The sequence below is a fragment of the Scomber japonicus genome, chromosome 17, assembly GCF_027409825.1.
Source record: "Scomber japonicus isolate fScoJap1 chromosome 17, fScoJap1.pri, whole genome shotgun sequence".
Taxonomy (NCBI): Eukaryota; Metazoa; Chordata; class Actinopteri; order Scombriformes; family Scombridae; genus Scomber; species Scomber japonicus.
The window spans coordinates 26821172-26893260 of NC_070594.1; the positions used below are offsets into that span (position 1 = coordinate 26821172).

Below are 72089 nucleotides of genomic sequence, written 5' to 3' on the forward strand. Positions count from 1 at the left end.
CCATGTTATTTGCCATTCCTCCCCTTGTGTCCTACCATTGTTATGGACCAGATGGCTTCCAACTTCCTACAATTGAATACAGAAAAGACTGAAGTTCTTGTTATTGGTATTGATCATATTTCAAACAATGTCACAACCTACTTTGGACCACTAACAACTAACACTAGAAAATTGGAAGTTGGAACTTGGGAATTGTTTTATATCAATACCTGGACTTTAATCAACACATGAAGAGTCTTGTTCAATCCTGCTAATTACAGATCAGAAATATTGCCAAAATCAAACCGATGCCCCTCAAAAACCCAATTGAAAAAACTTATCCACACCTTTATTTTCACCCACCTAGAGTACTGCCATTTATAATTTACTTGCTAAATGAAACAGCAGTTGCCCATCTACAGTTGGTGCAAAATGCAGCAGTACAGCTTCTCACAAACATTCAATGTAAGGAACAGAACACTCCAGTACTGGCCGAATTACACTGGCTCCTCATTCTGTATAGAATTCAATTGAAGATTCCATTGATTACTTTTAAATCCCTACATGGCCTGGCTCTGCTTTACATTTCAGAAATCTTAACCCCTTATTCTGCACCAAGACCTCTCAGATCAGACAATCAAATGTTTCTAAAGGTTCAGTCCAGGCTTAAAACAAAAGAGGGATCAAGCTTTTACTGTTTTAGTGCCAGCTGAGTCAGTGCTTCAGTTAAAAGCTTTTAAAAACTTACTTGTACAGACATTTTATATATAAAGTAGCATCAGGGGCTTCATCTGGAGCCTATTGGAGCATAAAGGAGAACATTAAAGGTGCCATATGTAAGAATTTGAATCTAAAACTTTCAAAAATTAAAATCATTAGAATGTGACAAACTGATAACAGATTCAACATTCTCTCAAAAATATCTATGTACTGTGTTGCAGATATATCTACTGAAGTTAGCATGCTAACCAGCTAGCATCCAGTTTGCCCTCAGTCTAACACGAGAAGAGTAATGTTGCCCCAAGGGCATATTGGATGCCCGAGGGCATACCTCTCGAAAATCATCACACCAACCAGCAGCAATGAGATTTTCAGCCAGGATAAAAGCTGTTGCAATTTTTGATCTAGAAACATTATGTCACTTCATGAAGTTTTAATATTTTTTCAGGCAAGAAAGTAACCATTTAGATTCCCATTACCTGTATGTGATCAGTTTGTTCAATAAGGGCTGCTGACCAGGTGAGACCGGCATCTTGGCCACTAGCAACCTGACTCCTGAGATGAACAGCCAGCCAGCGTTTGTTGTTATACCTGTCATGGATGCTCTCTCCATGTCAATGCTTCCTAGTGTTTCCTTGTGTTTCCCCTTCCCCAATGTTCCTGTCTCATTCCCTGTCAGTCCCAGTGTTGTCATCTATGTCAGGCTGCTGGCGTGGGCGGGTCCTTCTCCACTCTCTGGTTGCCGGCTCCAGCCTCCATTCACCTGTGTCACTTTCCACTCTACACTTTCTCATACTAACCTGATTTGAACTGATTTGTTCTAGTCTTTGGTAATTTACCACCGTCTCTAATGTCTGTAACATTTTGATATCTTTGCAACACACCATAGCACAGATTCACTGTAAATAGTCAGCTTTATGCTATATTCAATGAGTGATAATTCTATGAGAGTGGTGGTGATAGTGGTGATGGGGTGATGCATTTGAGGGGAAGGAGGCAGGGTAGAGAAGGGTCCAAAGACCTATGGAAGGCACTATGCATTTCCTTGTTTCTTACAATATGAATGGACACCCCAACTTTCTGGTGATCTACTGCCTCCTATTTGTTTGAAATGGGAAGAATGAATTTAGGTGGCCACCTTTTCTTAGAACATGTGCTAATCTAAATTAATCTAAATCAACGCAGAGCAGTCATTCATATGTTGTGGTCCATTACTAGCTGGTATAGACATAAGGGTTAGTGGTAATTAAATCCCCTAGATGGAAGAACAAATCATTATCCAGTAGTGCTACCTGTGACAAGACAAAACAGTAGTAGTTGGTTAGACCTTGCTGTAAACACATAGAGAAACATGTTTTCCCATGCTGACAGCTCAAATGCAACAATAATGTGTTTCCTGTCAATGATTTCCCATGTCCCCTACTAATGACTTCAGCACAAGATGAAGTCAGACCAGTTGTTGTTAGCCCAGTGTGCAATGTTTCAATGGAAAATGCACTTTAAGCTGACCCAATCAATATTTTTACTTTATTTTTATTAGATAGTGATAGTACAAAGGTAACAAGAGATAGAAAGAGAAGGCAGCAAAGACCCCCAACTACATTTGTATTCAGAACACTGTTTATGGTCAGTGTCAGTGTTGATTAATGTATACTGCCCCCATAAATACACAAAATGAATGAAAAAAAAGAGAAAATGGTCAGTGATTTAATCCTTAAGCCATGGGAGCACCCTGGCAAATATCATTATTTTACAAATGAATTCATTGGTGATTTGTAATGTAAAGGCTGCTGCTCATACAAACTTAACAGAGAGCTATGACCAAATGAGAAATGGTCCTTTCCACCAAACAAATGTGAAAAATGGTCTGATAAACCCTTACATACTGTTCAGGGTCAAATTTGACCAATTTTTATATTTGAGAGCCCATAAACACCATAAAAAATTCCTTTTAAGCCACATTTTTCGTAAATGTGACCCATAGTATACCAAAATGGAAATAAAATGCAAAAAAAATATGACCAGTATTTATATTTTTAAAACATGTTGTTGTATTCATCATATTCTTTCTCTTTTTTTCTTTTTTTTGTTACATAAGATTAATCAAACATATATTAGTAACTGATGGGGAAGTTATGAATTTGAGTTGGTATAGAGACTAAGTATGAGTCAGAATATGAACAGTATGTAAGGGTTAAATGGCATTGAGCCATTGTGGTTCTGTGTCATCAAGATGGGTTAAATGTAACAGCAGTCGTTTGGTAACATATTAACCACACAACAAATATTTATACAGATATAACATTTCAAAACTGTGTGTTTCAGCTTTTAGTAGAATTCTGTCCCCAAGTAGCAGGAAAAAGAAAATTAAACTATAAATGTGGATATTAGGTTTATATTACTTTTTCCATCTGCTCCACTGCTTGAGAATGTGTAAATGGGGAACAGTTTGCTAACACATTAACTACCTAACAAGTTGACAAGTCCTATGTTGTGTTGGCTTGCTTTGCTGCCCCCAAGTGGCCATCAAAAAACAAGGAATGCAGCTTTAAACCCCTGTTGTTTATCATTTTTATGTTGTTCTATTACTGTTTGTTGGTAGAAAAATGAGAGAGTCTGATTGAAAATGTTAAAACTCTACACATGGGGGCCTTTAAGAGAAACAACATGACTTTTTTGGAGTGTGTTTTAGCTTCATATGGGATTCATCTGGAGACAGGGAACTACCTGTTTGAAGTTGTAGCTTAATGTTAACTACCATTCACTACTTGTTATAAAAATGCAATATAAAGTTCAACCTCATGTTTGATGTTGTGATAAAATATTGAACAAGGTGAAACAGTTCAGCTTTCTACCCTGCAATGAGTATTTGCAGTGGAAGTCTCCCAGACTGAACAGGCATGGTGCAAGGTAGAGCAATAAGGAGTGACAGCGACAAGGAGAGGAGGTGCTGTCGCCTCATTCTCAATCACTGTGAATTAATTTGGGGAGAGATGGAGGAAGTCTAATCACGCAAAAAGGATGGAAGGAATCTCGCAGGAAGTCTAGTCTCGCAGGATCACCCGTGGATCCTGTTCTATTCACAGCAGCGGCATCTGCTCCAGCTGCACTCGGCGAACGCTATCCATGCACTCTCTTCCTCTTGTTCCTGTAAAAACACTGTGCAATTACGTTGAAAGTTCCAATTGTAGACAAGAGGACCGTGTTTATTTCTGTCTTTCAAGTCCCAGCTGCTCTGATAATGCCTTATAAAACTCCTGAATTACCACCATAAATAATCCTTTAAATGATGCTTGAAAGTACACAAGATTAAACCTTTCAGGAAATGGGTTAAATGTTGCAGGCTCTTTTGCAGGTCTTTGTCTGATATTTAACACAAGGTTCAAAGAAATGATCTATAAGAAAGTCATGTGTGCTTCACTGCACAAGCAGCACAGGAAACAAGTATTGGATCTGTCACTGTCACTGATGTAAATGTAGTCATGCAAAAATAGCACAACAAGCCACACCCATCACATTACACACTATTATTTAATACATTGTTATTATGAAAAATATATAGCTGCTTTAAGCACCGTGATGAGCTGAATGCTAATGTCAGCACGCTCACACTTACAATGTTAACATTCATTCATTTTTCATACTGCTTATCCTCTAGATAAACTCATTTTAGTTAAAGGGTCACATACAAGTGGGCCAGTAAAACCATTGTATAAGTAATATATAACATGTATAATATAACTTTCCTGTAATTAAACCATCTATTTACAAATCAGATGAACAGTCTGAGGCGTCATGTAAAATGAGTGCAGTTTCAACAATATGATGTCTCAGTTTTTTTCAGATCATTTTGCACAGAAGCTGCTGATTGATGTTCAATATATGAACCAAAATATGTATTCATTGTTTTTTCAGAGGATTATATTGTGGTCAGGGTGGGGGGAATAAAAAAACCTACAGTATGAAGTAATGAAGTAAGTTGTAATTACTTTACTGCAATTTTCATACATTGCAAAGTTATCCAGTGGGTCGGAGGATTGGACCCCTTGGCGGGCCGGTTCCGGCTTGTGGGCCTTATGTTCGACACCCCTGTTCTAGAGGGTCTCAGAGGGGCTGGAGAGAACCTGGAGAGATCCCACGCAAGCACAAAAGGGCCCCAGCCAAGTGGGAATCTTAACATCTGCTTATTATAACACAATGTACAGATAAGGCAGATGAGGATATCATTTGTTTCTTATGTATTTGGCTCTAAACCAAGGTATTGGGCAAATCCAAATTTTAAATCATAATGGAAAAGTTCACAAATAACCAAAATCATGATCATTCATCCTTTGGGGACCACAGATGTACAATTTCAAGTCAATCCATCCAACAGGTGCTGCTGATGATTTAGTCTGGACTGTAGTGGTCAACTCATTAACTGACCAACATAGTCATGCTGCACGCTGACTAAATATCATGTTGACTGATGCCCACCAAATACTTCCTGCATCAGCTCAAATAAGCAAATCAGAGTTGAAAATTTGGATTATGTTGATTATAGATTATTAACATTTCTCTGCACACCAACTGGTCATTCTAACTGTCAAATAAATGTAGCGATGATGAAGTGTGAAGTAGATTGTAATTGCAGTAATACAGTACTTGAGTAAATGTGTTTATTTATAGTACTTTACACCACTCCGCATAACATTTTATGTCCTGGATGAAAGCAAACCTTATAAATGACCTGGACATTACCACACGGTCCTGGTCTGTGCACACATGATTTATTAGCAGCGTAAAATAAAAATACATTAGAAAATTGAAGTTCTTTTCAGTTGTTTGTTGGAAAATAGATGGAGGGAGAAACTTTGTCTGCCATTACCACCCGAGTTGGTTGAGTAGATTTCCGCCAGAAGAAAAAAAAAAGTGGGCAATCATCTGGCGTGTGCCCATGTTATTTTTCACAGAGATAGTGTTTTGATTGCCTGGGGGGGGGAGGAAATGGTATTATTTACTCCAAAATTGCCTTGCTTGATCCACATTGGGTGAACTAGCAAGCTGAGACTAAACATTTCTTTCTCTCCTCTCGCCTCCTCATATCCTCCACGCAAGACTCTTGCGGAGTGAGACAGCTGCCTTTTTACAGCTGAAGAAGTGGAAGTCTACCACTTTTCAGCTCGATGGCTGTGTCAAAGGGCTTAGTGGGAATACTTAAACACAGCGGGGACCGAACAACATGCCTCCTCAAATGAGTTCTTCGTATCAGGATGAGCTCCATTTCACTGGGTTTTCGTGGGCATCTCAAGCTGACCACCGACAAGGGGAAGAAAAAAAAAAAAAGAAAAGCTAAATCTGTCAAATCTGAAACTGTAGGCTCTACTTTCAGACCACTCTATCCCTCCATATAGAAACGAGTGAACTTTCTCTTCAAACTTCTGTGGTCATCACTGGCACAAATAAGCGACTGGTGTCTTGGTGTAGGAAAAGTGTGAAAACGAAACAGGTGCGAGATGATTCACGCCGGCTTGTAAAAGGCTAGAAGACGGAAGATAAAATTAACACATCACACATTTCCTGGAATACAAACTTGGGCATACGCAGCAGTTTGGATTCCAAACATGGAAAAGACCTTTTGAGGCAGCTTCTGGTGTGTGTGTATGTGTGTGTGAGTGTGTGTGTGTGTGTGTGTGTGTGTGTGGAAGAGCAAACCACCGTGAATGGATCTGACAAACTGTTTTGTTTTTGGGGTTTCACTTTAACTTCCATAAAACATCACTATAATCAAACTGCACTCTATCAAAGGGTGTGGAGACAGAGGTTGAGCCAGCTCCCATCAATTAAATCGCCATGGTAATCAACGTAGTTCATCACAGGAACATCCCTCCTTCTTAACACTCTACCCTTACATATCAAATGGTAATTAATCCCTAATATGCGTGTTAGAAAACGCCTAATTACCACATATGCCCGCTGCTCCCGTTCACCATTTGGTGGGAGCAGGGGATGAGCGAGCTGTTAATGATGCTCAGTTCATTGCGGTGCTCTGCCACAGTCTGGCTCGACCCAGAAGACGCTGCTCCTTAATTACAAGCCTGCATACTGTATACGACGCCATCATCATCATTACTGCAGGGAGAAGACACGACTCATCTGCTACGACTGAAGCCGCCCGACATCGTCATCGCCATCATCGCTTCTTTCTGTCTTTCTGTCGTTTTCCAACACACCTGAAGCACAGGAGACTTTTTAATGCTGTGTTTTTTTACATTGGATTTTAAACTAAGATGAGCTGCTTAACATGTTATCCTGGGGTTAGGGAAGCAGTCGTGAACATTTTGATCATTTTATAACATTTTGTAGACCAAACATCTACTTTATTAGGGGTTGTAGCGGTCAATAACAATAATAACGACCGATAATGTTATAATTTTGCCTGAATGAGAGAGAGACAGACAGAAAGAGAGAGAGACAGAGTGCCATGGAAGTGTGAAACTTCATATCCAATAAATAAAACGTAAATAAAGTGACATCAGTATATTTTTATGTCGGCTCCAGTCATTATATGTGCAAAGGATTTTTTTTTTTGGCTGATATTGTAATTACCAGCCAATACGCAATACATAATACGTAATAATTATTGGCAAAAAGTTAGTACATCATTGGTTTAGAAATTGTATTACATTATCAGCTAGTTATTACATTATTGGCTTTATTATATTAAAAAATGGGTAAAGTTATTACAGCTGCTACAGGGGTGTCAAACATATGGCCTGTGGGCCTGAACTGGGGTCCAGTTGCAAAGTAATTCTAATTTCTCATTAAGATGCAGCATGTGATAACTGACTTGTAATATGATTCAGATTTGAAAGACAAATTCACTTCGGTGGGCTTGGACACATTTTATCAGTATCTCATACCATGGTAACCACAAATTGACAGACCTGGCTGTAAAATATTTGTGCATGTTTGGAACGACTTATCTTTTGTGAATAAGCTTTTTCTGTGATGAGCATCAATAAAACATGAATGCATTCCAGATACACACACAAGCACCTGAAACTGACAGCTGCTCAGGATTTGACACCTAATATTGATGAACTTGTGAAGGCTGAGATTGTTGAAATTGCACTTTTCTTAAGATATCACAGGCCCAGCATTTCTGGAGCATCAATTAAGAGGTAAGCTGATCACATCTAACCAATAGCACAGTGACACACCTTCATTGTCAGCCTATCATATTGCAACCGTCTCTGTTTTGATAATATATAACAGTTTTTGCTTCATTCTCTGATCTCTCCTGATTGCAATATTATCATAAGTTATTATGCAATGGTTTTAATGGTTCAGCCCACTTGAGTTCAAATTGTATGTGGCCCTTAAACAGCCCTGTACTAGATTAATCAAGGCAGATTCATTGATAATGAGAATAATGGTTAGTTGCAGCTTTAAAGCTCACCATCCAAATAAAGTGTGAACAATTAGCTTAACTGGATTCAGTATCAGGATTCAAAAATCTGCTGAGCCGCCTTCATAAAACATCATCTATCTTTTTAAAGAATTCAATATCAGTGGAATCAGGGACTGATAAGAACTAAATATGATATTATTCATGAGGATTTCCTGTGATATCATTTTCACTCATCATTTATGAGTAGAAACACACGCTGGCTCTTGATTGCCCTCTACAAAAACAGCTAAAAGATTATCAGTCAACTCTGAGCTACAGCAGGATTTTCCTCTGGTCTGTCACTCACTGATGCTGTAATTGAAATGAAAATAGATTTCTTTTTTTTTTTTTGGAGCGTGACATTGTACTCAGGTCACATCTTAAGACCTTTTCTAAGTGAGTCTGAGGTCATGTTTGTGTTCCTTTCATGTTCCTGATGCAACAGGAGTGGATAGGATACACTCTGCCTCCATCTCTGCTGCTCTCCTTTCAGCTCCCTTTATAGCTGCATAATGAGAAGGCTCTTCACACTATGACATCTGAAATAGTTACAAACAAAGTCGCCTCCATCTTCTTTTCCTTGCTACCGTTTCTACCGGCTGAAAGGCAAAAACAAAGCGTGGATTACCTTTTCTTTTTTTACAATTTAAACAGCGATGCTCAGTTATTTTATCTAATCCGGTGTTTGAGTTTCCATCTCGGGGGCCAGAAGAAAGCAATTCTTTTCACACCAACGAGAAAATGTTCAGATTTGTATCTCTCCTCCTGGCTCATCCTGCTTCCTGCTAATGCATTCTTTCCTGTTCTAAAGCAGGCCTCGCTTGTTAGCTTTTTTGATAGAATGTCAGAAATGGTTGAAATCCTACTAAGAGCACACGTCATTTGGCAGGGCGCAGAGAAATGCTAACATATTTAGCACGGGTGTCTTCAATGGTGATCGCTTCCCGTACAAACCAGTCGGTGTTTGTTACACGCTTAAACACAATCTGAAGACGTGGGAAATCACGAGGAGAGCTTGATTTAGTTTAACCTGCGAGTAATACATTCTCAGTGTGAAGCCACCAGATAAATGAAGTGAATCGGAGGTTCAAAGGCTTCGCTCAGGTTTGCGAGCATGCAAAAGCACCAGTGGGAGATCTCTGCTACTGCTTATCAATGGAAGGAATCACAATTCTTTTTCCAGCAATGTGGTATTCATTATAGTCATACACAGCAGAGATATGACTGGCTGTGAGTATGGGCATGTCTCGCATAGAGATAAGCACTTGTTGGTCATACCTGCCTGCACTCATGATCATGTTATCAAGTCAATGCACACGCCAGAGCGATATGCTAACTTCCATTCTCGGCCCCGGCGACGGAACGCCCGTCGAGACCCGTCGTTTAAATAGACAAATGGAAACCTCTCCATGAGCTCCATGAAAAACACAGACAGAGAGGCAACTGCATGTCAGCTTACACATATGTGGCATTCAGGAAATTGCCAACACTGATTTATGTACTCCCCCCTCCCCAAACCCTTTCCCCTTGTTCCTCAACACAAGCCCAGGAATAATTAGAGGAAATATTTCCTGTGCACGCCCACGCTCTCAGCTCTGTTGTGCGTCTCCAGCCCCAGTGACAGTGCAGGAGTCTATAAAAACACAAGCGGCCTGAGAGAGCTATCCTCTTGCTGCACCCCTGCAAATGCACCCGCGGGAGGGAATAATTGGAAGCGGCTAGCTGTGAATTGGGCCCTGGCAAACTATGTGCAAATGTGTTGAATTTTGAGTGACTGGCGATAGATATAGTGGGTGCCTTGGGGGGCGTTGAATACATTCTATATAGCATGTCAGGCTCCAGTAGATATGGTTCACGACAATATAGTGAGATGCCACAGAGGAGTTTTTAGGGTGCTGGTATGCAGGTCCAGTCTCTGTCATCTTCTAGATAAAGAGAATTCCTGCTGTGTCAGCAAGAAATTACCAAATGCGGTTTGTCCTGCTTGACCAGTGCCTTTCTTTCTCCAGTGGTGGAAGAAGTAGTCAGATATTAAGTAAAAGTAGCAATTTAAACAATAATAAAACAAACATAAAAATAGTAGCATCAAAATATATAGTAGGACCACCCAACAAGCCCTTATGGGTGTTATCGGCTCCTTCTGCACATTTCTATTTTGAATCTGGATGTGTTACTTTTTTGTATTATGTATTTTTTTCTATGTGCAATAAATACATATGCTTATGCCAAAAGTAAAAATACTCATTATGCAAAATGTCCCATTCCAGAATAATGAATTATTTAATTGGATGATAACCATTGATGCATTATTATTTAGTCTGTACATGTTGTGTTGTGGTTGGAAAAGGTGGGCCTAAGTTGTATTACTGTTAGGTAATAAAACAGGGCTCAATAAACTTTTATCTTATCTTAACTTATAATAATAGCCATTTATATTTTGATCATATTATGTATTATTAAACTTAATCTGACAAGTAACTACTAATTTAAGTTATCAAATAGGTGTAATGGAGTAAAAAAATACACAGTTTATCCGGCATTAAAGTATCTCAAATTGAACTTAAGTACAGTACTTGAGTTACATGTATGAACAGAATAGACCTCATACTTCCTGAGTTTAGCTCAAGATATGCTGGAAAACACTGATGTATGAACATTCTGTTAGCACACATAGCACAAGAGTTAGAATGCTTACATTATGCTTACATTAATCCTGCCAGTGCTCAGTTTGTGTGTCTAAGCTGGAGACATTTGGGCACAGTTTAAGTGTAGGTTATCCATGTTTCGTAAACATTTAGAGCTCTATAGAAAGCCAAAGAATCCAGAAAATTTGAAGTGTAAACAATGTGCAAATGACACACTGAGAACACACAAACAGCAAGTTCATGCGCAAACAATGTTTGGCTTCAGATGGCAGTTTTGTGCATTTTTGGCCTCTTTGGCTTCCCATAAGCCCAACACACAATCACTGTAGGCATGTCTAAAATGAGGTAATATAGAATAATACTTTTGGGACATGTTTACTTTTATACAGCATGAGAGAAGCATGAGACTGTAAGCAGTGTTCTTTGGGATACGCATGATAAGAAAACGACTGAAAAATGCTACTGAATCACTTTCTGTGAAACAATGTAAAAGTTTAACATAATTCAGCTGCCGTCATGATAGTTTAGCTCTTTATAAACTTCGGGCTGCTGGAGAGTTTTAATGGTTTGTCTCGGTTCTTGTGGCAACTTCTTGTCCCATTTTCCATTTGTAGATGAAGTCAGTCCTTAAAACTGTTTTTTCTAGTGAAGACCTGATAATGTTGGCCAGAAAGCTGATTATCACTGCGACAGTTTAGATAAGCAACCGATTTCTGATTTTAACAGTTAATTGATTCTGCACATGCAGGTCAAGGGCACGGTTATTACTGTATTTGTCCATTTGTACTTCTTGCATATCATTGAGTTGTCATTCACTTCTCCTCTCATTCAAAAGAACACCATCAACAAATTATTTTTTGTAACTTTTTTAATTGACAAAATTAAAAGAGACTGACTTTCATCCCATGATCAAAATACTCCAGAGATTAGAGTGTTGCTCTGAAGTGAAATGTCCCTTTGAAGAAGAAAAAAGACCTCACTGACATTTATCATTCAAAGCTGTGATACCATCAGCTCAGGTGACATGTGGAGCAGTTTCAACAGGAAGATAAACTGAGTGAGGAAGAGCAGGCTACAAATCTCTGTGAGCCATGTTACTCCACTTCACTTCACATAGCGATGATTCCCTCTCAGTGGTGAAGTAAAGATGAGTGTGACGGAGAGGTTAAAGTCAGACCTTACATGTGAGGAGCAACGTTGCAGAATGCACAGTCAGCACCATAATGTTCTCAGTGCACATCAGGCTGTTTTGGGTTTTTTTGCACAGAGCTCTGCAACTGCTGCTGCTGCAGAGTAGAGTAATACTTTTAAAAATACAGTAAAACAGCAACATATTCAACTTATGAAAACAAGTTTTATATATATATATATATTTCTTTGATATATGCGGTGGACCACGTTCTCCAAATCAATTCGAAGTTACTCACCAGCTTTAGTTACGTGATCGAATCTGATGAAATGAAAAATTCAATTAAAGCCGTGCTGAATTCAGGAAAAGTAAGGCTAAAGTTTTCATTTCATTTTTCATACTGCAGCGAGACATGCAGGAAATGAAAAAGGGAGAATGGAAAAACGCTGACTCCAACATCGGAGGGCGAATACAAAGGAAAACTGTAACTCAGTTATGTTCTGCCCACGGAGTATAAAATATACATTGACTCAGACTGAAGGAGTCCCATGTTTAATCCATGCAATCATATGAGGCCGGCTGTGGCCCCAAACTGAGATGTGGATAAGAAACAATGATTGTGTCCAACGACCCATGAGGGAGCCACTCTGAAGAGGAAATTAAGCCTCTTTCAGCTCATCAGGGGGACAAGGATGGATTGTTGGTGTTGGGGGGATTCTGTAATTTTGGAAATGACAAACAGGTTTAACCAACAAAGAAATCAAACCATATTTGCCATGGAAGCTGGTTTGCATCTGTCTCATACTTGGTAACAACTCAGTCATTTTATAACTGGATGTAGTATAGACTCTGACACTGGCTGTATGATGGTGCAGGGGACTTCTGAATGTGGAATGTGTGTAAACAACCCAGAGGTCATATGAGTATGTTCTGTTGTTGTGTCAGTGTGTGTTAATGTGTGATGTGTATATCTTTCCTTTCTGCCTATAGGATGATCCTGTTGTGGAGTCTCTGTGGAGGGATGGTGAGTGAGCTGGGTAATTGCTAATGGTACTTGGGAGCTGGGAAGAGGGGAATCACTTTTTCATATTGGACCAGGGTTTCCCCTAGACTGGGGTGTAACATGAGTTGGGTATTAAACTAAAAGTATTTTGACTTCAGGGTGGGAGTACAGCGAAATAACAAACAAAAGGAACTAAAACTAAACCCTCCTGCACTGTTTTTTTTTAACTAAGCTTGATGACAAAAACGTTGCTAACCACAATAAATTTGAGAATAAAAGTTTATTTTCGACTCACCACAAGGTCCATTAGTAGCTGTTTTGGAGCTCTCAATCATGGCACACAATCCTTTTTAAGCAGATGGAGTTTGCCCAAATGTCATGAAATTGTAAATGTTAAAATAATCTATATCAAATTATGTATTTTTGAGCACTTTAAATTTGCAGTGTTTGGGATTTAGTGATATCTAGTGGTGAGGTTGCAGATTGCAACCAAGTGAATACTCCCCCTTCCTGTCCAAGCATGTAGGAGATGCTACGATGGCTGCAAAACTCGTGAAAAATGCAAAAGGTGCTCTCTAGAGCCGTGTTTGGTTTGTCCATTCTGGACTACAGTAGAAACATGGTAGTCTCTGTGGAAGAGGACCCACTCCCTAAGTAGGTATAAAATGCTCATTCTAAGTTAACAAAAACACAATTATTCTTATTTTCATGGGACTATACACTAATTAAAACATTTATGATATATTACAGTACATTCCATTTCAGCCAAGTCTGCTCTGCAAGATGCCACTAAATTATACACACTGCACCTTTAAAGACTGTATGAACTATGTTGTGATATAATTAGTGCAATTACACTTAGGTCTGTACTTTTTGAGTATCGGCTGCTGTGTATCTTTCAGGCCACAACAGTGAACAACACACTGACAAAGATATGTAGGAATCAAGAAGAATTTCATCATTATCCTCCCATAAAGTTAGGCTATAGACTACATAAAGCAGAATCAAACTATGCAAAGAATCAATACCAATACAATCATTTTTTAAAAGCATGAGATACAATGAAATGATCCAGAGCAGCTCATGGATCTTAATGGTTAGATTGTTTTGCTTAACCATACTTTAACTGCTGTTTATTTGATATTACATACATTCATACAATGCTCAGTTTTGTTGCTGATACAAAGTACTGTGTATGATGACAGTGGATGGGCAGTGTGTCCAAAGCTGGTGCTAATGAAACTAAGAAAAAAGTGGAGTAGCGTAAAGATAATGAGCTGTGTGTTTATCTGTAAGATTTCAGTCCACCACTGAATTCCGCCAGCCACCAGCCTCCAGGCTCTATACATATAAAACAACAACGCTTAACATTTTATAGTTATTGATCATGACATACTTCATGAAAGCAGCAGAAGATGTGATTTAATTTTTAGCAGAACTGAATAAAAAATCAAAAAACTATCAATAGGTAACAACAAAACACTACTTATGTTACCATCTCAGGCTCTGTGTAATATTCCTTTAATGTCCTTCTAACCACTTAGATCATATCTGGTATGTTTACTCACTTTGCAGTGAGCTTGGAGTCATGTGTGTAATATCTAATAAGTGGCATCAGTAGCATTCAAATATTGATATGATATTTCTCATCAGTACCCAGATAGCACACATAAGTTGGCTACTTCAGGCACTGCTGGCAATCTTCTGGGCAAGATAAGATGGCTCTGAGACTGAAATGACTCACATGTAAAATAGCAAATATGGCCCAAATTTCCCAAATCAAATGTGGGCTTTTTTTGGTAAAGATGCATGGCTGTTGGATATGTGTATTCTGGATGTGGTTCAGTTCTGGTTTATCTGTTTTTTCTTGGGTTGACATACGGCACTGCTATGGCTTGCTTGTGGTCCAGATCTAGGAAACAGGAGCGGACCGCCAAAGTGCCATCATTCCATGCGGTATGTGGGCTGGATGAAGGTGCCAAAAGTGTCGAGTGTGGGCCGGATCTGGACCACAGACATTTTGCTATCTGGGATATTATTGTGACTAACTAAACCATATTATTTGCCATAGTAACCATAGTAACAAATGTGGCAATTAAGTGTGTTATATTCTGGCCAAGGCGTGAATTAACAGTGATAAAGAACAAGGCGCAAAGCTACAGTGCATTATATAAACAAAAAATGACATACAGGGATAGTAAACTAGTAAAGTAGTGGCATTTGTAAAATAATAATGTCAGTAAAACAAACACTTACTAATACTCTTCTATAACACAAGCTATCAGAGAGTGGAACATTGTGTATTTTTAAAGTGTAAATTCATCTGATCAGTTGAATTAAATGTAATTAATTAAACCCCAACAGTAGATTTGAGTAAATAAACAACTTGTTCCACTTGCATAGCAAAGCAGTGTTTGATTGATGTCTTGTGCACTATCACAGTGATGTTTCCATGTTTGGCTGTTGCCGATCAGCTCTTTCACTAAACTCCACAAAAGCTCCTGACAAGCTCTGTTAAAAGCGCTGATCTATTGCTTTTACATGGGAATAGATGTCTGCTGCTGGCTGCAGAGAATACTATATCCTGTTGGAGCGGGAAAATAAGCAATTTTCTACTTGGCTTAGGGCCTCATCCATAGGAAGCATGAATATATGTGACCTCTGCTTGACAGTTTTGCTGATGTGCATGCTGAGGGCGGCATGTGTAAATGAATCTCAATTTCCTTTATTAATTTCAAACGTCACTATAAATTTGCCTCTAAGTGGACCTGACCCAACGTTTCAGCTCACTACCACACAGGAGGAGGTGACTCTTATCACATTCACATACACACAAGACTTGACACATGACATGGGATGTATGGACAGTACCTTTGACAGCAAGAAGACCACTGCTACAGTACATGACCTGAGAGTTCTGGGTAGCTTCCAGGTAGGTTCTATGATGAAGTAATAGGGCCAAAAGTCATGATATTATAATAATAAAGGGATGGCATTGGGGGGAGAAGATATTTCCCTCCATATGATTAAAGTGGGTTGATTAGATAACATTTAAATGTCCATATGTAATCCTTTTCTTCGCAAAACTGTAACTCCAAAGTCTTATGAATGGTGTTTTGTAGTAGTAGCTAACTAGTAAGTAACATAGTTAGAGTTGCATAGCTGGGAGATGGGTCACTATAGAATGTACATGAAAATGGATGTCAGTCATTGGTTGGTGGACTCTTGTTTTGAAGCCTTGGATTCAGAATCTTGTTACCATCTTGGAATTTATGGAGTCAGAAGTGACCAAATTTAGATAAGACTGTGGAGCTCACCTTAATGTTATAGCTGCTATCTTGGTTAGCACAGTGTATTTGCAGTCTATTGTTAACTCTCATGATGCTAATGCTAATTTTAGCATGGGAAAAGGCTTTAAAACCATTAAAACAAAATGCACTTATGTCAAATGTAAAAAAAAAAAAAACTGAACATCTGACTCCTTAGCAGGTGTTTTAGTACAACCTATTGCTGAACACAAATCTTTTTAGGCCTTCCTCTGGTCAAGATAAGATGGATAGGATATGAGCCTTAAATGACCCACATGTAAAATAGCAAATATGGTCCAAATTTCCCAAATCAATGGTGGGCCTTTTTTGGTAAAGATTCAGTGTGTGGGCCAGTTCTGATTTATCTGTTTTTCCTTGGGTTGACATGCAGCATTGCTATGGCTTGCTTTTGGTCCAGATCTGGGAAACAGCAGTGGACTGCCAAAAATAATAAAATTAACTTACATGAACTGAAAACACAGTGAAATAGCGACGGTTATAGCTACAACTGAATATGGATGACATCATGGTTTTGTAACCTAATCAACATTGTTGTCATGGTAATGACTTGTCTGTGGCAGCAATTGTCACTCAAAGTGGCCACACCCTTAATTATCCATAAGCCTTAATCACATTTAAATAGGTGAGCTATGGGTCAATGATGTGATGCAACCCAGTGTGCAGTTGGTGTAAGCAGTAGTTTTTCATAAAAATCTGATTATATACAGGGAAATAGATTTGAACTAAAATGTGGAATACACATAATCCACTTTTGCAATGCAACACTATGTTTGGTAACACATTTTACATCATTTGTCAAAGCTTATTTAGAAGAAAATGTTGTTTTTAGGATATGTCCTGCTCAATATTGAGAAAATGCTTTTAAATTTAAATATAGAAACACTCCAAAAATGTTTCTTTTTATTTGATGTTTTAAAATGAGGTCATTTTTTTTATTAGTACACTTAGATACACTGTACTGTAGCTGGATAAAATATATAATATGTATAATTCTTTTGTGGTTACACCATTTGACATTTTCAGTCTTACTTTTGTTTGTTTTTTTAAATGATGCAAATATCATTTCAAATTATATAAAATCAACAAAAATACAAAATGTACATATTAATAAGTCTGAGGCTTTTAAAACAATTGCTCCTCTAGCTAACCTTTATTTATCACTGACCCTTATACATTATATAAAAATTCACCTTCCATAAAGTTGGCATGAATGAGGAAATTGGCTACAGAGACAATAAATGTCATTTATAGGCCAAAACAGCCAACTGCTATAAATTATATTACTTCATTTCACTATTGTTCATCATCTACTAACAAAATTGATCATGAGACCAGACATGTGAGGATTTGAGGAGCTTACACAACCTCAGCTGAACATTTTCAGGAGGAAACCCTGTAGAGGCGTAATTACTACTAGTAGCTCCCTATCTGTCTCCAGACTGTCACCTCCAAGTCCCTGCTCACACGCTGATATGACTCTACTGCAGAAAAGCCGTCAGACTGAGCCTAGTTAGCAAGATACCAGCAGAACATCACAACATGCACAACAAACTATGACAGTTGAAGCTGGATGGCTTTTACATCATCCCTGTGCAATGCGCTGAACCTGTTGTTTGAATGTGTGCACTCTTGTGACTCAGCTGTCCTCACTGTACTGCAGCCACTGCTACAAAAATGTCTGCTTATGTAAGTCATACATAATAATCATTTTGATTTGCAGCACCTTTCGTATGCACAATGCAGCTAAACGTGCTTTACATCAACAATGTCCTACCATTTTTACTACAATGGAATATTAAAATAAACACAACTCATAACTTATAATATTGCTAAAAAACATCCTGCAATATTACCTGAGTAAGTGTGGCTTGACTTTATTTTTTAACATGAAGTCAGCTTTATAATCTGGAGGATGTGGAGTTTGACTAGAGGTCTAACTAGATATACTATATAACTGTAGAAGTGTAGAGTCCAGTGTTTTTGGAGGTTAAATCATACTCATACTCATCATACATAGGATAACTTAGTGCTCTAGTGCTTTGATTTTGACCATTCTTTTAAAATCTGCCTTTCATGAATGCCTCAATTTTATACGAGTGCAATATTAAATCATGTGAGTGTCCCTTAAAAATCCCCCTCCTCTCAAAATATGTCTTTCTCTTTGTTCCTATTATTGGGTGTTTGAACTTCACTGTGCAGAAAGTTTTATGCTGGAAGACTGTTTTCACATTAATATGCTGAAGAGGTTACATTTCTCTCAATTTGTGACATCACAACTAGTGTGGAACCAATCCTGCTCAAATACTCAACTTACATATGTGTGATGTAGAAACCTGAGGCCTCCAGTGAATAAACACTGAGAATGGACTTAACAATGAAGTAGGAGACATGTTAACTAAAGATTTGAATATTTATAGATTTATGGAATCTGATGATGTAGATGTATACATTTGCATACTTATATTTTTATGTGTGTTAAAACCTGTCTGGAGGCTAGACTTGCTCCTTTAAACTAAAACTTTCTGCATGTCTTGGAACACATAGTAACTTGGAACACATAGCTATAGTACATATGATACTACTGGGCCATATGCTTACATTTCAGTGCTTATAAATCCAACCTGGCATGAATACAGAGAGGATTTCCAACTATGGTAAAGTAGTGCTTATTAATGAGTTTCATACAGGCGAATAAATTAATGATGTGTTAATTAAAAACATTAGGAACTCTAGCTTTGACAACCTGTGGAAAATGTAGCGTTTCAGTTAGAAATAAAACTCCAGCCAGCACAGATTCCTATTGTTGTCTAAATCCAACACATCCTATAGTTACATTAATGCCATCTAGCCATCTGCCATCTATCTAGTGATGCACTCCAGCTTTCCAAACAAACACCATGACTTTAGAGTTTTTAAAGAAGTGTTCCGACCCACAGTTGGAAACGAGAAGCATGAAGTCCAAGCCCAGTATCTATTTAGCCATCCACCCAACCCAACTGCTCCTAATAAGGCAAAATCATCTTTCTAATTAAGTCTACTCATATTGATATCATCTGAACTGTGTCACTTCCCCAGGTCATAATTACAACAGCAGCTACAGTGGTAGGTGTTTTTTTCCAGTCTTATACCTCACTTCATCCTCAGGCAGCTGGCCAAAAACAGACTGGAGGCCAGATACTGCATTTTCTATGAAGCTTTAACTGTAGAGCCACATTTTAACACGTGTAGGCAGGGCCACGATATTTGCTTCCCCATCCCCCTGTGATCAGTCAAACAAACAGATCTCAGAATAACCCACCGTGTCACGTGACAGCCGGCAGCACATCTTAGCCCGCCACAGCCGGTACAGACCCGACAGAGAAGGGGAATAACTTTATCTGAGATATGATGGCATCTGTCTCTCAAGCAGCAGACTCCTCATTACAGGCAGTTTCTTTGACTGGTTTTTCAGACATCAGCTGTCATGGTTCATCAGCCATGCCAGGTAAGGGGCAAAATAAGCAGCTGCCAGAAGTCTCCTCAGCTGCAAAAGGAGCCATGTGGAGATAAACGCCGGGCCGCAGAGTTCTGGAAACACTCCAGACCCTCAGTCACTCTGACGTCTGTGCAGTGTAACTCCATATTTCATTTGAATTCATGTCAGCAAATTGGACTCTAATTGTTATTTAGGAAGTCGAGAGAACATAAAGTGCATTGTGTTAATATATAAATGGACTGTTCTTGCACTGTGTATCCATTCATGTGATGTATATTTATAGAATCATCTGCATTCTCAGTCTGTTTCTCTTTAGGAAATTTGATTCTGGTGAAAAACTAAAAACATATGAGAGTGAAGAGATGTGAAATGATGCTGTTTTTTAAACTCTTTAATCACAAATGTAGAGAGTGAAAACATTGCTTGAAGACAATGTTTCAGCGGTTAAATTGAAACTTGAAGTCCCCCCTCAACTCAAAAAAAAAAAGTTTTTCTTGATCCTCGTTGGAAGTCTGAGCCGTACAGCGCTGAATGATGTACGTGCAGAGTTTGACACTAGAAGACTGTTTTCACATTCATCTGCTGAAAGTGGAAAGCTTCTCTGAGCTCACTGAGAGATTTTAAAGGTTTGGGCCTCCGAGCAGGATCTGCAACATCACAACTAGTTTGGAGCCAATCTTGCTCCAATATTCAACTTATACAAGTGTGATGGGGAAACTTGAAGCCTCCAGTGTACAAATGCTGAGAATGAACTATAGTGTGAAGGAGACATGCTGTGTATAGCAGTGGAACTTAAAATTAGGGATATTTGCATATTCATACATTCTGACATTTTTAATGATGAAGAAGGAGAAGATATTAGGATTTTAACATCGTACTTTATTATTGTGGAAAAAAACATATTAGACTCACATTATTATTCTAAGCAGAGTCTTTTTTCTATGTATTAATACTTGTCTGGTGGGGACCTTTAAACCACATTTTTCTGCTGCTATGTCTTTTTTTCATATTCATATTTCATATTTTCACATTCTTCCACACAGGAGGAAAATAGATGGTGTGACCTGTATGATTTGGGTCAAGTGGAAAGCGAGTCCCATTTTAGGAATGCCAGTTTTTCATACAATGACTAAAAAAAAAAAGCCTTAAAGAACTCATGTGTACAGATTATAAATGTTTGAATGGCTGTTCATTTTGAATGTGTTTGACTGGGATAAAGAGCAAAAATGAATGATTTCATTAGACTTTGATTCCTCTCATAGGTCATCATTACTGCTTTATATGTCATTTATGAATTTAGCTGTATGGCGATGAAGGTCTATGTATGTATAAGAGAATTGATATTGATGTTAAGACTGCAGGATCATATGCACAACGCAACAATGTGCTGCTCATTGTGCTTTGAATACATATTCCTCTCTTTTCAGACTTGTAGATGCTGTGACAGAATCTGTGCACCATGCTGGCATAGATTATCAACAAGAGACGTTTATAGTTAAAGGACCACTTCACCCAAATTACAAACACTCTGTAGTGTCATTTGGACTATTTCTTTAGTAAAAGTAGATTCAGTAAAAAACTATTACCAAGAGTTAACCAAGATACTACCGTGTGTGTGTGTGTGTGTGTGTGTGTGTGTGTGTGTGTGTGTGTGTGTGTGTGTGTGTGTGTGTGTGTGTGTGTGTGTGTGTGTGTGTGTGTTGTGTGTGTGTGTGTGTGTGTGTCCATTTCAAATCTTTCTTATAAAGACATCCTTTAACATGAAACACAAGAAATCTCCTGAATCTTTTAGCAATACTGTTTTTAGGTTTTATTATTTCAACTTCCTCTCTGGGAAATCATGTTTTTTTTCCTTAGTTTGGCATGGCTGGTTTTAAATACTCTCATACCAATGAACCTTACAACCTTTGTGACGTGTGAGAGCTGTAGCAATTTCAGAACAATTCAAAGAAACAACACTTTGCAGAAAGCATCCAACTCAGATCTAGAATCCAAGTGAATTGATTGTAACTGTATAATATTTTATCAGATTTCTACAAACTGTAAACATATGCTTCTGTTTCTTTTGGGTTTGCAGCACAATTTTAATTTTCTAACAAATGTTTTCAGCTGTTACCCATTAAGCACCAACATCTAAGTTCAGCTGTTTTTCATGGATGCTACTAATTACTTTCATCAGTAACTGTAACAGATTACATTTATTTTGTAATTCCCCAACACTGTCCATTTCCTCCTTACAGTTTTATGCACACAGTCTTGGACCAGACACAGTTGTTCATCTTTTGTAGTGATGCACTAATTCCACCAGGACAGTTTCATGACCATCTAAGTCTTGGAAGTGCTCCAACTGTTACTCCCTTAACATTGTCTGTGCAGAAAATGCACTTTTACAGCTCTTTTACTTCAGGAACTCTGGACACCCAAAATAACTCCTCTCACTATCAGTGTCACTCCTGCTTGGTGAGGTGTCTCCTGCTTGCTTGTCACATGAATGCTCCCCTGTGCTCCATACCGCACAGACGGCTCAGTGAAAGTCTATGGTCAGGCAAAGAGATGATGCTAAGGGGTGGCCATAATCCCCTAAATCCCTGAAAGGTTGTTCACCTGACCCGGTGGCACTGAAAAGAAATTAGTTCCTTGCACTGTAACGATTTCTTATAGGGGGGTTTTTGAGTTGAGAGGCAGCAGGCTCTAAAAGTCTCTCCACTTTTTCTTGCTGTTTCTTATCACCTCCAAAAAGGAGTCCTGCAGATACTCAGAGGAATAATCACAAATAACAAGAACGCCCTTGATCCCTGTCTGACCCCCCTCTGGAGACTGCCACATTCTGCTCCTCTGTGTTCTCGCCTTGATACTGTCCGTCTGCTCAAGGGTACGGACATTACCTTATCCCACTCCTCCAGGCGGTTTTGATGCACGGCGCTGATGTTGCTGCAGCACCGGGCCGCTTGCTTAGGAAAAGGCCTCTGTCTTTATCACAGCTGCAGACTCTTGACTGGGTGAGCGGTCAGAGCACCAAAGGAGAAGATGCCAGGAATAACTGATTGTATTAACTTGTCTCTGATGTGGAAAGCAGCTGTATGTGTAAAGTCTGCAAACCACAAAAAAAAAAGAAAAGAAAAGAAAGTCTTATCTTTCAAAAAACGCCCTTTAGGATGCAGTGTCGAGGACACAGCCAGGTAAAATAGGTTTGATAAATGAGTCTTTATCAGGAACTCTGTGGGAGAAGTCGTAACTTTATTTGAAAGACCTGGCTACCAGACATTCTTTGGGATGATGTCATCGGCTATATGAGCCCTGTGATAACCTCTCATGTTTCCAATAAAAACACCAAGCTTTTAAATGAGTGTAAAACCGCTTCAGCTTTGAACCACTGTGTACCAGTGATTTGTTTCCATAATCATATACTCCAAAGCCAAAACAAATCCGCAGACAGGCCTGTCAGGCTGGTGGCTCCGGATGAAATGTGGTGTTTACCGAGATGGATCCCATGGGAGCTCTTTGGAGAACTAATCTACAACTCTTGATACTATCCAACAGTTTTGCAATTTGTTTAAATATGATTGATTCCCCTGGAAAACATATACGGGTGCACTGAGCTTAATGCAAAATATATAAGAAAGAAAAACAAACAAAGCCTTTCAATGAAGAACCGGATGATACTGGTTAAGCTCAAAGCTGAATGTTAGACATTCCAGTTAAGCTCAACTAGTATTACTCTTGTTAGATCTCTAGAATGTTTGTTAGTTAGGAGTCTGAGACTATATAATTAAGAAGGGGTGCTAAAGATTTCTGGTCTTGAGTTATTTTTTATTTATCTATTTATTTTGCAACAAATTGTTTATGGTCTGATGGTCTCAGGAGGGAAAAGCCTTAAAAGATAAATCACAGGTCTCCTAGAATAAGATAGGCGGGGTTATGTTGGATTTGAACCAACCCTATTACCAGACAAACTCATCAATATTGAATGATTCTGAAAAACCACCATCAGCAGCGAGATGCTGGCTCCAAAAAAATCCCTAGGCTCCAATTTTTGGAGTTGTTATTCCCAATCAAAAAGTATCAACATCTCTCTAGAAATACTGAGTTAATCACTGTTTTGTTATTGTGGTCTCAATATCTAAATTCAGGCCATCTAATAAGTGTGTCTGTGGTCATTTTGGAAATGATTGCTCCATTAGTAAGATTGGAAGACTTATAGTCACTTTGATGTCTGTCTAATGGTCCAAGTCCAACCTTTTTAATATTTACACTTTCTACATTATTTGGCAACTACAGTGTGGTTAATTTCAGGAAAGATGGGGTGCATTACAGCAAATGAAACATGCTTAAAAGAGTGCTCCACTGATTTAATGTTGCAGTCTCATAGCATTGTCAGACTCATGCTCAACAGTTCAATAGAAAGCCACAAAATCTATTTTACGCAAAGCGATCAGTCTACAGATTTGTTTTATTTTTTAACCCTTAACTATATTTGTTAACTTGCGTAAACAACCAAAATAGCCTCTCAATGTCTCTCTGTGAGGTTGAACAACCATGTGGGTTTTTTATATAGGCCTAGACTTTTTGGGAAATGCTTTACCTCAGACTGATGAGGAATCATATATGTTAACTATATGGCACTAAAAAAAGCAAAAACATCATTTAATACCCCCCAATAATTCTCTAGAGTTGAAATTTTGAATTTACAAGTATTTCATTGAGTGCTCTATAAAGGGTTAAACTTGTTGTTGTCAGCCACAACCATCGTTGACTCAAGTGACATCACTTGAGGCAATGTATCAGATATCGTACAGCTCTCTAGCTGTGAGACACTAAAGGCTTTATACTATTTTTTCACATATGCAGTAATACTATATAGTTCCTTTAAGGTATGGATATGGTTTTGCAAACACATAGTTAAGGGTAAGGGCCGTATAAAGGATGTACTTCTCCTTTCATTAGTAAATCACAAACAGCAACTCAAACAGTTCCAGTGGTTGGCTGTCAGGGTCTATTGCATGTCCTGTTACCCTGATGAGACAACTAATTGGCAGCACTGAGTGGATAATCATGGCATCAAATCATCTATAAAGTGTGTACACATTTTAGATTTGTCATATAGAAAAGTCATGGTTGTTTGGTGACTCTGCAAGGCAACTATTTCACATTAATGTTACCATGACAACAAATCTGACATCCCCTTGTGGCTTGTCAGTCAGTGAGGTAGCAGAGGCACAGTGAATAAACCAGACAGTCAATTCTACAGGTTTAGGATGGGCGGTTGTTTTTAAAATATTCTGATTAAATTACATGTTATTTCTCATTCATTGAACCTCGTTTTTTAAAGAGGAAGAGCCCAAGAGGGTGGTTACCTACCCAAGGCAAGAGCTATAAAACTACACAACTCACCTAATATTTATAACAGCATAGCCCCAGAGTATCTCAGAGGCCACTTTCGTTGAGTTAACTTGTGCTTGCTGAGGTTTAATACCAACATGGGTACTTTAAGTTCTGTGGTGCTACAAATTGGGATGAGTTACTTTCCCCCATAAAAAAAAAAAAATCAGTAACCACTAAAATGTTTTAAAGACGGTTTGCTTATGAGATGTGGGTTATTTTATTTCAACCATAATTTATGTTTGTTGTTTTACTGGAAGTGACTTTTATTAAAGATAATTTCTGTTTTTAATTAGTTTATTGATGGTATAATTTTACCAAGTCATCTGAAGTCTCTTTAAATCAATTGAAATAAATCTTGGATTATTGTGTCATCCTTTAGATGTGTGTGATATAATGTCTCCCTTCTTACAATTCCAGCTAAGCTAAACTAAACCTCTAAAAATCACAACAGAATCATAACACAATCTCTGAGGGGCATTCAATTCAGCTTCATTCTCAGGCTTTCAGTGCAGTGTAGTGTCAAAGAAAAACACACACATGAAACATTACTCCAGTCCAACGCCTGTGACATAAAAGATGAGCGTAGTTTTCCTCAAGACATTTACCTTTTTTTAATAAAAAATTATTCCATATAAATTCCATATAAAAAGTGGAGGGCGATATTTTCACCTCATTAAATGTGAGGTAAAAATATGGAACACCCAACTTGTCAGAGGATAATCCACCCAACACCGACCCGCCACCCATCTAAAAATCACCCAAAAAGGTAGCATTACTGTTAAAAATGAAAAGGTCAGCCAGCCAGTCCCTCCAAGATGAGCTTGAGTGGATAACTGATTCCACACAAGAAATAATGGAGGGCTCATCACATGAGTGTCTGGGTGGGTGGATGGGAGGGTTAGGATGGGGAGGAGAAGGCTGCATGTAAAGGCTCTCTCTGGGCCACTTATCAAATGTGATGAATCTAAGCCTTTGGTGGAACAATGCAGAAAGGTCACTCTCAGCTGGTGCCCCCCCCCCCATGCCCAGCAGCCTGTACGGTGGTACAGCCACCACCAGCTGTGCTTGGCTGGAGAGGAGGAGGTGGAGGGGGTTGGTGGTGGCAATCTGATTCAAATCACCTCCTCAAGTCAGAACAGAGAGAAGGCAAATAATGCATTCATTTCTACCTATCTTTGAACATGCCTTGGCTGTAATAGCCCCTTTGCAACACTCTTTATAGAACCTTCTATAGGATTTAAGCCACTCTTTCAGGTGTAGCTCTTTGATTCACACTGTGACTCCATTGGGTATTCAGCCGTGTGCACACTGAAGAAACAGTTGCTCAGACTAATACTAATTAGCCTGTGGGATTATTTTTCAGGTGATGTATTTCATCTGTCAAATAAAATTCAGCGTAAGTGAATGGAGCATTTAGATAAAGTTAAAATAATTTGCAAAATGACTTTGCAGCAGTCCCTAGTGTCTACAGTGTTTACTTGTGGTGGAGGTGCAGTGGTGGGAGTTGCTCCACTTATAGAAAATGATTCGGGTGAATATTTGCAAACAGTGGTCTTTTTTCCCTCCACTCTAATTAAACAATGTAAGTCTTATCGGGGACAGGGATATCCATAACGCCAACCTGGAGCGCTTGTGGCACTTAAAAGCCATAAACACAAGACAAATGTTCATCAGCTGCACGAGTGAACCATAATCAATCATACGACTTAGCAGAGGAAACACATTATTTCCTGTGTAGGAGAGTGCTGAGGCTGACATAAGAATATAAATGAATGCATTCTAATCGTGAGAAATTTCTGTGTATAGTGGTACACAAACGGATGAAATATACTGGCCTTATATAAGGGGAGAAAAAGAGGGAACTGTGACTGATCACTATCAGGCTCATCTGAGAGGGAAGCCAGCTGTTGGAAGTGCAACAGCAACACCCTGTGGCCATGAGAGCACATAGCACACTGTCAAATACTGTGCACTAGATGTTAAGAGAGACTCACTGCTGACTGCAGTTGGTTTTTAATGTAGGAATGTGTCTCCTGTGTGTGAATTCTGAATTTGACGTGAAACCAGTGAAAGGACACAGAGATTAGTGTCACAAGGGACCTTTTAGAGAACTTGATCAAAAGCTCTGCAGCAGTATTTTGGACCACTTGCAAGCAATCTAGAGGTGTCTTGAGATGTCACAGCAGGTGAAAATAGTCTAGATGGGACGAGATAAAAGCATTGATGTTCATCTCCAGTGGCACAGTGGTTCAATGGGGCTTAGATTGAGCAATATTCCTCAAATGGAAATAAATAGGAACGAGTCAAACACTTCATATACCGGTCAAGAGTCAACATCCAGATTTCGGAACAGAAGAGGACAGAGAGCCAAGACTTTCCATCATCTGAAGACCAAACTATCTAAAGAAAAAGCTAAAGGTAAAAGTTCAAAACTTCTCAAGTGTTATGGGCACTTGACTGTTAAAACAACAGTCAGATGTCCAAATCATTCCTCCTGTTCATACTGACTATTAAAAGATCTCCTTCCAATGTGCTTTCAATGGAAGAGATGGAGGACTAAATCCACAGTGTGTCCACACAATCATTTGAAAGTAGAGGTGAAGCTTGTATGAGTCTTCAGCAGTCTGAGTTAGTCATATCAGTGATATCTGACACATTTACAGTCTTTTTACCATCACATTCCCTCTTAGTGTTTCCTGTTGAGCTGTGGTGGAAGTATAGTAACAAAAAGACTTTGGCACTAAAAACACTGTAACGTTGAAACATAGAAGATGAAGATTTGACTCATTTGGACGGCTGAAGCTTCATATTTGCTTCACATCAACTTTTAAATACATTTTTGCACAGAAGGAGGACTGTGGGTTTTTCCCTTCATCTCTTATATTGTAAGTGCATTATGAAGGGATCTTCTAATGGTCAGTATGAACAGTAGGAAGAAAAACCTAATTCAGTGTTCATATATGCACTTGAGTGTATGAGATAGACTTGAAAAATTGTGAATTTGTCCTTTAAGGTTAAGGAAATTATCTGCCATAAAGTTTTATGAAGTTACTGTATGCAAAGCTGAAAAATTTTGTGATGACAGATACCTTTAAAATGACTTATTATCTGCCGAGGGGGAATATGTATGAGGCAAAAAAAGAAAATTAGGACACGGGACACAACTTTCGGGCACACCATAAGACAGACTTTCAAATGAGGAGGCATAGTTATTAACAGCACAGGCAAATCATGCCAGGGCTGACCCAGAGATACCCACACATAAGCCTAAAAGCACCAATATAGTCCAACAGAAGTGCTTGTTAGATGACCCTGTTTTCTTCTGTTCTGTCTCAAGGTCCCTATGTTTCATTAGTTACACAACTACGTCTGTCACTTTTCATGTGAACAACTAAGTGCTACTCAATGCCTTTGAGGAGAGACTGTCCAAAGTACATTTGTCAAATTACCTTTTCACTCTCTATGCCTTTCACCTTTCTATGTGATATCACAGGTGGCCATAATAGACACCTTTTTTTATTGGTGAATAGTCCTGTGACAAAATAATGGTAGACATAAAGCATAAAAGCATGAAATCCAGACATGAAGACAGTAGAACAGTTAAGTTGACACACTTCATGTGATGGTACAGTATATTGACAATTTGGGTCAAGGGTCATTAGCTGATCTTATCTAATGAGCATCTCCATTTTACTTAATTGTGAATCTACTTATCTATATATTCTCTTGATATTCAATGGGAGCACAGCTTGAGCCACACCCAGACCTATCAGGAGGGCTGGCCTATTGAAGTTTTCACCATTTTATACACCATGTATATGATAACATTATATGATAAGACCTTAAGGAGAGGTGACATTAATAAAAACAATGCTGTATTACAATTGGACGCACTTCATAAGTTTGTCAAACCTTGCACAATGGATTCCACATCAGTTATGTTATGTTTATCATGACAGCAGATTTGTAGATTTGGATGCTATGTGTTGGCGTCATACATGTCAATATTAGACTTACAGCTTTGTTCATGTCCATTCTCAATGTTTTGGAGGTGACTGCACAGTTACTGAGAAGTTTTATGTTCACTCTTGTTTGCCAGATTGTCTCAATCTAATTTCGCAACATATGTCCCCCGTAAAATCCAGACCTCACAGAGCCAGACAGCTTGTGTCACTATGGTACACTGAATTAAAAACTTTTTTGTAGGTAAAAATGGGAGCTTGTGCATGTAAGTCATTAAATGTTGGTTATTTTGGTGGTTATTATGATTATTCCAGGTCACAGGTACAAAAAGTCCTCATTGCCACAAAATAAGCATTTCTCATAGTTTTATACATTATTGCTACATGTGCATTGGTTTCATCTTATGTGTTTCTTCACACTTAATGCAGGAAATGGTGAGGTCACTTGACAGTTTGAAGGCCAGAGGGAACACCTCATCCATTGTCCATCCCAGCAGCTCTTGGACAGTGACCTATATCTAATGGCTGGGAGGATGGTGGGACACTTGTTTATCCATTGAGGCCCATGTCACGCTAATTCCTCCAGTCAGTAATCCAATCACGTTTAGCTGTTCTGCCCCCTAGTGGCATCCATAAGAATAACTTTGGCATTACAACAACAACAATCATACTCACAGTCCCCTCGGCCTTCACCTTAATCCCTTGCCCTTGAGAGAATGCCCATTGAAAGGTGTTGGTCCAATCGAAAAGTGATGTAGGTTCACTACAGGGCACCTTCAACCCTCTGTTAATCTGTTAATCTGGTCACTTCAGGCTATTTAAAATGCACCAGTGGTACTCAGACTACACCGAGTCAGGAGCCAAATTGACAAAACAAGTTTGTTTAAAGAGCTGCATTACAAAAACGCCCCATTCCTTTACCAAACTAATTCATATTAAATAGGCAATTTACAAGCAATTGAAAAATCATGATCATGTACTGAAATGTATTAGCATTACCATGGCAACCTTAACTATTGATATATAAAAATTGCGAGAAGTGTGTAATTACTGTTATGAATGGTTTCCCCTGGCAATTCCCTCCATTCCCTGTAGGCCGAGGTTACAGACAGCCCATTAGCCCAAAGTCCATTGATGTAGTAAAGCCAAAAACAACTGTAGTAAAGTCCATAAACTATAGAAATAAAATAATGTAGAAGGCTACATACAGAGCTTGATCACCACAAAATCCATAATTAAAGCTTTATATTCTCTCTACCCCAGGAGGGAGAGACAAAGAGGAGAGAGAGAGTGTGTCACATTTTCATCGGTTAGTGATTGTAACTAATAGTGAATTCAATTTTGATTAATTATCACAACTAGACTACAAGACAGTATCTCGACCACATTGACTTTGCTTTGGTTTGTGGCCAATTACTATTAGATTAGAGGAACTGCATGGATTGTGGTGAGAAAGGACTCTACTAATCAACATCATCACTGGTAAATAATTATTTCTATACTTTTTTATTTACATTTTCAAACATCTGCAGGGACTTGATGAGGTTTTGGATGGGATGTGAGGTGGACTTTGCTTTTAATGGGCTGGCAGTGTCCCCAGCTGCCTGCTCATTTCTCCACATAACAGGAGTTTGAAGACGCCCTCCAAATTTCCATCAGCTTAAATGAAATGGGATTTGGACTTATTTAACCCTAACCCTAACCCTAACCCTTTTAAAACAGCCAGAACCACAAACAAGAGTGAGTGCACGTTTCAAAGTTCATCAAAGTTTATGAAAATTAAAGTTTTTTACTGTTTCTTAAAGAATAACTAAACACATGGCCATTTTGCTGCAATAGTGATATTTCCACCATGTTGCAGACACTGTTTATCCCATTTGGTGACATCAGAGTACTCCCTTGGGGGTTGCACATTGTTTTTATCCACCATGTCTCTCTGCTGAATCTTCAGACAATATCTACTTCCCACCCTCTGTGCTTTTAAAACCTGTTGTTCAGTAGCTTCACCCATAGGTCAAAAAATCAGCTCCTACTGTGCAGTAGGGAGGTTATGCCACATTTAATGGAATAAAAAATAACATTGCATATTATTAGTGTCAACTGTAACAATATGCAGCATCTACTTTGGGTATGCATTCCAGCATTTGTGATAAACAGACAAAATTGGGGGTTTAAAACTAAACGCCTCCATGATTGTTTTGGTTGTATAGAGTATGTCTTACTGACAATTTGGGGACTTAAGTATAAATCCACTCATTGAAAAAATCATGCTAACTAAACACAATAAAACTCAGCAGCAGACATTCTGCAGCAGCAGACATTCTGCAGTTTTGAAGATTACTGAAGAGGTACCCAAAAATGCCTACTTGAACCAACAAAAAGGTAAGACTACTCAAAAAGACTATGGTGCAGGGGTTTTCAGATATGGCAACAGTTTTACCATAAAGGTGCTGTGGTGAAGATCTTGTTAACTTGCCTGCCATTACCCTTTACTAAGGCGCTGGCATTAATACTAGAGTTGGTTCCAGGGTGCTAGACTGTGGTTGCCCACTCCTTCTAAATAGTTAGGATGGATTAAATGCAGAAGGAAAATGTAGGGTATATGTAAAGATGATTAATGCCAGACTATTATGTCCCAGTGGGGATGTTACTTTGTCACATTACAGCATATTTAGGGATGAAAGGATAGCTTAATTGATAAGGTAAAAAAAAAAAAAAAAAAAGCAAGGTGTGTGATTATATGGTACAGTTGTGTAGCTATGTAGAGTGACATTACACTTATAGTCTACACTGTGTAAAAATAATGAATTTATGCTTGTGCAAAAAGTTAAATGTCAACCCCACGTTAAACATTATACTGTGGGTGATGAGGGTAACTGGAGATTGGTAGTTTTTTTCATGCTTGTGGGGGAATGTTGGGTCTCTGTAAATTAAAGAGTACAGTCTAGACTCTGTGGGAAAAGTGCCCTGAGATAACTTCTGTTGACTAACTACATGCAGACCATGGCCATTTAAAACAGTATACAGGCAGCATGATCCCATGGAAGCAAAAATGTTCATTTGCTTACAACATGAAAGTAATCTCTATGCATTTTTTAAAAACTCGGTTTGCTGAAAGTTCACGAATTCAGTATGGTGACACATGCCTGAAAGATTTTGGAACTCCTGCATTAAGTCTAGGAAGGGTTGAATTGAGGACAACAGAAGTTGGTTGTAGATACTTGAAGCAGTTTCTCATCTAGGGGCTTCTTCAGTTCTAACTGCCTGCTGAGGAGTACCAGGTATTTAACCTCTGTACGGTTGTCATCTTGCTCATTGATACCACTTACAGTAGTTTGTTAGTATTCCTGGCTGTTGTAACAAGAGTCGTTGGAGTCACCTGAGGCCAAGTGTAAAGTGTACAGTCGTTGAAGTTGTCACATGAGGCCAAATGTGACTGGTTGTTAAATCTCCTGGGAATTACTTAATTAAGAATTACTTGGAACCCACATGTCAAAACGACTGTGAGAAATGTAAATCCTCATTTCTAAGAAGATGAATAATAATTTCTTTCAGGCTTACTAAAAGAGAGGGATAGGGTAGCTGCTGGGGGAACCTTTTTAGACATTTTAGCAGTTGTATCATTTTATCTGTGGGTAGAACACCACAGGTCAAAAGGAATATTCTGCTAATTTGTTCATACAAAACAGGAAAACTCAAGGTATTCAGGCTACTTATTGTTATCTATGCTTGATATTTGAGAAATTTGAGCACAACTTTTACCATGGGTGGTGCTATAGAACATTTCTCTTTCCATGCATATGAAAAACAGTTCATATAATCTTCTGGTGTTCCAGCATCTGCAAGTACATTTCGTGATCAAGTGAACCTGAAGGTGATTGAGAGTTAACCACAGACTGAAGTGCTGTCATCTCTTCATCAGACAGCCGTGACTCATCACTGTCTGAAGAGTTAGGTGTCATTACTATACCCTCCCAGTCAACATCTGGGTCTGTAAGGCCTTAGAAATAAGAGTGGAAAGAGGGCTTCGTTACTTTACAAATTTCTGTGAAAGGCAGAGAATAATACAAATTTCCAACCAGGCAACAGAAAAGTTCATCTCTACGTCCCCTCAAGATATTCCTCTTCCTCAAGTGGATTTATGATGTCTCATTTGCCAAAGCTTGGACAGGAGTGTCAGCAGAGGATGATCAATCCAGCCTGCTTCAGATGTTTAGAGGGGTGCCTGGAGACATGGTAGAAAGATGTAGTGAACACAGGGGAGGCGCAATGTGAGACGTCAAGGAGACCATGTTCATCAAGTTTGTAAATCACATACAGTAACAGTTATCAAACATCACACCACATGTCCCATTATGTATCGAGATAACACTACACTGGAATTTGGCGTTATGCTTGGAAATCTTTCATTACCAGCTGGTAAAGTAATCTCACTAATCTAGCCATATCTTGAAATCATCATGGGAAAGAATGTTTTCTTCATAGCCAGCTGAGCAATAGTAACGTAATTAACTAAAAACCAGAAGTCAGCCACTCACCTTCAAACATAAGATGCAGGAGCTAAACTTGATTTTGCACCTCCTGTAGTTATTTCAGTGTTTGACCTCCAGAGTTATTCCAGTTAATATTAGTCTATTATCAAGAGTTTATCTGAATTGATTCAATAATGATCTTATTTGAGTGTTGTCTATGAATAACCAATGGGGATGCTTATATTAACATAAAATGTGTTAAAAACATACCCATTGGTTAATCTGAGCATCCCCAGTGGCTATTCAGGAGGAAGCAACAAATGTGAGATATGAAGATATGATTTGATTTATAGCTGTAAACTTGGGATTTATACATACTATTGAGTTCTGTGTGAACTTGTTTAACCCACAACAAACTGATGCAAACCTTTGTGAAAACCTTCTTATCCACTCAAACACTTGAATCAATTGGATCAAACTATTTAGACATTTAAATATATTTATACAAAATGTTTTTACATTTAGATAGCTACGGTGCTTTTGACTCTATTTTGTCTCAATGGAAGGCAGAGATAGGCCTATAAAGAGGACTTCTTGTGCATTCAGTGTCAGGATCTCCTGTATGCAATCGTAAAGCCTTGATGACAGCTGCATTCTGTCCTCTCTGAGATCACAATTCCATTTCCAGCTGTTAAATGTCACTTTAGTATTGCAGGATATTACTCATCTTCATCACTTCTGTAACATTGCTGCAATGGTAATGTCACACAGCTGCAAAAATACTTAAAGTCACCTATACAGAAGGAGAGTAGTACACCAGATCTGACTCTTCAAAGATTCAGGCAGCATAGAGAGTAAACAAACATGCAACTTCCTCTTGACCACAGGTCCCAAACCATATGCCAGCGCAGGTAGTTCCAGCTAAAAACTGCTAGGTGAGAGCATTTTAATCACCTTTGAAATGAGCGATTAGAATAATTATTTCAGGGGAGAGGGATGGCTCCTGCTATTAACAACCCTCTGTTCAATATCACAACAAATTAGTTCATACTCATTAGTATGAGTTGTGCTTGCCTCGTGGTTTGGAAAGCATCCACTGGGAATTTACTTTATTACTCCCTGTGAGTGGAGCATGTAATTAGCATTCATCAAGTACTGTGTTTGTATAACATCCCTCCTCACAAATGTAATTTTGACATAACATAAGTATTTCTTGGCTGATCAAGGAGGGTCTTGCTTGCAAGGCTAAATTGATACCTCAAAGGTCAGCAGAACTTCCACTGAACACAGAAGTCTGTAGAGAGACACTGGCAAAAACGATCCCAGCAACAAGTTGTATTAAACACAAAGTGAAGGTTATTGGTGCATAGCACATGCAATAATTCCTTATGAGTCAGCCTGATGTCTCCAAGAAATCCTCCTCTTAAAAATCGTAGCAACTTTATGACAGATATCTCAATCCATAGGAGCAGTAAGATGGCAATTACCAAAAATAAACCAAAAGTTGTACCAATGAGTAGACACACAAAACATTAACGGATTACAATTCCACAGAGACAGAAGAAGAATTTAGAACTTTTACTTAAGCAATAGCAGTAGTTTCAAAGTGTAATTACTCCTAAAAACTTCCCATTCATAAAGGCAGCATTTATGTAATAAAAGCATTTCATGTTGTAACTTGTTGAGGAGCAAATTTGACCTATTTTTATACTGGTGTAATCTACAACAATTAATCATATTTTACGAATTATGTTTTGTCTGTAAAATCATTATCTGGAGTGTAACTAACAGCTGTCAGATAAATGTAGTGGAGTATATGTAGTACTTTCATTTCATCACTGTAATCAAACCAAGTGATTATAATAATAATACATTTTATTTATAGGGCATTTTTCAAGGCACTAAAAGAAACTTGTTTGATAAAAAATAATAATAATAAATTCTTAACGATCCATTTTCCTCCAGAGATGGACTCATGGATGTACAGTATAAGACCTTATAATATATCCATGGATGGACATTGCTCAGCTTCTAAGCAAACTTCATTTGCTGAGGTTGTGGTTGAAAGCTCTGGAAAAAGCTAATAAGGGGACCTTGACTTAAGAAACATTAGTTAAACTACTGTTTACAAGATCAAAATGAACTTGTTCTAACTCAACAAGTCCAGTTTACTGTATATTTGTTATTTCAGCAAACTGCTGTATATACATTGAGCAAAACTCAAAACATTTAAAGACAAGAAAAAGGGTAAAGAAAAGAAGAATGTGTAATTATTAATATTAGAAGGAGAGTGGCCTATCTACGCCAGTGAAAATAAAAGATGTAAGTCTTTATGTGAAACTATCTCAAAAATATAAGTATCTTAAAATAATGACTTAGTAACTCAAAGTAATGAATTAGTAACTCAAAATAATGACGTAATATATTAAATTAATGACTTAATAACTCAAAATAATGAGAAACTATCTGGTGCAACCCTACTAAGTCATTATTTTGAGATAGTGTCTCATACTTTTGACATACGAAGTCATTATTTTGAGAACGTTTTTCATCATATTAGTGGAAATGGGCTTCTGTAGTTGATCATTATTTTCATTATAGAGGAATGTGACAATTATTCTTAAATCACATTTTTTAAAAATCAAATTCACTCATTAAGTAACATTATATGCATTATCACAAAACATTAATTAATGATCTAAACATATGCAGATTATTATTCTGTCGATCGACCTACTGATTAATCAACTACTCGGTTCATCTCTAACACAGTTACTTTAATTAGCCTTTTTTTCCCTCCTTAGTGAAAATATGAGGAAAGCTGCTGCTCGGTGTGTAGCGGACACAATTGCAGTGCGCACACACTTCCTGATGGAGCTGCTCCTGCGAAGAATAAAAATACACTCCTAGCAAAGCCTGCTAGACGAGTTGTGAAAAAAGTTATGTTTGGTCTGTCGGGTGGATAGAGAAAGACTAGTTTGAATAATGGACTTTATTCTTCGATTTCTTCGCACATGAATAACAGAAGGTATCCCAATGTCCAGAGAGCCGGCGCTGGTGACAAGTCAACTGCGAAGGGGTTGAGTTGTTGAAGCTAATAAGTCCCCGGTAGCTAGCGTTAGCACCCAGGCCAGCTAATATAGCCTACTGTAGGCCACGAAAAGCTTGTTTTTTTAACTTGCGGCTGTGATATGGTTATGTTACTGTAAGTGTGTAACCTTGCTTTTCGTATGCCGCAAGCTACCTTTCAATACTCTTGACTTTCTGTGACAGTTTCATGAACAGCTACGGTTAGCTCAGCTAGTTAAGCTACGCGGTTTACCAGCGCATCACAGGTAGCCGACTGGAGGCTAACGTTATGTCATTCTGCTGTGTTTGACAGCTTGTGTTGCTATTTATTAAGCAGCCAACGTATTACTTACGTTGCTTAGCGATGTTACCGATTAACGACATGTTAGTTAGAGAGCGTGATAGCTGTCGTGAAGCAGTATTTAACACTCTTTTTGTCTGTCATTTGCATGTTATGCCTTCAGTAAGTTACTAGCTGACTTGGGCCAGTAATGTCTCTGACGTTACCATCTGCCGAAATGCTTGAAACACCTCCTGGATATCCATTTGAAGAAATTAACTATGAGGATATTGAAGTTGAGGAGGTGGGTGTATTTGTTTTTTATGCCTGCTGGCACTGACATGTCTCACTGAATGCTGTCGACCACAGTTCAAAACAGGTTGAGAAGCTGATACCTCTTGTCAACTGTCCCATTTTTCAGGTGGTGGGGAGAGGAGCTTTTGGGGTGGTCTGCAAAGCCAAGTGGAAAGGCAAAGATGTTGCAATCAAGACCATTGAGAGTGAATCAGAAAGGAAAGCCTTTATTGTTGAGGTATTGTTGCCATCTTCATAAACAGAGTGTTAGTTTATCTTACTGCTGTTGTTGACATATTTTCAGACCAGATTTGACAGGGTTCCCACGGTCATGACATTCCTTGGAAAGTTATGAGATTAGAAAAACAGTTTTCCAGGCCTGGAAAAGGTTTGGAATTAGGTGAATGTTTTGGAAAAGTTTTTAGATACCCCTTACTTTTGCCATATCGAAAATCAGTAGATTTATTTAATATGAGTATACAAATCATCAATTTCTATATTAAGATTTTTAATATCTTCTAATATGTGATCTGGGGTAAAATATTATGGAATAGTTATAGAAAAGTTTTGAAGATTCATTGGTAAAAATGTGTGGGAACCTTGATTTGATATCAGAGGTTCACTTATTTCACCTGTTTTCCATTCCATAAATATCACACACACACAATGAGAGGCTAGATGAGAAATGTGTATACTTTGAAGGTGTTGAACAGCATGAATGGAGGTGGAGTAGTGAGTAATTATTCCCCTTTGTCTGCAGCTTCGGCAGCTTTCACGTGTGAATCACCCCAACATTGTGAAGTTGTATGGCTCTTGCAATAATCCAGTAAGTGAATCATAATTCTATCACTGCAACAATTCTCTTAATATGCTGCACTAAGTACAAAGCCCCATTGATGATGCACTAGTAGGTTGAATCTGAGAGTTTCTGAAAGTTTTCTTTGCCACCTCAGGTCTGCCTTGTGATGGAATATGCTGAAGGAGGGTCGCTGTACAATGGTGAGCATAACATGTTGAACTAGAGAGAACAATACCAGTATGACCAGATACGGCATTTGTTCCACTTTTTGCTACTTGTGAAATGGACACAGCCTTGCACAGACATGAGAAGCAGCCCTGTTCAGTTGACCCACCCTCCCACTGTTTGCATGTTCAGTCATTTGTCCAGTTCCTTTATAACCCCCCACACACACACACACACACACACACACACACACACACACACACACACAGAGGGCCGAAATACACCAGGCACAGACGTGGCGCGACACGTCTGTAGCAGCGTGGCCACAGCAGAGCATAGCCATTATAATCAAGCAAAGCTGCGAGGAAGACCACAGAAACCACACACGGCGCAGCTCATGTGTATTTTTGCATGGGTCGTTTTTTTTCTCTATTCACAAATATGCAGCCCTACAACAGGAAGAAGAACATTAAATAAATACCTCATAGTAACAGAGGCAATGCAATGCAGCATGGTATAAATTCAGTAGCAGTTAATACAGCCTTGCATAAGCAACTGCATTGTCACGTGGTAAACACTCAGCATGCATGCAGTGATGGAGTCAGAGTTGGTGTAGCAGGTAGAAAACGACTCCTCTCCGCCTACGTGATGCTCCGTGTCACTGTCTGGTGTATTTAAGCTGTAAGAGCCTGCACAGTGACATGAAGTGCAGACTTGTTTTACCCTGCATCTGATATCCAAACACACCTGAAAAACACTGAGGACTAAGAGACAACTACATGCAGCAATTCTGTTATGCCTTATTAAACATACGTGCCAGTTTTGACAGGAACCTGCATTTAGTGTGCTAGTGTAGCATCACCTCACAACTAGGCCTGGGTCTTATTTAAAAACTGAGTACTTCATTGATACCCATCATGTGAATAGAAGCATTAAATTGCATAAAATGCCACCACTCCTCCACATCGACATGATCAGATTTTTAGACAAATGCATTTTGAAGGTGTTTATGTTATTATTTATTAATCATAGAACACTTGCATTGATTGGCTGTGAGCTATTCCATACAAATAGTCATATATTCTAGGATGGATTGCAGGTATCGTTTGAAGGGAGATATTTTATTACTACTTGGTATCAATTTATTTCAGTCGATACCTTAAAGATATTGAATGACGATACCCAGAGACAGTGACTTGATGTGAAAAGACTCTTCTGCCAGTTGCATATGAGAAATAAACCATAGTCTCAAACTTGCTACATAGTTGAAAGAACATCTCTTGGAATCAAAAATGTGAGATTATAACCTTCATAAAAGTCAGATTTATTGCAGGGCAGTAATGGAGGCTTGCATTAGGTTGTACAAGTGTACTTAATAATGCTCTCTAATTAATCATCTCTAATTTAGTTAAATACACACAGGTTATAAACAAATCCAGAAGTTACAGAAACCTTTTTGGAACAGGAAATAAATATGAACATTCAAAAAATTATCCAATAATTTAATATTTGTACACAATGTTGCTGTGAAGTGAAGGGTTCATAGTGACATGTGAGGAGTGCTGACTTTGATTTACACCTTCAGATAAAGTGGTTAAGATAATCTGGATAAACTACCAGCTTGTTTACAACCCGTCTGATCATCAGACTGCTCCGCAGACCGCAGATTACAATTACTTTAGTCACGACATATAACTGTAAGACTGCAAGACTGCAGCAGCTCATAGAATATAAAACACACAGGTTACTATAAAAAACACTGACTACAAACTCATGTTCAAACACATGAAGATAAGGATGAGAGGGATGATGACAGTAGCCAGTGCTCCATTTCATGTCATGTAGAATCAGACTATAGGCTATAAACTGAAACTCTTCAAAATAAATACATAAGAAAACAAGAAACAATTTTAAAAAGCAACAGTAAGTAAATAAAATACTCTACATTAATGACCAAAACTGTGCCTTCATATCAAAATTCACACATGCAGGTCGAGGCTTTTTTTAACTCTAAAAGAAACAATGCAGGTATTTCATGTTTCAAACTTCTAATAAGCCCTTTGTTATAATAAATCTTTGTTTTCCCAACATATCCCTGATTCAAGCAGGTCCTATTCCCAACTTCTTTTTTTTTTATGACTGACAGCTTTGATTATTACTGGGATGTGAATCCTGTAATGAGGGACTTCCTGCTGTGCTTCACACTGAATCTCTATCAAAGTTTGTTCTCAGGAGCTCCAGTGTGTTTCCACAAACTTTGATGTCATTCAGTTGAGTTGAGAGCAGTGTATTCTCAGTGTTCCCATCTGGAATTAAATTATTATTGGAGCTATATCAAACCTGTGTGTGTGTGTGGGTGTGTGTGTGTGGGGGTGTTATTGTGTGTGTGTGTGTGTTTGACGATGTGTTAAAACACTACAGGGCCCAGCCGCCTGCTCAGTTTTTTTTTTTTTTCCCTCTGGAGGTTTTCTTGTGTGTCGGTGGTGGTGGTGACTGTGTTCTCTTGTCCACAGTGCTGCATGGTGCTGAACCCCTCCCCTATTACACTGCTTCCCATGCCATGAGCTGGTGTTTTCAGTGTTCCCAGGGCGTGGCCTATCTCCATGGCATGAAACCAAAGGCTCTCATTCACAGGGACCTCAAGCCACCCAAGTATGCTCCTCCTTCACCTCTCACACTCTCTCGTCTCCTGTCTCACTGAGCCAAAGTGCCTTGTGGCTTCCTTTTTGTTTCATTTCATTCTTGTTCAATAATTAAAAAAAAAAACACCACACCACACTTAATTTAGTCCAGGTAATCTGATGTTTGGAGCCAGATGTGTTCAGCTTTCTATGGCTCTGTTTAAACACCTGGCATTAACATGTGTGTGGACAGCAGATCCACAGCTGTTTACACCTGTCTCTAGGATGCATCTCCAGCTTGTGTCCAGATTCTCCTGCTGTCTACATCACTTCCACGAGGAGTTATTACCACAGTCAGCACCACATTTACTTTTAGAGCTTAAGAGCGAAGAGCTAATAAAAATGTTACAGGAATATATATACTTCAACTGTTTACCAAAACATTAATGAAGTATTTTCCTGTGTCGTCCTGACTTAGGACACATCAACTCAGGTATATTATCATTCAACACCAATATTACATTTGGACATAATGTTACTATTTTTGCTACTATTGTTTGTTTTATTGTTTGTGTACTTACTTGTTATTTATTGTTCTTTATTCTTTTGTTAATGTCAGGTGTAAACTGTGTCTATAAGTCAACACAGTACTGCAAAATGTAGTGTAGTGTGTTAAAATGAACAGCAAGTAATTGCCTCAGGTTAAAATGTGAATCTTCTGATGGTAAAAGCATGTTTACATGTAAATATCAAATGTCTTAATGTGTTTAAGACTGGGAGCTACCACTTTTCCTTTGTTGTAGGGGTGTGTTTTTATGTAATATCACAGCACTGTGTTTCTGCACCTCCACTCCCTGTAGTGCTTCTTTCTCCATTCAAGCCATTACTTAAATTGCTATTATATTTATACATTTATCAGTAGCATGCTTAAAGAACATGCAAAACCATGAAAGACTGGAGAAAGTAGGTTACGTAAAAGAGTTCAGCAGATCAGAACCAGAATTCATCAGACAACTGTCTCAGATGAGCAGATTCCATCCTGCTCCGCAAACCTTTTTGTCCTGTTTGTCTGATGTTTATTTTGACAAATGAGCTTTTAAGCTGGTTTCAGATCAGAGAAAAGCCTTTCATTCAGTCAGTGTTTCAACACAGTTGGATTACTTTTCAACTTGAATTTATTCCTGCCATTACTTTACCTCAGATGTAAAATCCTACCTCATACTATCCTAAATGTATGAACACAGTATTATAAACTGCTAAAATTAGCCCTCCTGGATACTATTTAACAGTTGCAGCAGCATCTGAAAGCAACATGTTCCATATTAGTTTTGACTGTTATTTCAGTGTGAAGCTCCACGGTAACACTGCTGGATGTTTAGACCCCAGAGGTTGTTTGCCACACTGTGATGGAAAGAAAGCTGCTGGCAGGACTCTCAGGGAATGATCAGCTGGTCTGTTTCCTAGATAACTGTTGTGGAGTTTCTAGGAATAAATAGGTCATGCATTGTGACAAATAGTGAACTCTGGTTTATTGTGCTCCACTGTATTTATAAACTCCATTTAATGTTCCTTCCTAGAGTTTCTTTTGATATATTGTTCAGTTTAAAGCACATAAGCTGTTGTAGATGATCATGTGATGCTATAAATACATCATCAACTTACATTTATTAAACATCTCAGTTAGTAGTAGTGGTATATTTTTATAGCTTTTGTTTTTTATGACATGCTCAATATTTTCACCTTTTCTTGACTCACGAATTCATGAAATAATCTGAAAGAACAATCACTTTTTGGCTGAATTGTTCACAGTTATTGATCACATGAGGAGCCACGGTGCACCTGTAACTGTTAACAATATCATCTTTTACTCCACAAACCAGTTTTTTCCTTTTTAATGTTGAAAGTGTGTGTGAGAGTGTGTGTGAGAGTGTGTGTGGGGCTTCTAACGTGTGTTTTTGTGCTTTCTCTCTCTTTTCAGTCTTCTTCTAGTGGCGGGAGGCACTGTGCTCAAGATATGTGACTTTGGAACAGCATGTGATATTCAGACCCACATGACCAACAACAAAGGAAGTGCAGCATGGATGGCCCCAGAGGTATTTGAAGGCAAGTATGAATTGTGGCATTCCAACTATTTGAAATGCTGTGTGGATACCTTGCCCCTCACTTTTTGTGTGATATATATCCAATTGCTGCTTTTTTAAAACCAATTTCTTTCACCATTCTCACATTGAAAACATCTCTCCCGTTACATCCTCTCAGCCCCCCCCCCCCCCCCCCCCCGAGCATCCAGGCTTTAATTCTTGATTCATCACGGGCCGCCTCACTTTCCCGCTTTTATTGATGACACTAGTGAGAAGTGGTGGCTTTATTTCCCCCGGGAGATGCTGCTGTAGAACATGTGATCACATTCAGCCAGTAGTCTAATATATTTCTACATGATGAGCCATGCTCTTAGCGATGGGAGGAGGAGGATGTGGAGGGGGGGGGGGGGGGGGGGGGGCAGGAGGAGAGAGGGATTAAGCTTTAGTCATTATCTTGTTTTTGGAGACAACTAAGTCACTTTCACCCTCTCACTGAACTCTCTGCAACTCGTTAGAATCGAGTGTGAAACGTGATCAGAACGCCTCACAGCAGCAACTTTTTAAAATAGGTGATGTGCACTTTCACTCCGCCGTAATAGGTCTGGTAATTAAGCAACAGAGGAGCCGTTGCTCGGTTAAAATCACTCCTCTCTTATTTCCATCCACCTCCCTTCTGCAAGCAGAAAGGAGATAAAAAAGCTCTGGTGCTTTCCCATGCACATCCTCGCTCTCATCTCAAATGTGCCACAGGGAGTTACTTTTATCAGTCAGCCGGCGATGTCAAACCGGAGCCTCTTTTTTTTTTTTTTTTTTTCTTGTGTTTGAAAGAGGACCTAAGTGTTGCTGCCGGTTTTTCCTTCTGTACTTCGCAGGCAGCAATTACAGCGAGAAGTGCGACGTGTTCAGCTGGGGGATCATTCTCTGGGAGGTGATCACGCGCAGGAAGCCCTTTGATGAAATCGGAGGACCGGCTTTCCGCATCATGTGGGCCGTGCACAACGGTGAGTCACAGAAAAGGGGAGGTCGGGGTTCAGGGATGCAACATGTCTGGCTGTCAGTCTACACAAAACGTTCCTGCACATCCAGGCTCGCCAGGGAGACTGGAAAATTAAGAAGAGAGCGTCCACCTGTGCAGCACTCCCCCTGCAGTTAATTCTAATTCAGAGGCAGGTGGAGGAGAATACCAATGTGCTGCTAATAATACCCTGAGACACATTTCATATTTTTCAAACCCTGAATCTGCCTGCCTGAGTCATTACTGGCTGAAGTGGGGTTTAGCATAAATTTACAGTATCTCTTCACTCGCCAGAAGTTATTTGTTGCTCTGACTGCATGCGAACAATCACTTTTATTTGTTTTTTTTTACTATTCAGGCACAAGGCCGCCTTTAATCAAGAATTTACCCAAGCCCATTGAGAGCCTGATGACTCGCTGCTGGTCTAAAGACCCCTCTCAGCGGCCTTCCATGGAGGAGATAGTGAAGATCATGACTCATCTAATGAGGGTAATCCGTCCTCACACGCTGCCTCACCATCTCTACAGAGCTTTTATTAAACCGGAGTGAGTGAATCAGTAAACCTGACAGAGTAGCTCACTCATGGAGAGCACAATGTAACGTGGATGGAGCGGCTCCGCAGGAATGTTTGTCATACACGACTTGCATCAGCTTACACACACATGTTACAGATGTTCTAGCAGCCTGACTTCCACATCACTTTGCTTTACAACAAAGACTGAGACATGGCAGACTGAAACAACAAGAGAACACTTTGTTCATGTTCATTGTTGCCTTTCACTTCTGGTTTGTTTCTGGTCACATTGTTTCATTAGAAGTGAACACAGGAAGAAACACAGTCTGACTGATAGCTTACTCATTGATTAGACATCATCAACACTATATGGAGTATTATTTGTCCAGACTGGAAGTAGACCTCATTTGTCACGAATAATAATGAACAGCTAGAAGAAGTACAAAAAACAAATATTTTGTAGTGTAATATTACTGCAGGGGTAAATCATGTGGTTGCCATGTTTCACTTACAACACTCCAAATAACACACAGTAATGATCTCAGGCTATTACACACAATAAGCAACAGCTACAGATCTTTTAGAAGACTGATGTCATGACTGCTCTTTCAAGCTGCTTGCCAGTGTTTCACATGTATTTCTTTGATGTATTTTAGTTCAGGATATGTTAGTACGACTGATATATGACTGATGCTGAATTGAAGATATGTTTAGTAATCATATGGAATTAACCACACTAATGAATAATCCTTCCTTCTGATTTGTGTTTCCAGTACTTTCCAGGATCTGATGAACCGCTACAATATCCATACCAGTATTCAGATGAGGGACAGAGCAACTCTGCAACAAGTACAGGTACAAGAGTCACCAGCAGTAGTCCAAGTATAGTGACTGTTACCCATCACAGAATGATGTAGGATGTTTCATTAGTTTATGTATTGATCTATATGTGTAGGTATAGATGATGGAAGGCATGAAGGGTTAGGGTTTTATTTTCATTGACATCTTCAGGTCACTTTATCCGCAGTTACAATTAGAGGTAGACTGATAGTACACATTTTTTAAAAGCCAATTTAATAAGGATATTTTAGAGCAGGAAAAGCACATAGCCAATTAATTGATCAATATCACCCTCCCCAACCCCCTACCCCTCCACCGCTAAAAAATAGGGTACACAACCCTGGATAACTGTTGAACTGAACATATAAGCCAAAGCAATACATACCTAAATGACCTAAACATCTGGATCTCTGAACATGAAAGTCAAAGTAATAAATACCTAAAAAATCTACATGAATGATTCATGTTGCACTTTAATAGAGGGGGGGGGGTGAAGTAATCCTTCATGTTCTTGTGAGTGATCTCACTGTGTGCCATAAATAATAATAATAATCACTGAATAACACTACTTAAACAAGGCTTTCTCATGAGTTCAAATCACAGTACATGTCTTTATCTCAATCAGCCTGGTTATTTATCAGTACTCTTATCAGTTCAGAACAAGTTTACTAGAGATATTTTAAGTACAGATAAATATTATTTCTATTGCAGCAACAGTAATGTTTAAAACAGCAAAGTCACATATAAACTCAGTAATGTCTCACTGGAAACAAATGTCAGTAGAACACATTTATTCCACACATCAAAATGCTGAGTGAAGTTTAGAATAATGAAGAACACAGACATCAGTTACTATCAGTCATCATGCTGTGATTCACTGCCTATGGGTACTGCTGGTGGAGAGGAGGGGGGGGGGGGCTGCTGTCTCAGCCTATAACTAAGTTCATAAGAATTTGCCAACTCTTAAGATTGATGACAAACTAAAATAAACAGTGAGTCACAGACTACGTACGTACAGCTTGCAACAATTCACTTTTAGCTTAACCAGCGCACTTTGTAAAACATACTGAGAGACTATGAGACAGAGCATGTGGAATTATCACTGTTCATGCTTGTTGAACATGCAGTTTGATAAAGTACTTATTGGCTCTTTACCTGTCAGTCTTCAAATTGAGCCCCACTCTCAGTGGAACACAGCAGAGGACAGAGAAGCAGCATGACAGTAGTAGAGACTCTCACTATAGTCTTTTATTCTTTTTATTCGGCTTAGTCTCTGTGAAATAACAGTGGTAGCGAAATCTCTGATTACTTTGACTTCATATATGGAGCCTGCATGCAAAAAGCTGATGACTGACCCCACGTCAGCCACTATCAGAGCCATATTCCACCAATGCCAATAGTTTGTGATCAGCCCCGATTATTCAACCAAACCAATGAATCTGTTGACCTCTACTTGCACCTGTCCATACAGTGAGTAGAAACACTGATAAGGAATCACTTCAGGAGAGTTTTATCTTTTTTATTGTACTGTAGGTGACATATTTTATAAGGTTCACTACTTAGTTACAACTCATTTATTACCCAAGTGACTGAAAATCCTGCTGCTGTTTATGAACAGAAATAAAACATCAGACTTCTCAGTAACATTAACTCCATAGCATTTTTGTCTTATTAAAATGGATTTTTTTAACAATGTGATGTCTAATAAAGGCAAAATCGTGCACCACAGTTGACAAAGTATAACCACTATGAAACATGCCTCCTGTTCTTTGTGTTGGGGAATAACAGGTTCATACGTGGACTACACCGGCACCAGCACAAGCAACAAAAGCGACGCAAACATGGAACACAGCGATTCTCAAGGGAGCAATGACACTATCAAGATTACGCCTCAGTTCGCACCTCACTTCAAGCCAAAGGCAAACCAGTTCAAACTTTGCTCTCTTTACAATAAATAATAGACGAATTCAGAGAAGAGTTTGTAGTGAAAGTCTTTTGCTGATGTGTTGTTTCAGGGAGACCCAAGAACTCTGCCTCTGTCCAGAGGGGGCAGCGTGGAGAGTCTGCCTTCACGGACACAGTGTCTGGCTTCCTCAGACAGCAAAAGAATGAGCGCTGACCTGTCAGAGCTGGAGCCCAAGATGCCATTTGCACCTTCAGGTAATGTCAGAATACTGCACAGCATCGAGCAAATCATGGAAAAGCAGGAAGAAGAGCATATAGAGAACATTGGCATGATTTTTTATAATTTTTAAAGTTTTTTTTTTTTTTGTTTTTGTTAAATTTTTGGAGAAAATAATTGCACACAAAAAAAAAGGCATGCAGCATTATTATCAGTTACTGAGGTGAGTCTTTGGAGTGGAATGAAGCCTTTCCTGAATCGACAAGAAGCCGCTCTCCTGCCACCACAGAGTCAGGATGTCTTTCATGTGCTTTCATCACTTTTAGGTGGATTGATTCTTCATATATGAGTGTAACCATGTACCCCCCCGAAACACACCATCTCCCCTCCTTCAAAAGGATTGACACAAAGGAGCACACTCACCAAAAATTAAACCCTGAGGAGCTCTCATATGTAGTTTAGATTTCAATTTCAGTATGATTGAATTAAATTTGAGCACAGACTGTATGTATTTTTTAATATTTTCATGTTAATGAATATAAGAGTGAATGAATATAGAGTTGCATCAGCACCCTCTGTCCTTAGATTGCCTTGTTGTTGGACGCCTGCTGTTTGTTTGTTTGTGCTGAGAAATGTCATGCGGTAGCTACGGTTACCACTCTGCAGCGTCTGGAATGGACAGGGGGGGGTATGCATGCCGCCCTTGCATGTAGCCCACTGTATGCTCAGTATGCACGTTGTGTGGCCTACATTTCCAGTTCCAGCTGTGGGCCCCCCCCCCCCTCCTCCCTCCGCAAGTCTTGAGTCCGCATGCTTGTTGTGTCCGCAGCTGTATGTGTGTGTGTGTTTTCGCAGCACGTCCGCAGTATAAACGAGGCCACCGTAAAACCGCATCATTCGGCACCATTCTGGATGTCCCCAAGATCGTCGTCACAGGTATCACTGGACCACCGGGCTACCCTGGTGATCGGGTACAGCTGGCTTGGCCGAGGCCGTGGGGTTGCTACCGCTCCGCTCTGCTCTGCTCTTGACGCTGGCCTTCTCATGAGTGTCACTCCTGTATGATACCAAACATAGAATCACAACATGTTAAGTTCTTTGAAAGGGCAGAAAAATCTAATCATTGATTCGGTCCTGGAGTGACACACATCAGAGTGGCCTCATGTCCCCCTTTTGTCTTTTGTGATTTTTGTTTAGTCAACAGAAACAGAACATGAGTCTTCTCTTCTTCTCATCTGCAGACACATTTTACACCCCCCCCCCCCCCCAAAAAAAACAATAGTTCTAATAAATCAATCTATCCCAGAGGTTGATGAAGTCTTCCCATCAACACTTTCTTTGTTTTTTTGCTGACTGGAGGAAACCCAATCAAGTGGATGCAGATGAGCTAAGATTCCTAACTCATGGGCCTGTCCTCTCTGTCATCTCTCTGGCTTGGCTGCAGCAGATCATGGGTAGCAGGAGTAAATCAGTGCATCAGCGCTCTTGCATTACAGCTCGTCCTTGTCTTTCAACACCATAGAGGACACAGACGGAAAAGCATGGCTAATTTTTTTTTTTCCCTCCCTCTTGCTCTCTCTCTTGCTCTCTTTACATCCATTAACTTTGAAAAAGTCATTTTGATTAATTTCTTTCACATTGAGGGTCAGAGCTATTATTCCAAGCAGAGATACGGATGAAAGGAATGGGGACAGCTCTGGATGTCAGTAAAAAAAAAAAAAAAAAGAATAAAAAGGGGCTTCTATTTTGGAGCCTTGCTGAATGAGTGGCTAATTTAATCCAGTGACTCAGGGAGTCAGCTGCTGCATGTTATTAAAGGTAGGGCGCTCGTCATCGCATGTGCACACCTGCACATCAATAGTTTCCCACAAGCATACAAGTCCTTGGTGGCCAATGAGTCAGGGCATGACAGTATATAGAAAACTCTGGTACAGTATGTTTTCAGTACATCTGATGAAACAAAAGAAATGCTAAAGGTGACATGTTCTGACTTTTATTTTGAAAAATATAAATTAATCTCATCTCTGCTCATCTGACCTGAATCTTAAATGACAGCACTCTAATGTTGGCCATAAAAACAAGGCTTGTATATCACTAATGCACCGTCTTTATATTTGCATTTACTCAAATATAAAATAATTGAGTCCATTAAGACAAGTGCAGCATGTCTGTAATGAAGTTAAATCGAGCTTTGGTGCTCATTCTCAGTTAAAACTCACTTTTTTCCCACCTCATTAATGATTGATATCAATTCAAGTATGTAACTGAAACCAAATATCATTTTAGTCTCTCAGGTTACAATCACAAAGCTCTCTGTAGTCCTGCATGTCCGTCCACAGGTGATGAGAGCTGCAAGGACACTGGCTAACTCCTGAACTGCAGCTTGTACATAATGAACCAGAGACAGCTATAGTTCTAGTCTGTTCCACTACTTCCTCTTCTGCTCCTGTGTCACTGTAACTTATTGGGAAACTGTAATGTTCTCAATACAGACAGCAGTGACTGTAAATGAATATACAGTAGTGAGTGTATACTGTTACATCCATGAGCTGATCAGACTAAGAGACAAACAATATCAACAGTTCACAATGAATCCAGGTATCATTACATCCATGTCATCATTGAAACAGCTGAAAAATGCTGACGGACAGAAAAGAATTGGCATCTAAATATGCAAACTCAAAAGTTCAGTTCATGGTTGCAGCAGTATATTCTACTCAGTATATAACAATAACATACAGAAAGTGAAAGTATGTTATTAGAGTGTTGTGTCTCTGGTGTGCCATAGACAGAGTTTATAGTCCATCTAGAACAGTAAAAACCAGACGTGTGTAGAGTTGTGTGGAATAAACCTCATTCAGTCCCAATACATATGAACTAGTTGTGTATATTGCTGATATGTGACACCCTGGGAATTACAGGCTGAAAATACAGCAAATCATCAGGTTTTCACTCAACAGCAATGATACGTTGTGTGTGTGAGAGTGACACAGTGCTGTCAGCAGTCATATTAATGAACCACAATCAAGAGTGTTTCATGTTAAACACTAATATATCTTTCAAATCCTGTGATGACATACTAGTAAATGCTCACATGAGAAGACATGAATCTGCTGTACTTCCCCTATTATGATAGTATTAGTCCTTACAGGTACACTCATTCATATGCTTTAGTGGAAATGGTTAAAAAAGGAAAAACTGGAGGAAATTAAAGACTTTATGCGACTCTCTTCCAGTTCTTCTCAAAGCAGATAGATCAAGAGAGAGTGTTTTAATACCTGCTGTGTACCTGAGCAGCAAATGAATGAGTGACTTAGGAAGGACAGCAACTGCCAGCTCCCATGACCCCCCCCCCCCCCCCCCCCCCCAAAAAAAAAAAACACTTCCCGGCGCCCTCGCCCGCCTATCAAACCAAAGCGGCGAGTCAACGCTAACCCGTCACATGCTCAGGCTCAGCTGTCGATGCGGATAGGTTCGGTCTAGCTGTGATGTATGCGTATATGTTTTTGTTGTGCACTGTCAGCGCCGCGGTCACGTTGCACAGCACATGTCTGACAGGCCCGGGACGTTAGAGGGTCCAATCAGTGCAGCTGTCTCTGTTGGGTCTGGATGCCCCCCCCCCCCCCCCACCCCCTCTAGCGACAAGTGAACACGGGCTCCGATCCTACCCCCTCTACCACCACCACTACTACCACTACCACTGCCACCATCACTAACTGCAAACTCTTTTGGCTCATTCTTTCTTCTCTGTGCTCCTTGTCCCTCCATCCTGTCCGCAGCCACATGCGAGCCTCAGAGACGTCGGTCCGTGCAGGATCTGCCGGGCATCGGCACAGAGTCCAGCCAGGTAAGAAACAATCATAGACAACATATGAATGTGTTGTTTTTTGTGTTTTTGGTTTTGTTGCCAGCATAATGTTGCTACAAAGCAATTTAAAGGATATGGTCACAATTTTTCAGGTCTTTGGATCTTAAAACAGCAGTCTAGAGTCCAAATGAACACTGAAACCTGTTCTTGCTGTAATAATTCCTACAGTTCATACTGACCATTAGAAGATCCATTCATAATGCACTTACAATGGAAGTGATGGAGTCATTTATTTAAATCACAGAGCAGCACAGACCATCTCTTCCATTGAAAGCACATTTGAAGGAGATCTTTTAATAGTCAGTATGAACAGGAGGAATGATTACACAGTGAACACACTGAATGTTCATGTGGGCTTCTGGCTGTTGCTTTAAGATGGGAAAAACTGTGAACCTGTCCTTTAACTAGCTAGTAACTTAGAAATTTAGCTTCAAATTTCAACCCAGCCCACTCAGCTGTCAATCACAAACAGCCCGCCCACTCAGAGCCTCAGAGCCAAAGACATTATTCTTCCTTTCAATTATTTAAAAAAAAGTAAATAAATGAGAAAATGACAGTTATTTCTGACTACAGAGGTATTTGACTGGACTTTTGATTCCAGTTAACATGGAAGTTAATAAATAGCTTTGATCTAAAGCTACCTGTTGTTTACCTGAAATGCTAACTGTAATCTAGATTAGCTTCACCTAATCAGTTACAGATCACTTTATGTTTTAATAACTGTAGATAAAAAAGTTGAACTCTACCAAACGGGTTTATTTCTGCTCTCCTAATCTACTTGATGTTTTTTGGTTGCCGCTTTCATCATTCCTTTTTTTTTTTCATGCGGAGGATGATGGATGTTTTTACTGATGTCATCTTTCAAAAGGATTAGATATAGTCTTTGTCAAGAGAGAGAAATCCTCGGGGAGAGAAAATGTCATGGATTGACACGTGTTTGATGTGTCAGCTCTGGGAAGATGGAGACATCAATTGCGAAACCACCCCCTCCTCACACACACACACACACACACACACACACACACACACACACAGCTTCAAATAAGCTTCTTTGGCTCAGAGCGTTTCTGCCGCTTTCCCAAACATTTGTCTCCATTTGTTTAGTAGGAAACCCACATCTCATCTCTCTGCAGTCAAAAGTTCACACAGAGTTCAGCAGAAAGACTTTGTACAAAAATACTGTTGCTAAGAGACTTTGTGCTGTGCTGCCCTCCACATTGTCAGCAGTGTGACAGCTGACTGATCGTTGAGTTTTTGCTTTCTGTCAGTTTGTGTCTTCTTTTTTTTTTTTTTACACAGTTTGCTTCACATACTAGAAACTACAGACACAGTGAAACACTGCATATTGATAAGCATGTGCTGTTATACAACTGCATACTGAATAATCCTGTGGTATTCCTATTGTTCATGATTTGGTTTTATTGTATTACATTTGGCTGAACTGAAATTTAGCTGTATGTTCCAATATTGTAATAGATGACACAGAGATGGTTAGCCACATTTTGGTTTTTACCTTTTGCTCTACAGCTGTCCATCAAACCTGCACACTCTCAGTTTTATGTATGAATTCTGCTAGTATGGACAAACAAATTCACCCAAATATCAAACACATTTTCAAAGTAAAGATCCACTCCAGACAAGTTCCACAAAACAAGTTAAATAACCTCATTAAAGTTCTTAAAAAGACATTTGTTCATTTGACCGCATTTTTAAATCATCAAGAATCTATGCTCATCTCACACTCATAAACCAGTGGACATACTGAAAAGTCCACTCTTTCCCAGGCTAGTCACACTTACAGATACTCTTCTGTACTGAGATTTAAGGAGAACTCAGCAGATGAATGTGAAAACAAACTGTGCTCATACAGTAGCAGTGAAGAACATGTGAGTGCTGTTGTACAGTACATCATCCTGCTGAGAGAAGAAGTAGAAGTTAAAGCTTTCAGCCTGTTGAACATTCTCAGTGGCTGTGGTGTAATTAATCCAATAAATGGCATCATTAAGGCAGTTACTGTGAAATAAATGTTAAAGAAATGAGAAATACAGACTTTGAATCATTGATAGTGTCTTCTAATGGATTCCTGTTTAATGAATGTTGGTACTGAAGATATTGTGTACGGTATGGTCAACAGCAGCCTTTTCATTTTCAGTCCTGTTCTCTAAGTCCCACAGTCCTACATGACTGACAGTGTTTGTTTTTGTCTCACAGGGGAGCAGGAACAGCAGCCGATCCTCCAGTCCTAGTGTGAGGATGATGCCTGATAAGACAAGCAACAGAGGCTACTACTCCCCTGATGACCCCTCAGGTACTACACTACATTAGCATCACTTACAGTTCACTAACATTTTTGACAGGATGCAAATCATAGAAGTGTTTGAGTGTAGACTAGCTGTGTGAATACAGTGAAATTACTGTCACTTCTGTAGTTCAGTTAACTCAAATCTCACATCTACTGTAAAAGTATCAAATTCTGTACTTAATCCACCACAAACAAGCTCACAGGTCACAATGGAAGCACACTGACCTCCTCTCTTTACAACACTTCAGTTGCTTAGTTAGCAGCAGAGCTTGATTGACAGCTCTTTGCAGCAGCCACCCACAGTGTGTTTGAACCAGCATGAACATATACTGTATGATAGTCAGGTTAATGTTACTGAGGCTCATAGTTGTTATAGTTAAGAAAGAGAAGTGAAGGTTGTATTTCACAGCTGGAATGATTGATTGAAATGGGGCCACAGCTATCAGTCACAGCTTAAACACGCCGGCTGTAAAAGCATCAGTGTCATTGTGGCCACATGTTGTAAATCTGTCCGGCTGCACTGTAGACGATTTACGGTGCTGATGAGGGGGCGGGGGGTCAGGGGTGTTTTCCTGAAGAAAGGACCTGTGGTAACTCATACTGAAACCTGAGGACATAACTGACAAGAGTTCCTGCACAGTCATGATGAAAAAATAAAACATCTCCCCGCTCTTTCTCTCTTCCATCAGACACCAATGGCTCAGACAACTCCATTCCCATGGCTTATCTGACCCTGGATCACCAGCTGCAGGTACGCCATCCTATCAGCTGCCAAGCACTGCATGATTCAGTTCAATATCAGTGAGTCAGGTCATCTTAAAAGTCGATTTAACAGCTATGTGCATGTTTATTTCCAGCCTCTCACTCCTTGTCCCAACTCCAAAGAGTCCATGGCCGTGTTTGAGCAGCACTGCAAAATGGCCCAAGAATACCTGAAAGTGCAAACAGAGATCGCCCTGCTGATCCAGAGGAAGTAAGTCCAAGCTGCACCTCTCACCACTTTTTCACGTGTTGACTTCAAGCCGAGCACATGTTGTATGTAGAACTCATGAGTCTATTAACTACATCCAAAAGTGTTAGTGTTCTGAAGAATCATTATGCAGCTATGCAACATGTGAAGAAAATATATAGACTTTTTTTCCAGTCTGGCTTGAATACTCATTCTAGTTTATTGCTTTTTCAATTAGTATACAAATAAATCAAATCAACACATTTTCATTTTTCCACTAACAGGAAATGATACAAGACAGAATGTCAAAAAGTGTGGTGTGTGAGTTATGTAATACACTGCACACATGCCCACCTGTACACTGAAAGGGTTGTTGGTGGCTGTAACACAGAGTCCACACAGAGAGAGGAGCGTGTCTACACAGGAGGCGTTCAGGTGCAGCGTTGAGCGTTGGTCACCCGTGCTTTGAAACGGAGAAAAATAGACGCGAAGCCTAAAAATAGTCTGACTGTGCAGACAGATGTATTGATTTGTACTGAAGTGTACTGTTCAATGCAGACACAGTGTCAGTGTTCCTCCTGCTTAAATATCTGCTCATGAAGCATTTTCAGTGGAAGTGAAGGAGGCTAATCTCTTGTCCTCATTCTGTGTCGACCTGTTTTCTAAAGTTCAGCTAAAGTTAATGTGGAGAAAAGAATCCCAAAGAGAAACAAGTTCAAAATCCATCCTCAACTAAAGCTTTAACCCTCCTGTTGTCCTCAGGTCAAAGAACGAAGGAAAGGAGTAAGGAGGGAGGGAGGGAGGGAGGGAGGGAGGAAGGAAGGAAGGAAGGAAGGGAGGAAGGAAGGGAGGAAGGGAGGAAGGAAGGAAGGCAGGAAGGAAAGGAGTAAGGAATAGAGGGAGGAAGGAAGGAAGGGAGGGAGGGAGGAGGGAGGGAGGGAGGGAGGGAGGAAGGAAGGAAAGGAGTAAGGAGGGAGGAAGATAAGAAGGAAGGAAGGAAAGGAGTAAGGAGGGAGGGAGGAAGGAAGTATGGAAGGAGGAGGGAGCAAAGAAAGAGGGGAGATGGCGAAGAACGAAGGAAAAATTAAAGAAAGAGGGAAGAAGGAAGGAAAGAAGGAAGAGTCAAAAGAGACGGGGTCAATTTGACCCGGGAGGACGACAGGAGGGTTAAATGTAGCAACAATGTTCCTATACAGTACACCTTAATGCACCAGTGACACTCTGTCCATTCACAATCACACATCTGCTGAGCTGAGCACTAGAGGCCCATACAGATATTAGGAAGACAACAAAATCCCATATCCATATATTGGCCGATAATCTTATATGTACAGAATTTATACATAAACACACATTTTTGGTCCCTCAAATGTAGTTATGAAACACTTGTGACAATATCATGATAATATCTGTCTGATATATGGATCAGCAGCAAATCTATCCAAATCATTTCAAAACAAAACTCAAAACAAAACTTAATAGATTTTTTTTAATGGAAACTGTTGAACTAACTGTGTAGAACCAACTAACATGCACAAACTACAGCATCACATCAGCCTCTTATAAGAGCAAAATCATCAGAGCTCAAAGGGTTAACCTGGTCTTCATGCGCTGTCTCTGCAGGAAGGAGCTCATCGCCGAACTGGACCAAGACGAGAAGGACCAGCAGAACACGTCCCGTCTGGTGCAGGAGCACAAGAAGCTGCTGGAGGAGAACAAGAGTCTGTCTACGTACTACCAGAAGTGCAAAAAACAGCTGGAGCTGATCCGGGTCCAGCAACAGAAGAGACAGGGCACGTCCTGATCAGACTCCCCGCCCCCCACCCCTAATATACAGACACATGAACTGCTACCACTCCACCCCCCCTCCACCACCACCCCACACCTGCACTATAAACATAACACTACCCACTCTCATGCTCTGCTCCATCCACACACACACACACACACACACACACACACAAGGACTCCAGCTTTGTAAAGAGACCTGCATTCTACTGTGTCCTGCATGTTGCATTGTAGACCACCCCCCCCCCTCCTCCATGACATCCTCTGTACATATATTTGCACATCTTCACAGAGTTTTCTGTGACTGCAGACCAAACAATCACTGCCCCCATGCTCCACCACCCACACCCTTCCCAAAGACCCCCGCCGCTGTGCTTACAGGACACACCTCTCCTCCTCCTCCTGCAGACCCCCAGCAGCGGCGTGCGCGTGGGCGGAGCGCCATGACGGCAGATCGGTGAGGGTGGGTCGTGCTTATGTGTGTTTCTACACGTTGCTCTCAGGACCTCTGGGCTGTCCGGTCAGTGCGCGCAACCCCTCCCACCCCCCCTCTGACGGACCGATTCACCCTCTCAGTGGCCTCCAGAATGTGAAAAACAAAACAAAACAAAAGACGGCTCTTGAGCAAAAAGTGTGAATCATATGCAGATGAGGACGTTTGAACTACAGTGAGTGCGTGTGGAATCCCTGTTATGCAAAACACACACACACACACACACACACACACACCTATGAAATCATGTATTTATCTCCAACCCCCCCCCCCCCTCCATACACACACACACACACAGACACTCACTCACTCCTTTTTTTTTTCTAGGCGTGAGAGCACACCTGTTTACTTCCTCAAGGTGTTTTGATGTATTGAGTGGAGAGCGGGACACACACACACACACACACACACAACTAGCTTCCACAGCAAAAAGCAGGAGCAGAGGATTCCCTAAAAAGAAAAAAAAACTTTTTATTTCGACTTCAGTATTGTTTTTGCGTGTAGATGTTTTTTTTTGTCTTTTCTATTCAGTAGTTCACTCTGTATGATAGCTGTTGTGTCATTTTTGCATTAGGACATATTTTCTCTGGTAACAGATAAAATAGAGGAGCCTATACCTCTCTATACAGTATCTAGTTTGTTTTTAGTTCACATGTTGCCTTAGAAGTTGCCTGCATTTTAAGTGCTTGACTTTGTTTTATGTGACATTTTAGCGGGGTTAAAAGCTTCCAAAAAAAAAAGACAAAAAAAAAGAAAAAGAGAGAGATATTTTTAATGTAACGGACATTGAATGAAGTTAGATTCTTCTTTTCCTGTCGGGAGTGAGAAGGATGTTTGTCAGTAAGCTGATCATGTAAATGTTTCCCCCCTCCTCAAGCTTTTACATCCAAAATAATGACTAAAAAAAAAAAGAAGGATTGGATGTGATGGGTGTTTTTTTTTTTGTTCGTTTGTTTTGTTTTCTTCTTGGTCTCATATCCCTCAAGTATTTTTGCACAATCACTTTGTTTTTGTCTGGTCATGTACAAATTTTATCTCTCATTTAAGCAATTCTGTTTTGTTTGTTTTTTGTTTTTTTTGTTGTTTTTTTTAAAAGTGAGAGATGTGACAAGTCCCACTTTTAAAACGTGTTACTGTACAGGAGGGGAAGGTTCAGTCGGTTCCTCTCCTGAGTTCTCTGTTCACTAAGAATTCATTTACCAAACTCACCACACTGTTGGAGTGTTTCCTATGCTGTTGGGAAATGAAGTACAGTTGAAGACAGTGAGCAAGGCATTATGAATAAACTGAATAGTGAAAAGATGCAGTGAGTGTTTCTATTGGATGCATGGACAGTATTTTGTGTCATTATTTATTGCTACCTAACCAAACACGCAAGTTTCATTAGTATAGCTTCATGTGTGCAGCAACTAAAACACATTTCCAAGCAATTAAATCAGTAATCTCTAGAAATATGAACATCACTGTCAGTACATGCTGTATTACTCAGGAATGGCGTTATTGCTTTTCTGACTGTCATGTTTGATGATTTAAACGCTTCTTTTCAATGTTTGTCAAAAGTTCAATTAAACTTAATTTGTCCCTGGAGTCTTGATAGACCTGCCAGAGCACATTGTTACTGCAACATGAAGCCAGCATGAGTCACACACTGAGGGTGTGACTGTCTGCTGTCTATTAATCATTTTACCTGTGAAATGACTGAGACATTACTGTTATGTCTTGTAAATGGACCGTACTTATATAATGTTTTCTAGTCTTTTCAACCACTCAAAGTACTTTTACACTACATGTCACATTCAGCCATTCACACACCATTGGAACAGCTACCAGGAGGAATTTGGGGTTCAGTATAATGCCCAAGGACACATGGACATGCAGACTGGTGGAGACCGCTCTACCTCCTGAGCCACAGCCACACCTTGTTTATTGTAAAGCTCCTTGACAACAAAGTCACTGGATAAGAGTCATTGTGGCAGAGCTTTCAACCACATCTCATGGTCTTCATCAGTGGATTGAGTCATTTGTCACAGAGCCGATTCAGCTGTAACCTATGGCTGTAACATTAGTTACCACAGGAGGACTTAACCCGAGATTTCCAGGGGCCCCCAAACGTCTCATAAAAAACTGATTAATAAAGGTTACATCGATTTAAAACAATTATTATTGTTTTAGTCTTAATTTGCGCGCTTACATACATAAAAACATGCTTAATCTATCATGATCGTTTGACTGCGCCCCCCCCCCCTCCCTTCTGATGCAATGGACTATTCCATGTTACTGCGCATGTGCAAGCTTGATTTAGGAAGACGGTACCAAAACAAACTTTTTGGCGCGGTTTTGAGAAAAATGAAGCAGTGGAGGAGAAGAGGAGAAGGTGAGAGGAAAGTAAACCGTTTTTATCAAAACTACAAAAGGTGTCGACCTTTTTCACAGTGACACCGAATCTAGGTACCCGGCGTTACGTATTTAAAATACAAAATACAAGTAACGACGGAGAAATTAACCTGGCAACTATTAACCTCCACCGGCGGGGGCAACAGCGCCCCCTATAAATTAAAAACATCTCAGTTCAGTTAAACAAGCACGGATATAGTCATATGACACCGTGACTCACGGCATAAACCGTCAAAGAAAAATCCAAACAAACTTCCCATTGTAAATTTACAACTACAAATGATGTCATACCTCCGCTGTTGTTATGGTTAAAAGTTGTGTCTGGTCCATAATATTCCTAGTAACAGCTACTCCAACGTCTCTGGATCATTTTGAGTCCATTCAAACCAGTTTCTATTTATTTACATGGCATGGGGGATGAATTGCAGATAGAACTGCCTTGTAGTCCTCAATGCGAAAACACGGTTTTTGTCTCCATCTAGTGGTTGAACTGTGCTATTGTGACCGATTTAGCCAACTGCGCTACTTTCTGGAGGGCTTGAGCCTCCTGCTGGAGCCCAATTTTTTCTTCATTCATCAATATTTAAGATTAAAAATTCTAATTTTAATTTCCCTAATTTCTGAGCTCCAGAAAATAATAAAGGTAAAATACATTGAAGAATGTTGACTCTTGGATGCCATTTTTCTTTAAATATTATCAGTTGCAGGACAAAACGTACCACATTTGTGTTCTGTGTATTTGCATAACTTTTTCTCTGAAGACAGGAATAAGATCGTTCTCTAAAGCAAGTGTTAACTAAAATCAGTGTCCCAGATAAACACGTTCAACTAGACGAGCTAAAAAGTAATCTAAAAGTATTTAGAATACATTACTTTACTTGAGTAATCCAAAGGAATACATTACAGATTACATTTTAGGACATGTAATCAGTAATCTGTAGGGGAATACATTTTAAAAGTAACCCTCCCAACACTGGACAAGCCAAACGCTCTTGCCAGTAGTAGCACTGCTGTCAGTGTCAGCCGAGGAGGAGATGAAGTGGAGAGTGACACAAGTGGCCCTTTTCATCATGAAGATGTGAGTATTAAAGCAGTCGAAATTGTAAACTATATTAAATGCTGATTAATGTTCTTATCAATTACAGTAAAAGCATTGAGATGATTCACACACAGGAAATTCACACTTTTTAGTTGATTCAAAATCTTTGTTTGGTGATAAATATTATTCACTGGACAAATTTTAGTGCGATAAATTTAAGTCTGTCATGCACAGATATAACCTGAAAAAAACAAAAAACAAATATGACCTCATGGTATAAGAGGAGAGGAAAGAAAAATGGGAAGAACACAAAGGAGAAAAAATAGAAAAGGGACAGGAAGACAGAGAAAGGGAAATGAAGAAAACAGCACAAAGCAAAAAGGGAGAGAAAGAAAAAGAGAAAAGGGAGAAGGAAAGAAAGACAAGGTAAATTTGATAAAATTATACTGTTAAAATGTTTGTTCTCATAATTGACCTTGTTATCTTTTGTGGTGTCTTCTTTTTTTAGTTACACGAGATACAACAATATCCAGGCTGAACCTACTTGATGCTGCCCACATTGAAGACCTTGTGTTGAGGTGAGAATAAAACCTTTGTCAGTGCAGTACGAGAATGTGGAGGGCCCCAATGACTGGGTTTGCCTTGGGCCCCCAAATGACTAAATACTCAGTCCTAAAGACAGAACCTCCTGAGAGAGGAAGACTAGAGTGGCATATGACATCATCATGACATCATTTGTGACAGCTCTGGGGAACCCTACATCAGTAAAACGGTTCACACTCAGGAGTCAAATATAGAGGACACACATCTGACAGTAGACAACATTTTTGATGGGGGCACCGTCTCTGCTCTCATGAGTTCCGGTATGACACATGATGACAACTGAGCCATCTCCATTAGCAGATGAGTTGAAAGATCCAGAAACACCTAGAAAGTGGGCTTCAAAGCACTTTTCAGCATAACTTTAAATAATTTTACTCACTTATATAACTTATCTTAACTCAGAGTCCATTTACTTGACTTTTTAGGAAGTCATTTGAACTTAATCTTGACCTTCCTGTCTTCCTCAGCAGATGTTGTCTGTTGTTCAGTTGTCATGGAGACAGCTGAAAGTATATACCTACAATTTTGGGACAAAATGAAAGAAAAGTGCTTATTTTTCACTCAACTGTTTAGTCTCTGTTTAGTTCAGACAGTAGGACAAACACAGGTGAACTCAATAACATCCATACCTGTGTTTGTCTTCTGACACATGACAGGATGTTTGCTGTCTGTACGCTTCACTTAGTGCCTCGAGGCACTAAGTGAAGCTGTATTTCAGGAATTCCACTAACTTTACATGTCTGTAGCATGTAGTTCTTGGTTGTCATGGTTCCAGTCATTTTAAATTTTAAGTTTCCAGTCACTTATAAGTCCACTATAAGTAGATTGGTATTTCGTGGTTTGGGCGAGACTCTCCTCCCTGTACATAAAAAATGTGTCCCAGTTTGGTGTGAAACAGTGTTGAGGCAGTCGACTAAATAAGAACTGCTGACAGTTTTTATAATCAGTGAATCATTTAAGTCATGTATCAAGCAAGCTCCAATGTGAATGTTTCTCTATTTTGCACATCAGCAAGATTTGAAAAGTCTTTATACGCATTGAATTCAACCCTTCAAAAATGGTCTTAATGTATAAAAGTCTTACATTTCTTCTCATTCCTGTTGTCATTTTTTTTGCTATTTGATCATATTTTGTGCTCTACCTCTCACACGTTTCATAGCTTTACTCAGTACACTACAGTTCAGTAGGTGCAGTGCCTTGTTTCAGCCATCAGGTGGTGCTGAACATCCAGTCATTGTCTTTAAACACAGAGCTGAGAAGCTGCTTTTCACAGACAAAGAACCTCACATCTTACACTGAATTAATGGCTGGGATCAAAGTAGGTTCTTATTAGGTCACGCTACAAAGTCCAGCCAGGCCTACTTTATTGATTGTGTAAATAGCTGATTTATCTAATACAGACATAGATTCAATTACATGAGCTGCGTCTGGCCTTTGATAGTGAGGAGCCTGAATATGACCGTCTGAGTGCTGACACTGAAGGCTCCTGGCTTCTGTTTTATGTTTCAGGTTGAAATTATCTTCACATTCTGCTGACAAAGACCTCTCTTATTTTTTTTGTTTTGCTTTTCTTTTTTTTATGTGTGTGTGTTTGAAGTTGATGGCTAAATGGAGAACAGTGAGTCATTTCATTGTGGAGAAATGATGTCATCTTCCTTCTCCAGCCAGGTATTGTGTGTGTGTGTGTGTGTGTGTGTGTGCGTGTGCGTGTGCGAGTGTGTTTATGTGCTCCTACTTGGCCTCGTTGAACTGGTGGAAATAAGGAAGACAGCGTATCGTTGCCAGCTTTGTCCTGTGATCTTTTGTTCTCAGAAGGATGTGTAGTGTTCGGCCCTCTGAAGGCTGGTAGGAAATCGAGGGCGATGATCTGCGTGTGTTTGTGTGTGTTTGTAAGTTCAAGAAAGGAAGGCTAGTGTCCATTTGGCTCGTGTGTGTATAAGCTTTTTACTTTCACACGAACAGATGAAACACCAGTGCTGTATTTCTAAGACTTCTGAGGAATATGCTTCCTTTAGTGTGCGTGTAAAGTTCTTTGAATGTCTGGAAACTGCTGCCAGCACAGCACAGTACAGTACAGTACAGTACAGTACAGTACAGTTCATTGACATCATGAGGCTGCTCTCTAAATAGAATTCAGTCTGATATAAAAGTTCAATTCAATCTTGATGTATCTGCTCAGAGAATACCTAAACATTCTAGATCCATTGATGGTTTTGCTACTTGGTTCTACGAAGACATTTCATCAGATAATTGAGGTTTGATACCCAGCCTTTACATAGCACCTTCAGAACATGGTTTGGGACTTGCTGAGGATTTGCTTCTTAAATGTGTAGAGGAGCGCTGTGTAATACTTCAGATATGTTGATACTAGTGCAGATATGATTCCTGAGCTACTGAAGCCAGTTTCAGAAGTTCTCTACCAGAACTTGTGCCCGAATAAAATAGTCTAAAATTGACAAAATTGTCATCTCAACCAGGGACTACCTGATCAAAGTATAAATAAAGATAAGAATGACAAAGCATTCATGCTCAGTAATGTGAGGTCCAATAACCAGCCACCAGGACTGTGTAGGACTTGCCTCTGATATGCATGTGTGTTGAGTCCTTCCAAAACTAGTGCTGATACAATACCTTTGATTTTGTACAGGAATCACTTTCAGAAGCTATTTATCAAATGTCAGAAAAACAAGCCAGAACTTTCATCTTTAAACCTAGAGAGAGATATTAAATGAATTCAAAGAATAGATTAACAATAGTATGACTGATGAAGTATTTAAAGACAGGATTCAGTTTATAATATGTGGCTGAGGTTTTGATGCCCAGCATTACTGCAGCAGCACTTCGTGTGATTCATCACAGGCACTTGAGCATGTACTGTGCTATTCTCCCTTTTTAAATCTTAAGAATAACAAGAACACAGTTTTTCTTGTTATTATCTTCATGCACATCAAGATAATGAATAAGATGAAGCACTATGACATCCTCATCTGTCTTTCTTCAAGTGCATTATTGAATATAAGGCAGTAGTGTCATCTCTCTTCCCTCTTTGTGAGGGAAAGTTGATGTTGCACTTGAAAACCTGTGTGTGCTTTAGATTTTATCTATGGCATGGTAGCCATGGAAACTGGATGACATAAATAGGCTAGCAGTGGCAGAGAGAGAGAGAGATGTTGCAGTTTTTAATAATGGACAGAATTTGGGTCATAATATCTTGCATGTTGGTCTATAAATTGCACCGTGTGCCAGTTAGGACTCCATTAATCTGCATGAATCCCTGGTCGGTCTTCAAAGTGGCTGCAGGCGATTATTTAAGGACTCGATAAGGTCTCCTCTGCAGAGTCAAAAGATGTTAGAGGAGGAATGAGCATTGCTCTCTAGCGCCAATTTCTTTGTTTACTCCACTTCGTGCATTATGTAATTACACATTGCATTTTAGATACAGTAACAGCGCAAGTATGCTAATTGGGATCATGAATTAATTTGTTATTTGGAACGGCACTCAACTCCGTCATTCTCCATTCATAATTTCACCGCGGGTCTATTTAGAGGGCACTAATGAGGGTGAGAGGAGGGAGAGTGTGAGCAGCTGCTCCTCTTCTGATGGAACATTGGTAGCAAGCACTTTAACAAATGTTTTTGGGGTTTTTTTTATGGTTGATTTTTTTTAATGGTTGATTGTATGAGTCATGGAAGAGAGGCTAGGTTAACCCTCTTTAGATTTATAGTGGCAGAGGTCAAAGCTCTTTGTGCAGTCTGCTGGAAGACACAGGTACAATGTCCACTCTACACACTGTGGAGGGCCACAAAGGGTCACACACCCACCCACTCACCCATTTACCAACACGCAGACCCACTACCAGATGGCTAGGGGAAATGAAATACTCTGAAATGTTGATTCTGTGCAGCTTTTTAATGTATTTGTACGTGAGAGAAAGCTGTTTGAAAGCAAGTTGAAACACTGAAAGAAACTGTTGTGGCAGTTTCAACAGTAGCACTGAAAGGCTTAAACATTGTTTCGCTCTTATTGAAAGTTTGTTGCAGCTGACACACCCTATAGTACTACTATATCACACAAGTTAAACAGCTGGAACACAGTTAACTTAAGTCCCTCTTTAATCACTGAAATTGAAGTGTCAGTTGATGTGAAAGTGCTGAAAAGAGTTGAAGGGACAGCTTAAATACAAGTGGCTGAGGTGAATATACTGTAAGTACATAAAGAGTCAGTGAAAGTACAGGCATTGAACTGAGTGGTGAAAGGAGTTGAAGCGTCAGTTCTTTATAACGATAAAAGAAAGTAATTGAAGCAGTTGTTTTTTATAACAATAAAAGAAAGGAGCTGAAGCATCAGTTCTTTATAACAATAAAAGAAAGGAATTGAAGCAGTTGTTTTTTATAACAATAAAAGAAAGGAGCTGAAGCATCAGTTCTTTATAACAATAAAAGAAAGGAATTGAAGCGTCAGTTCATTTATCGTTAGAAAGAACTGACGCTTCAACTCCTTTCAGCACTCAATGTTCAATGTCTGTTCTTCTACTGACTCTTTGTGTACTTTAAGCATATTCAGTACATGAAGAGTCAGTGGAAGAACAGGTATTAAACTGAGTGCTGAATGGAGCTGAAGTGTCAGTTCTCTACAACAATAAATGAAAGGAGTTGAAGCACCAGTTCTATGTATAACGATAAAAGAAAGAAAAAGAATTACTACAGCATGATTCATACAGCACGCATACACATGCATATGCATACACATTGCAATCAAAATGTTAAAGTGCACTGACCAGCATGATACACACCCATAAAAAAAAAAAAAAAAAAAAAAAAAAACAAATTCAAGAAGAAAATAAGCATATCAATTAAGATACACTGAAATTGGGATATTTCAAATATTATGCAAGACAATATCAATGCAAAGTGTGCTGCCTCATGTTAAATTCAAATGAGGTTTGTGGTGAAAACTAAGCATGGTGAGTCAGCTGAAGTGCACAGTTTAGTAGCTTGTTTAAACATTCTGCTCATAGACTTGCATTATAAAAATATTCTCCAGTCTCTGTGGGAAAGTGTCTTCCAGCTTAGTCAAAGGACAAAAAAGAATAATAACAATGACCAATAACAACTCCAGTTATATTGTATTTATGACCGGGCAGGGGATGGAACACCTGTAAGTGACATGTTGAATGCTGAACAGCTGACCGCAACAGACGCGCTGCTGCTTCATTCTGGAAAGCGCTGCATGAGTAAGAGGTGAGGCATCTGTGTGTTACGGTAAGATGAACATCTTATTCACGGATGCCCTCAGGTTCAGGGCTGAATGAGTGGGATGTGATGAGAGCAGGGCTATAAAAGAAAAGAAAATGCCCACTGTGCAGCATCAGCATGTCTTCATGTCACCACATTTTTGTCTGCTGAACACATCTGGTTGACAAAATGTAACATTTAACAAGCAATGTGTGAGATGTGTGCATTTTTATCCAGGGTGGGGCAGCCTCTGAAGCAGCACTGATGCTGTGATATTACTAACATTCTCCACTGAAGCCTGAACTAGACGTTGACTTGATGGGTTTAAAGATCTACCACAGTATCTTTTGCAGCAGTGGGTGAAAATGTCTGTGGGTAGCAATTCCGTTTCTTAGCATGTAAACACATGTATCAACCCGCACACTTTTCCACAAGCAGAGGTCTAGGAAAAGCACAAATAAACAAAGTCAAATGTCAAAAGGGCAGCTTTGGTTTGAGGTCTGCAAGTTTGGAGGTGGATGTTGTGCAGGCTGATAAAAAAAACATTCACACTGCAGGATCAATTCTTCTTGCATCAGATAAAGATATTTACCTATTGTGAGCTGTCACTTCAGCACATGACCAAAAGGTTGATTCAAATAAACATCCTGTTGACAAATGCTGACTTTAGTTGGAAGTCAAGTCGAAGTTCAAGAGGGGAAATGTGGTGATTGTTCAGACTAAAGTTGCAATCTCACAAATCAGCCACACTGCTTTATCAGATTGAACAGTAAATGAAAATAGCTCAGTCAGAACCGAAAATGCCAGCTGGTGTGTTCTCAGTCATGCAGTTGAGAAAAACGTTGTCATATAAGGGAAGAAAAAGTCAAACCTGCAGCGTGAGTGTAACTGCTTTTCTGACCTTGATGTTGTCTAAAAAAAACCCAACAAATATGACTGATAGTAGCTTTTGAAATCATGGTGTTCATTGTAAGGAGATATGTTATTTCTGGCTATCATTTTGGTTTGGGAGGAGTCACGACCTGAGAAACAGGCTTTTAATGTGCGGATTCATCGGATGAGTCTTGGGATTCTGTCAGTGTTGTGCAATTTATTTTTCAAAGGAACAGTAGCTTGGCTCTGTATGTGTGTGTCTGTGAGAAGCAGAGATTCCTTCAATCCAACTGACTTATTTATTGCCACCTATCATTACAGAGTGAGACATCATTCTTTTTATGACATTTGGGAGTAGCAGAACTGTCTAAAACACAACGCTGATATGTTATCATGCTATAAAGTTGCTCTTGTCAATGTAGCCTATTTCAACATGCAGAGCAACATTATCATTCATTTAGAATCATGTTTGTGTTCACCTCAAATATTCACTGTAGCTGCTGAATGCTTCACTGAGTTCACCAGCTAGTTGCTAACTTTGTCTGTCTGCTGTTTACTGCTACAGGACAGATGAGAGGAGGTTTGCTAGCCTGAAAAACATTTTAAAAAACTGTGAATAAGCTGAGGAAAGTGCAGAGTTGATGATAATTCTTCAAGCAACATATTACACAAGTCATTTCATGCATTGTTTGTATGCATGTTTTGATAATTGCAGTTTTAAAGGACCAGTGTGTCGGGCCTAGTGGCATCTAGTGGTGAGGTTGCAGATTGCATATCTTTAATACATCGACCAACCCCTTTCTTAGTGTGTAGAAGAACCTACGGTGGCTGTGAAACTCGACTAATGCTGCGTTCCATTTGTCTCAGATATTGGAAGTCAGAGCCAGGTTAGCCATTGTTAGCAATACCAGTCAATAAAAACACATTTTGCTGTATTTTGCTCATACAAACAGTGTAGCAACATGTCCACAGATATAAGCTGGACAGTGCTGTGTGTGTACGACTGATTTAATGAGACACAAATAAGACAAAACTGCTGATTAAAAGGATATTACTACAACTTTCACACTGTTAATGCACAGGGCGGAACATCTTGGATTTTTAGGTTTGCGGTTCGACGATTCTAAGCTAACAAACACAACCATTCTGCAGGGGATTGCACACTGATTAAAATATGAATATTATGTGTCATTTCTGCAGATAGATCCCCCCTAAATCTAACACACTGGTCCTTTAAATATTTCATTTAGACATAATGACTTGGGAGGGAGAAAAGCAGCATAACAGAATAGAAAATCTATATAGTCAGTAGAGGAAGACACAGCCTGACTGAAGTTCATTAAATGGAATAAAAACCTAATATTGCCTTGTGTAGCCCCTGTAATCAGATTCAGTGTGTGCACAGCAGACGTTATGTGTGTGTGTGAGGTGGGGGATGGAGGGGGGGGCGCTGAGCTGGAGAGTGCTGGCGAGTGAGTTTTGAGTACAGTGCGACAGCCTGTTATTACCACCCATGTGACTGACAGCGTGTGGGCGAGAAGGTAATTGCTGAAGTATGCCTGCGGTGACGAGGGCCTTCAGGGGAGCGGATGTTGAGCAGACTGAGGCACGCAGAGCCGCACAGAGGCACAGCCAGCCCAGAACTGATGACTCATCTCTCACACCCCATTCACTCCTGTTTGTTTACTCCGCTCATCTCCAGCCAGAGCCCAGGCAGTGACAGACAGGGGAACTGTCACCCAATGATTGGGGCCGTCTTAAAGGATTTCACCTGTTTAGACTTCAGGACAAGCAGCTTAGTTAGATCCAGGTCCACTTCCTATGTAAACAGCCTCCAGATCTGACAGACTGTAAGCCTCTGTTTACTGGACTGAGAAGGAGACTCAGACACAGGTCTAAATTTACTTACTGCACTCATAGTGCTGGAGGTGCTGCAGTGACTAGGATTAGACTTCTAGACAGTACGCCTTTATGTGTTGTTCAGTCATTTATCTCTTTTTAAACAGGCTCTCATACACTGATTGCTTCATATTTACCCGAACCCACAAATTATGTAAGATTCTAATCTAAGTGTCAAAGTGAACAATATATCTGGCTGGATTTTGTGTAAATATAGCCGATATAAAATCATGCACAAAACATCTAGAACGTTAAATAGTAATTTGATGGAACAGACATGAGTCTTGCAAACATCATATAACTTAAATAAAGAGCAGATAGTGTGTGTAATACAATGTGGAAAAATGTGCTTTCTAAATTTTACTATACCTTACTTGAATGGTTAAAGTTTAAAAGGTCAGATCATACAAATATGCATATACATACATACAAATACATATTTTCTCATGTACCTCTGGTGGTATCAAACCCTGCTCATACTTTTGCTTTTATTTGTCCAAGTTCGAGGCGTCTGTAACTGAGATTTCGGCTTCTGCGAATTGAAACTTCAAAGGTATCCTGTGCTGACGTGGAGGAGCTAAAAAAAATGCTTTAACTTGCTGGTTTCCATGGTTAGTTTTACTGTCCCATAATGCTTTTGTCTGAATGTTGTCATGCAGAATTTTTTCCACATTGGAAGTGGGAAATTTTGCTTTCCTCCTCAGGGAATCGTTAAATTTTGACAGAACCAGATCTCATAGGAAACGTATCTTTTTTTATGAGAGTAAAAACTTCTGATTGTTATAATGTGCGATGACTACAGTTCACCAGGATAATTATGTAATCAGTCAAACTTAAATGTTTGCTAAAAGAACTCACCACAATAGAATTTAACCTTATCGTAATTTACAAAAAAATCTGACTGACAATTTAAAGCTGCATTCATTAATCTTTGGCCACTAGGGGGCAACGGGCTGTAAACACTTATACATATTATATTAGTGAATGCATTAGCAAATATTCTTCATCCAGCACACACAGAGAAACATTTGCATTCATCTGCATCCAGCACACACAGAGAAATATTTGCATTCATCTGCATCCAGCTGTTGCTACAGCAGTCCAACTGAAAGAAGTTAAAAATCTCTGCAGAGCAGTTGATGTTTTTCACAATCTTTCACACATAAATAGTCATGAGTTCATTTTAGAGGTGTGGTTGCAATGTTGTTGCAATTTGACAGAAACAGAAAATCATGGTTGGTTTTGAAAAACTGTTCAGTCACTTGTGGAGGTTATGATACAAAACTTTGTGGTTTTTGCAGGATATGTGTGAACCGGATTGAAGGGGTGTGGTGAGAATACAGATACTGGCTCTGAACAAGTTTCACAGTGAAAAACATCTGCCTTAAAAAAAAAAAAAAAAAAGTTGTAGATTGAATTTCGTTGACATACACTTTCCACCTTTAGCTGCTCAGATTCATTCTTTCCAAACCTCAAGAACAGCCAGTAAACAACGCTCTGCTCTCTGGACACTTGTACTTCTGGTTTGTGCAAGCCTTTTTTTTGTCTTGTGGAAAACCATGATGGTTATGTTTATATGTTTACTGGTTCCCCCCATCTGAACTCTGCAACTCGCCGCCCACATACACGCATGCCACGCACACTCATACACACATGACCAAACGCACAGTGACAACCTGTCATCTGCGGGAGGTTCAGCTTTTTACCTTTTAATCTCAGAGGTATGGAGAGAGAGAGCTACAAACTAGCTAAATCTGCCAGATGGATCCTGTGGTAAGCCGGAGGCAGGGATTGACCCTACAGTTCCTTCCACTCAGCCAGCCAAACACTAGTTTCTCAGAGAATAAACACAGAGTGGTGGGATCCGGCACCTGGGTCCTTCTGCAGCATTCCAATATTTTCTGTCTGTTAACCTTTTTGACCCTGTCGAACCCAGCTAGCGGGGTTATTGATTAAAAAAAAAAAAGTTGTGCAGCCAAAAAGTGTTGAAAACTTTCTCTCAAATTCTAATCAAGTTTGCATTTGCTATTTGAGGCCACAGTGTTGGTATTTGGAGGGTAAAAACTCACTCCGCTCACTGAAGAATCATTTAAAAGGGTTAAAGTCGTCAACCTCAGTGACTCACCAGTGAGTCAGCCAGTAAAAACTCACACTGTGCAGCCAAACTTTGCTCAGATTTGGTTGAATAATGCAGCCATATATAAATGTTGAGTCACGGGTTTAAACAGGGCAGTCAATATAATTCACCCAGTACACCACCACCACTTAGTACGACCTCAGTAATTAACAGGAAGTAGAATTATCACAAGACTACATATTGAAAGAAGTATGTGTGATATTATGTTTTCACACCAAATCTCCAAAAACCACATCCTACATGATATTTCACACGTTACTTTTTGCTTTTAACGTGTAGTAAAACAATCTCACATTGTCTGCAAAATGAAAACATCCAATGAAGTCATATATTATGAATTCCGTTAAAATTGCAGATAGTTGAACTGGAGCTCAATGCAAACCATAGATGATGACACGTGGGAAGATTTATGTTCCACATGGGGGTGGGGAGCCAAGATATGGAAAGAATTTGAGTTGAGGGTGGGGGTGTGGTCTGTGTTTTTTCAAAGACAATTTGACAAACAAATGTTGGAGAAACTGTGGTATGGTTTGGGAAATCATACTCATATTTTCTGGGACTGCTCCAAAATACAGACATTCTGGAAATGCATCAAGGAAGAAATGACATTCCTCTGGAGCCATTACTTTTCTTATTGGAAGAAGTACCTGAACCATGGTTTACCATTGATCAGTGCTATATAATGCATATTTTATTGATGATTGCAAAAAAAATGATCACTATGAAGTGGATGAAGCCTAACCCTCCTGCAATAGCACAATGGGTACAATAGATGAGAGAAGACTTTCATTCTTTATGTGATGTATGGACCTATTGTCTCTTTTATGACTCTCTTAAATAAATAAGAATAAGGATACAAATAATTCAATATAAATATGATAAATGTATGATATGCATTGGCACATTGCAGTTGCGTCATGCATGTGAATATTTTCCTGCAGACAATATAAACATCATACTGTAGTGTCAGAGGCGTGTTAGAACAGGCACAGACAGAAATGTGTTACATACCATGCAAAACAATGTTTCTCCAACATTTAAGCTACTTTAGAAACAATGTAAAGGTTAATCAGGGTTCACCAGGTTATATATATTCCTGAGTGTGTACGTATATATGTGTGTGTGCATGTTGAGTCATTGATGGAACATGTATCCGAGCTTAAAATGTACATTGTTTGAAT

The 72089-nt window shown here is 39.4% G+C and overlaps 1 protein-coding gene across 3 annotated transcripts; it reads left to right on the forward strand.

Moving 5' to 3' along the window:
* The first annotated feature begins 36394 nt into the window (after positions 1–36394).
* map3k7 (mitogen-activated protein kinase kinase kinase 7) lies at positions 36395–58310 on the forward strand. Of its 3 annotated transcripts, none has more exons than XM_053336464.1 (18): positions 36395–36607; positions 37062–37181; positions 37299–37409; positions 37932–37997; positions 38125–38170; positions 40649–40787; positions 42735–42863; positions 43714–43838; positions 44211–44341; positions 45140–45221; positions 46995–47125; positions 47222–47366; positions 48184–48264; positions 51108–51175; positions 53408–53504; positions 54188–54249; positions 54356–54471; positions 56071–58310. In XM_053336464.1, the coding sequence occupies exons 2-18, from the start codon at positions 37089–37091 to the stop codon at positions 56249–56251; spliced, it is 1803 nt and encodes a 600-aa protein (XP_053192439.1). In that variant the 5' UTR covers positions 36395–36607; positions 37062–37088; the 3' UTR covers positions 56252–58310. The 3 variants fall into 3 exon arrangements, with proteins under 3 accessions (XP_053192439.1, XP_053192438.1, XP_053192441.1); XM_053336463.1 differs by having other exon boundaries at positions 36395–36556; XM_053336466.1 differs by lacking the exon at positions 36395–36607 and having other exon boundaries at positions 36628–37181.
* The last annotated feature ends 13779 nt before the right edge of the window (positions 58311–72089 follow it).

What these genes read in the sequence shown, in the direction of transcription:
- map3k7 (XM_053336464.1), top strand. Translation starts at nt 37,089, where the DNA reads ATGTCTCTGACGTTACCATCTGCCGAAATGCTTGAAACACCTCCTGGA. An exon ending in GGAAAGCCTTTATTGTTGAG is followed by an intron (nt 37,410 to 37,931) that starts GTATTGTTGCCA and finishes CTTTGTCTGCAG; the next exon opens with CTTCGGCAGCTTTCACGTGT. An exon ending in AGGAGGGTCGCTGTACAATG is followed by an intron (nt 38,171 to 40,648) that starts GTGAGCATAACA and finishes TCTTGTCCACAG; the next exon opens with TGCTGCATGGTGCTGAACCC.